Raw genomic sequence first — 70,411 nt, forward strand, 5'->3', positions numbered from 1 at the left:
GTGGGGCACCACAAAAGGGGGAGGAACCAGCTCCGCCTCCTCCAGAGATGCAGGTCACCTACCACAAAGGCTGCGAGGGTGAGGGGTGCTCCTCTGGGAGCACAGCCTCCAACACAGGGTCTCCTTGCTCTGCTGGCCAGGGCGGTCTCCCCCTGCCAGGTGCGGTTGTTCTAAAGTGACCGTCCCAGTGGAGGGCACTCAGCTTGGTGGGTGCTTGCAGAGCAGGCCCTGTGCACATGCACGGAGGAGCACAGGAACCAAGGAGGTGTTTGGAGCCTCTTTGAGTGTTGGAGTTCTGGTGTTCCTCTACTCTCGCACCAGATTCCAGAACATTCCACTGGCAACATGTATGCTGCCCCCAGATGACAAGAACCTTGAAAAACTGGTGGTTTGGCTGGCGTCGGCCAGGCCCGAGTTCCAGGTTTGCCTCTGCGGACAGATTTTTCCAAACTGAGCAGCCTGTGTTGGAGAAAGACCTTTGCGACGATGTCGGAGTGTGTAAACACCGGACTGCTCTCCCACCCCTGGGCTCAGACATGAGGACCCGAGTACCCCTGACACCAAAAAACCATCACTCAACCTCGACTTGCATTTCAGTTTTCATTCACAAAAACGGCCTCTGGCAGTGACTACAGGATGCAGCACACCAATCTTGCAAAATACTCAGAGCTCCTTGAGTCAGAATCGGCTAATACTTAACAAGTCCCTCCCCACGTTGCCAGTGCATGCCGTTTCTAAGGAGGACTTTGCAGACATGTCCCCAGCAAGGGGTCTCTGCCGCCCAGGTTTTTCTCAGGAACAAAGATGAGCTCCCACTGCCCCCCAGACGACCTAGGCCTTCCCCCAGGTCGTATGGCTCGGACTCCACGTGGGTGGCTCCCTCTGGCTAGAGCTGTGTCTCCCAGCCTTCCTCCAGATGGCCCTGCTCAAGGATCTCATATTTCCGTGGGAAATAAAACCTCGACAGGGCTGAGATGAAGAGGAACAGGACTCACAAGGCTGAGCGTGCAAGGGTGGAGGCTAAGAGGGTCCTGACCCTGGCGCCATCCCCACCCGTGTCTTGTCTGCTGCCAGTGACACATCCACCCTCTCGGGTCCCTGGGGGGCACTAAGCTGAGCATGTAGATGTACGCCCCAGAACCCCTGCCCCGAGACATCTGTCTTCTCTCCAGCTGGCCAGTCCTGCTGCTGCGGGGTCAGGCCCCGATTCTGAGTCACTGGGAAAGGATCAGGGGAGAATGCAGTGAAGTCATATGCTGGAGGCTGATCGTCATTGGCAGTGAACACTTAGACCCGAGCCGAGGGCTGACCTTCCCAGGGAAGCCACCCAGCCAGGGCTCAGACTCCAGGACCTCCGTGGACAGAAGAGGAACGGGGCGTGGGTGGGTGCTGGCTGGACACCCTCTCCTCGCTCATGCAGCCTGGCTGTGGGCCAACACCCCATACAGACCAGTGGGATCCTGGGAACCTGGCTGAGCAGGGCTTGGTCAAGGCCACAGAACTTTACTGGTCTGTTGCTTCCAGCCCATTGTTTCAACACCACGTGTGCCAGCAGCTGCCAGCAAGTTTGCATGCACGCAGGGTCTTGCTGCGCCATCTGTGACTTCCTGCTCCAGTCTAGGCGGGGGCAGGGAGGGGCTTGCCAGGACACCCCAGGGGATGCTCAGCGCGGGTGCTGGCTGCATTAGGGTGACCAGTCCTGGAACTGCTAAAATGTTCTGCCTCATTGGGGCATAAATCCTGTCTTCCTAAAGTTCCCACCCTCTGGCTTTGGGGGTTCTGCCCCTACATAGCTGGCTCCTGGTTTTTGTTGATTCCTCACGCTGAGTTGTCCCTGATGGTCTTTCATTGATTCTCCATTGAGAGCCTGTTAGACGTTTCTGGTGCACAGGATTTTTGTTTGTTAGCTGTCCTGAATAAGAAAGCCTAGGACAGGGAGAGCTTGGGTGTCAAAGCAAAGCACAGCCGAGGGCGGGTGGGGCAGAGCTCTCTTCTGTCACCTTGGTCACTCTGCAGATGCCCACGGGCCCCAGCGCTGGCCCAAGGGGAAGGCAGGAGGAGCCTGAAGCTCCATCATGATCTCCTAGGTCAGCGTCAGGGACCCAGGAACTGCCATCCCCTGCTGCCTCCCGGGTGTGTTAACAGGAAGCTGTAAGTGGAGTGGACAGGCAGGACTCACCAGCACTCGTGGAGGGCAGTGCAGATGCCCCAAGCAGCTGCTTCACCTGCTTCCTCCGCGACTTTAGGAATGCCATGCCTCTCTGTGCCCTCCCGTGGCTGTCCCGGCCACGGCATTGCTCAGACCCGCATGCCCCACCCTGACTGGTGAAAGGCTGGCCAACCCAGCGGCAGATCAGTCGCTTTCCAGGCCTTCTTCCCAAGCACGTGGAGCCTTCCTCCCCTTCCGCAGCCAGCCAGTGTGCAGGGCCCTCATGTCGAGCTGGGGTCTGGGCCTTTCTGCTCTCTCTGCTGTCCCAACCTCGACGCTGTAATTCAGTTTCTGCCCGTCACACACAAACTTATTAGATAATTTCATTCCCCCTGCCTGGTTCTGGTCTCTCTGGCAGCAATTGTAATTACAATGATGGCTGTGCTATTAATTATCAGGATTGTGATTTTTTTTCTAAACTTGTGGGTTAATTGGCGATATCCACTTGCTATCTTCCCTCCAGATAATTTGGACTGCAGTAATTAACCTCGTGTCCAGGTTCTCTGACGTTAACCATTTACCTCCGTCTCACCTCCGGATTCACCCACCGGTGTGCCTGAAGCCAGCATCCCCGCCCCGGAGGCAGCCGGAGAGGGGCGTACAGAGAGGCGGGGCAGATGGCACATCTCCCACGTGGGGCACTCCAGCAATCTAGCTCTTGTTAAAGCACTGGCCCTCAGAGTCACAGACAAGTTGTCCAAAGTGCAGGCAGAGCCAGCCGTGTAATGCACAAGAGGGCGGAGGCTGCTAGGGGCCAAACTCGGGCATTCGCTGGGGACAGATGAGCAGTAGTCACTGTTCCCTTAGATGAGTGACAACCCTCAGCGCTGAGGGGGGGCCTGCCGGGGGGGTCCCCACTGCTGCTGCTAGAGGCTTCGAACCCTCTTGATTGAGATCACCCACCCACTGGGAGCACTGCTCTGTGATAAGTGATGAGAACAATCTGGAATCCATCACTGAATGCAGAGCAGAGCCTGTCGGTCACTCTGCAGTGCCTCATCTGAATTACCCTTGCAATTTACTTCTGTGGGACTTGACAGCACCTTGGGGTCATCCGTGAGCCCTGGTTCTAGCTGAGCTGGTGGTGGAAACCCCACTGCTTCCTCTGCACCCTGCGTGGGAACAGAGACAGACAGTTCCATTGGCTAACTGTCTTCTGGGGACCCAAGGGGAGGCCCTTAGGAAAGATCTGTCTCAGAATTCCTTTTTTTTTTTTTTTCAGATTTTGTAAGGGTAACGTGGGACGCACAGCCCCTCGGGGTCTGTGGCAGTGTCTCCCGCCTGCCCCAGCACCAACTGTGCAAACACTCAGCCTAGGACAGAAACATACTCTGTCTACTTTCTCCACGCGAGGAGAAAGAAACCTTTTGGTTTCCAGGGTTTGTCATCCTGTTTGCAGATACACAATTGTGTACTGGATTTCCCAAAGCAACTGGCTTCGTCCAGGTTAGACCAGGGAAAAACAAGCCTGATGTGCACATCAGGCCGAGGAGCGGGGACAACTTGTCTGTGACTCTGAGGGCCAGTGCTTTAACAAGAGCTAGATTGCTGGAGTGCCCCACGTGGGCCCAGCCACTGTGCCTCGCTGCCCCGGCCATGCTCCAGCCCCCTCTGACCCACCGGACAGGTCTCAGTGGTTTGTGAGTGGTGACTCTGCAGGCAATTATGTGTCTGGTCCTTCAACAAATCCATCTTTCTGAAATCGAGTCCGTGTTTGCAGATAACCGAGGGTGAGGAGGTGGGATTTCCCGGTGACTGACAGAAGCCTGGGCCAATGGCATCACACAGATCGCCACCACTGGGAGATTCCCCAGCTGTTTTGCTTCAAGTAACCCAGATCAGGCCAGCGAAGCCAAGGACAGGACACGGGTCTCAGAAAACACTTGGCGAGGTCTTCCAGCTCCAGTGTGGGCTCACAGGAACATAGAGCAAACTTGTTTTTTTGTTTAGTTTTGTTTTTAATGAATTTCCTAAAGAACCTGGGAGAGTAGGTGCCTCCACCTCCGGTCGGTTCTGGCCATTGTACGTGCTCATGTAAGGACAGAGGGGCCCCTCCGTGCACCTGGTGTGGCTTCCTCACCAGTAAGTGCCAGTCAGCAATGCCCAGCTTTCTGTGGAACCGCTCCTCAAACGCTATTTTTCAGAGGCTGGTAGTAAAATACACTTTTTGGCTAAGTGTCAGAGCTCAATTAAAACAGAATATCAAAGGAAAATGTATTATAAGGGGGGAAAAACCCCTATGCATAGATTTTTTTAAAAATTGTACCAGAATAAATTTATCTTTCTGATTTCCATGAACTTGTTAAAAGTTCCTGTCCTACGAGAAAAGATAGTGTGTGGAACCAGACACGCTCATTCAAGTTCACGGATCTGCGGGGTTTGGTGAGAGTTGGAGTCTTGGGTGGCACTGTTTGGGGCCCAAGGACAGCAATCCCTACTGGCTGCCAGCGCCTCCTTGTCCCTGTCAACTCCAGCAGCCCCAGGCATGTAGGAGCTGGAGGGTCAGGCCGGTGCCAGCAGTGGAGAGAAGCTAGGAGAATTGGCTAGGGCGACAATCCCTGTCCAAGGCCGTGACTGCACTGGTTCATATCTACTCAGGATTTTGACAAAGGTGTTTGGGAAAGCCCCGGTTACGGCCTCTGTGCAGGATCTGAGTGCCCAGGAAAGGCGGCCTGGGTTGGTACTGGCCGCCCTTTGTGTCACAGTTACAACGTTACGAATGTAACGGAAGACAACTGGCCGACTCCCCCTCCAGCGGACCATTAGCCTCATTAGGAGCTTGTGTCACCCTCATGACACTCTCAGCTCCAACACTTTAGCTCTGACTTGGGATGAAATGAAAAAACAAATATCCAACCACTACTTTAGACAGACAGTTAAAATTCCTTAAGCAGAAGGTGAAATGGTCCCATTTGAGTCTCTGAAATTCAGTGAGCATGCAGTTGTCCTTCTCAGGGCAGCTGCCTTGAGCTGGCCTGCCTGCCTCTCTTCCTGTGAGTTATGGTGCACCTGCCAACAGGTGCGCGCGCACACACACACTCACACACTCACAATCACCCCTAGCCCAGTGTCCTTCTGCAACATCTTCCCTCTCCAGGTAGACTTTTCCCTTTTGCTTCCAGCATACAATTTTCATTTGGGGCAGTGGCAGGCGCGGTCAGGGGCGAGAGCCAGCGGCATCTTGAGGTAGTTGGAAATGAAGTCCTTGCAACCAAAGCCAGGAGCCAAGAATTCTGTCTGGGTCTCCCACATCCGTGATAGGAGCCCAAGTACTTAGACCATCATTCCTCCCTCCTGGGCTGCATTAGCATGAAGCTGGATTAGAAATAGAGCAGCCAAGACTTGGACTCTGATATGAGATGCCCGGCATCCCGAACAGCAGATTAATCCACAGTGCCACAACACTTATCCCCTACAGCTGACGCCAATTTAGATTTTTCAAGACAGTGAGCTGGAGGGATAAAGATAGGAATGTAAGCCAGGTTCTGCATGTGATAAACCAGTAACACTAACTACCTCTTTGTCCAGGTTAGAACTGGGGGCCACAGTGGGGCCCAGGCTGTCCACCCTGCTGGCATGTCTGCTTGCGCTCTGCCAACTGTGCACTCCATAACGACTGCAGCAGGCTGCGAGCTATCCAGATAAGGGTTTGTGTCACCGCACACTGCCATTGGCACAGACACACTGAAGGCCCCTGGGGTGTCTGGCTCCACGCTCTGCCAGTCAAGAAGAGAGAGTCAAGGCGGGCTGCATGCCCTGGGCATAGAACGTCACCTGTCCCACTTCTGTTTTGACCCAGAGCATCTGACCCAGCTGCCCAGCCTGACTGCTTTCCTGCTGCCATTCAGGGTGCAGGGGAACCTAAGAGATGCCCCAGTGGCTACCCCGTGCCCACCTCCAGATCATGGCACAGCTGAGCATCCTGGGAGTTTCCCGGGGTCACAGGTTACCATGCCCTCCCTTTAGCAGGACAGCGTGAACTGTTGATTGATGACCCTGGCCTGCAAAGTGTTTCTAACCAAAGACAGCCAGTGTCCTGTTTTGTCAGCCCTGCTCAGCTCTAGTGTGGCCACGTGAGACCATGGACAGCAAAGCTATGTACACATTTGTCCCTTTTTTATTTTAAGAAGCCAGCAATGTGGAGATTGTGTTAAATCTTGCCTTCTACCCCTGAATGTTGCAAATTCCATGTTTCTTCTCAGGAAGCTAGCTTTGGCCAAGTACCACTTGTGTGTGATCTTCAGTAGAATTTCACGTAGCAGGACTTGGGGAGGAATTGGGCAGAGAATCGGGGTTCATGTCAGGGCAACACCTGAGGGTTTCTAGGACTGGGGACACTAATGTGGTTTCCTGCTGCTCTGAGCCCTTCCGAAATCAACCGCATGGACTAGAAGTGCGATGTGGCCATTGCTGGCGTCCTTCCGCTATGCCACCTGCTTCGCTGGCATGAGGATCTGCTGTGTGACCCGAATCTGTCTCACAGAGGATCCCATTATTTTTAAAAAACCACCGCCAGTGTGAACGCCATCACAGCACCTGCAGGCAGGTCACCTTGGCGTGCCTTTGTTGGGCCCAAGGCCTGGACTACCTCGTGGGTGCTTTGCTGGCCAATTTGCATTCTGCATGGTTCTATTCATTCATGACAGCCAAGAATCACAGCACCATTTGTGCATTGCAGCTCTGTTATTCAATTTAGTCTTAAAAGCTGTCGGGAAAAATTACAGTAAGAAGGATTTTTGTCTGGGCTCAGAGTGCATAGACAGTCAAACACAAATTAATTTTAGATGACCCTAAATAGAAGCATTACATTCACCAAACAGCTGCCTGTTAAAATTCAGAATGTTCTCATGATTTTCCATGAATTTTATGCACCAGAGTAGGACTTTTACAGCAATTGTGTATTTTTTTAATAGATTTGTTTATTTTTATTTGAAAGGCAGAGTTACAGGGAGAAAAAGGAAAGACAGAAAGGGAGAGATATCTTCCACCTGCTGGTTCATTCCTTAAATGGCTGCAGTGCCTGGAACTGAGTCAGTCCAAAGCCAGGAGCCAGGAGTTTCTTCTGGATCTCCCTCATGGGTGCAGGGGTCCAAGAACCTGAGCCATCCTCTGCTGCTTTCCCAGCCGTAAGCAGGGAGCTGGATTGTAGATGGAGCACCTGGGACAGGAACCAGTGCCCATATGGATGCCAGTGCTACAGTCAAAAGCTTAGCCTACAATGGCATGACACCAGCCCCACAATGGTGTATTTGCCTAAGAACTGGGGAAGGCTAAGGCAATCAGATGGAAATTTCACAACCTTCTGCAGTACAGTTCTGCCGAGCATCCCTCGTATTGTCTTGCCTTACCTTGTTTTATGAATAGCTGCTTACCTCTAAGTCAGACTTAGTCTGTGCATGCAACCACAGACAGGCAAATCTACAAGTGCTGGCAGGTACCTATAAATAACTCTATGTGGGCAGTGCTTCCCAAAGTCTTGAAAACTACTTAAACAAGCTCAAAAATCACAGCAGCCCAGCTAACACAAGATGTTCAAAACCCAGCGGAAAGTTCTCCCTTGTGTTTGCTGGGTTGGGCTGCCAGTGTGTGCTGCTGTGGTCCTGGGTGGCAGACACGGTCCATGTTCCGCTGGATGGGCCTGGCAGCATCAGTGACCTGGGATGCCTGCACACAGTCATGAGCTCAACAAGCAAGTATGCTGTCTCCGTGCTGACAGGGACAGAATGACACCTCCAAACTGCAGCTGACTTACCGAGCGTCCGTGTGTCCTGCCCAGACACTCCCCCACTGTGATGCCCTGCTTAACACCTGATGAGATGACAGAAAGGCACATGACCAGATAACCAGCAGAGAACCTTCCTGTAAACCAGGAGATACTGAAGTGACACACCTCGGCCAGGAACCCCAGGCAGAGAGGCACTATTTTGTGGAACAGGTTGCTTCTGCATGCACAGCTCTCCCCACCAGAGCTCTTTCAGGTGAGGTGGCAAGAATTTGAACCAGGACTTGCAGAACAGCAGATCTGTGTCTTGCAGGATGTTCAGATGAAGATGCATGCGTCTGTGGAAGGACATGCAGCTATACACGCATGTACATTTCCAAAGATTTCACAAACAATGACAATGGGGCCCGGGACAATGACTCGGTGGTTACGTCCTCGCCTAGCACACACCAAGATCCCTTATGGATGCCAGTTCATGTCCCAGCTGCTCCACTTCTATCCAGCTCCCTGCTTGTGACCTGGGAAAGCAGTAGAGGACGGCCCAAAGCCTTGGGACCCTACATCCCCATGGGAGACTCATAAGAAGCTCCTGGCTCCTGACTCCTGGCTTCAGGTCGGCTCAGCTACAGCCCTTGTATCCACTTAGGGCGTGAACCAGCAGACAGAAAATGTTTCTCTCTTCCCTCTTCTCTCTGTAAATTTGTCTTGCAATAAGAATAAATAAATCTTAGGAAGAATGAGAATCATGCTTTTGAGTTTGGGTTCTGTTCCATGCCAGGCTGTCCCTCTGGGTCCCTGGGTGCCATGGTCCCCTGCCCTGCAGCTCTGGGTCCACATTGCTGCATCCTCACCTGCTTATTTAGGCCCATGGCATGGGGTGTGTCTTTTCTGCAGCTAGTGAGCTGGAGCTAGAACATGCACAGCACATGGGAGCATCCCAGGGCACAGTTCCTTGGGGTTCAGACTCCAGCTCAGGGACAGCTGGCCCCCGATAAAGGAAGAGGTGGCAGCTCTGTGCCATCTGCGAGTTTGTGTTACTGTCTGTGGCAATGGGCTGCCTTGTAACCGAGTCATCACTTCCAGTGTAATGTGAATCTTGCCATCAGAGATGGAGAGATGGAATTGTTCAGGCTTTACTCTCAACCCTTCTCCCTCTTTGATTTTCAAAATAATGCAAATTAATTAATGTGCACTTTTCAATGGAAGAAATGATGAAGAACCAGCTGTGGCTGTGAAATTAGAAGTTGCAATGTGGCATGCGGGACTTATTAGTGCTTTTCTTGGCAGGCAGAAGAGACGGAGGTATCTGATAAGAGACGGTGTTCCAAAAGGCGTCAGTTAGCAGTTGGTTTGCCAAATTAACTTTCAAAGGCAGCTGGATCACAAGGTCTGACATTTCTACACACAAATCTTCAATGATTGATGGACTGCCGTAAACCAGCTTTGCTGGGAAAAGATAATCTTTGGCAGTCTGCTTCAAAGGCGACTCCTGGAAAGATGAAAAGATAGCGCTCTTTGCGTTAATTTTGCAGAGCACCGTGCACGTGGAAGACACCCAGCAGTTCTGTGTCGTTGACTGTGAAGAGTCGTTTCTCATATCTGGCAGCTGCACATGGGATGGTTTTGTTTCCAATGTGGATAGGGACTTTGCTGCACAGAGCATCTGTAAAGACCTACAGATGAGCAGAAGTGTGAATTGGCCATTTTACTCACTAATGTCTCATGGCAAGGTAGTGGGCTGAAATGGGGAGAGAGAGGAGCTTTTCTAAAGCAGCAAGATCTAGAAAGATCCCTCTATTTCTTCTGGAATACAGATGGTGTGATTTCACTCCCAGAAACCAGGGGGTGAGACACCTCGGTGAACAGGACAAGGTGGTAGTGGTGGAGATGAACAAGCAGGGCCCGTGGCACACACACGTGTGTGTGTGTGTGTGTGTACGTGTGTGTGTGTGTGTACAGGTTCATGTGTGTGAGTGTGAGATCTGAGTTACCAGGACAAGTACTGTGGTTCCTGTTAAGAAGTTGGGAATCCAGAAATGTTTGTTGCAATGTAGGCAACAACTTCAGCTTTCTGAAGGAACTTGGAGCAGCGAGGGGCGGGTTTGAACTCCATAAAGCTGCTGACAAACAGAATGTAGCTTCATCCGAAAATGACCACTGCTTTGCTCCCCACACAGCTTCCAAGTCTGTCTACTATTGTAACGGGCACCACCCCCAGTCACTCTATAAAGGAAAGGAGACCTTTTCCACAGCCCTGGTCAGGGGCAATGAACGGGCTTGGGTGATGCATCAGATTAGGATGGAGGTGACGGAGGCTCGCAAGGGGCAGGCCCAGCTTGCACTGGGCACTCCTGCACCTGCCAAGCCTTTATTCATGTGGGCGGAACCTCTCTTAGGCCCCACCTCTCAGCACTGTTGGGAGATTCAGTTTCCCACGCAGGAATTTGGGAAACAAAACACAGCACCTGCCTGCACGCGGCCTCAAGTGGGCTCAGGACAACGGGACAGAGGCTCTGGAGGGGGTGGAGCTTGGACAATGAGGGAGGGTGTGGCGGGTCACGGAGAGGGCTCCTTGGATGGACAAGGCAGAGGCCCTGACGTCTGGGGGTGGGTGAAGCTGGCGTGCAGAGCAACCAGTGCCACCTTTGCTCTCTGGCAGGGTGAAGTAGAGAAGTCCACTCTGCCCGTGGAGCTACTATGAGGTTAGAAGCCCTGCTGCTCTCTTTCACACTGCTGCACTTGGCGGGCGCCGGCTTCCCAGAAGACTCTGAGCCAATCAGTATTTCGCATGGCAACTGTGAGTACCCTGCCCCCGCCCCTCCACCCTGTGGACATTCCAGCCTGTATGGGCGTAGCAGAGACGAAACAGAAAAACAGACATTCCTGGTAGTTTGATCCTGGGTCGGTGTAACCCAAGTGGAGATTGCAGGTGCAGAACCCACCATCAGATGCTATTTGGAGGACACAGATGTAGGAATCAGAGAGTCCTCAGTGACCCCAAGCCCCAGTCAGGACCTTGCCATGCTCAGTGCCACAGCCACCTGGTGGGAGAACACTGTCCCCGTTTGGCAATGGCCAGTCTCCCATGACTTCTGATGTACTCAATACCTGAGGGGTTTGCAAGCTAGGAGAAGCGGAGCATGGTGAGACAACTCTAGGGGCCTCAGAGAATTGACCTTCCTTCAGAGTTAGTGGTGTCCTTGCTGCATGTGGAGACAGAGTGAGCTAGAGTTTGCAGGGGACCTGTGTTAGTTCTTTGGCCTTTGTGTTGCCACCGGCGATGACAGAGACCAACGGACTAGGGGTTGGGAGCTTAGGGAGGGAAGTCCTGCTGGTGTGGTGAATGGAACATCCAACTCACCGTACGCCTCTCCCCTGATTACAGTTATCTAAAAGAAAAGGGAGAGAGTGGCTTCCCCCAAACTGTCCAGCACAATGACCCAAAACTCGGACACCAAGGGACCACGTGGGCTCTGTGACATTCCCCCAGGACCCTCAGCAGGTCCCTCAGCTGGACACTGGAGGGCAGGGGGAGGCGAAAACAGAGGCCAAGGGGCGCAGCCCAGACCATCATGGAGCTGAAGCACATGACTCCTGACCCACATTCGTTTTCTGAATGATGACAGATGCCACTGTGGGCGGGGCACGGACACAGCAGGGATTTAAAGCATAGCACCCATGTGTGAGTTCCTGAGTGGCTTCCCAGGCCCCGGTCACAGCCCTCACCCCTCCTGGTGCAACTCTGCTTTCTAAATCCAAGTCCCCTCTGTGTGTCAGAGCATGGCCAGGGCTCCGCAGAGCGTAGGTTAAGGGCAGAGATGCGTTGGCATGTTCTGAAGGTCATAGGTTACTCCACATGGTCCACTCTTAGTCAAAGAGTTGGAGCAAAGGAGAAATTCGCTGCCCTGCAACCCCTACACCGGCTCTCCAAGCCAGGGAACATTCCAGATTGCCTGACTGGCTACACTCAGTTTGACCCTGTCCTGTCAAAGCCCGTGTTTCTATGAGCTGGGCCAATGGCTTCCCTCCGGAGTAAGCTTCCCACAGTTCCTCGAATGCCAGCCAGCCTGGCCCAGCGGCCTTCAATAGCGGATCATTCCCGCAGGATGTCCGTGGAGACGGCGTTTTTCTCCTGGCTCATGGACGCCAACTCTCGCCTCCAGACCTCCTTGCCTTTGTACTGATTGATGGGAAGGCTGCTTTGAAATAGTTTGGTCCCGAGACAAGGTCTTTGGCAGGCTGCCCTCCCCCCCACCCCAAGGCTTAGCACTGGAAAGGAGATGAAAAGAAAGCTGGGCAAGAAAAAGAGCACCTTGGTGCTGGCAAGGCAGGCCCCAGCAAGGGATGCGAGCCAGGAGGCTGTCCAGGCCGCTCAGTAGTGGGCAGTGCACCAGTACCCAATGGCTCGTTGGGAGAACGAGGAGGCGGCCAGGGGCATGTGCAATGTGGCTTTGTGTGGCGGGCCCTGCCCCTGCTTTGTCTGACCAGCTTCTCCTTGCACAGATACAAAACAGTACCCGGTGTTTGTGGGCCACAAGCCAGGACGGAACAGCACACAGAGGCACAGACTGGACATCCAGATGGTCATGGTCTTGAACAGAACCCTCTACATTGCCGCTAGGTAAGCCACGGCCAGGCCCCAGAGGCCCACGTGGGGCCAGCTCCGCTTCCTCTCCCAGACCCTGAGGTCCCCAAACACCTGATCGGAGGTCACTTGTACCTTGTCAAGCCACAGCTTTCAAGATTGTCTCGGTCTGTTTAACTTTGTATGAATTTAGAAAAAAAAAAAATAATGACCACATTTTCAGAGCTTAGAGGCAATAATTCCACTGTTAATTATGAACATACGGGCAAATATTTATTCAGTTACCCAATAGGGTGATTCACTCTTTGACACTCACTTGTTAAATTAAGTTGAACATGAAAACATGAATGACAGACGTATGTAGGTGTGTATATTAAACATAGACTGTTTGAAAGAAGGCCGTGTCACTCCCAACAAAGTCCAATAGGGCAAATCTTTACTTTATATATATATATATATGAATTTTTTTTTAGCTTTGCTTCTAATTCTGACCTTCATTTAGCTGGACTGCAACTTCTTGGTGACCTTGGTGTCCTGTGCCAAACAAGAGGTAACTTTTAGAAAGCCGCCCTTCGTTACACTGCCCCACTTTGCAGCAGAAGCACCACGTTGGGAAGAGTCCAAGTGAGCAGGGTTGGGGACATGTGTGGCGTTCCACTGTGGTCCCTCCTGGGTCTGCACTGACGTGCGTGTCTGGCCATGCCCACAGATAGAGCAGGTGAAACAGAGTACTCGACTGTCTTTAGCGTGGGGGATTTTTCTGCTTGGTTAGGTGGGAGGCCACTGGCTGCTGAAGGAGGCCCCAGAGCTCCCCACACTCAGTCATGGCGAGCCAGGCCAAAACACGCTTTTTCCAAATTTTAGCTTTGTAAATACTTGTACTAGTTGCATGTGCCGACTACTGTGCAAGTTGCAGACAGAGCTGTCAGTTTTACCATTCCAACTCATTCAATCCTAGAAATAACCCTTGGGGAATGAGCTCTTATCACCCCCAGGTATTAGTTGAGGAACCCAAGGGAGGGAGAAGGGGGAGGTGACTGGGCTCAATGGGGCCATACAGCCACTGTCCTGGCACAGTCCCCGAAGGGGGACATCCCAGTGGCCACCTCCTTGGACAGCATTGGCTCCTCTCTCACTAGCCCCTATTGTGGCTGCTGGAGAGCCACTGCAGCCAGGTACTGTGAAGATGGAAATGTGACCAGGAGCCAACTCATGTGGGACCAAGCCGGTGTCATCTTAGCTCCCTACTATCAGGAAATAAAACAAGAAGCAATAGAATGGAATGCATTTCCACAAAAGGCCTAGTTGACCAACTGGTTCTCCATGCGCACCCGACAGCCATCTGTGCTCCCCATTTTTATGCTTCCTTCCTCTCTGCATGTCACATCACCCCACTGCTCTGGGGGATCCTGGCTGCAAGAGACAAGGTTTCTGTGAGCGCCAAGCCATGTCAGCACAGTGCAGTGGAATCCCGGGATCCAATCCTGGTTTTATGTTCTGGGAATTGATTCAGGAAGGGCAGCTGCAGATCCTGAATGGACACTTGGGCCACCGGGGGTGATCCCGAACCTGGTCTGTGGTTCCACAGAAAGTGCTGTCTGTGCTTGCTGGGGCCATGGGAACTCTTAGATGTTGAAAAAGATTGCCACTGCCCCAAAAAGAGATTTCAATTCATACTATTCTGTTTTTAGAATACTTCCTAGTTCTTCCCGGACAATTGATGTCAACAATTGCTAGCCAAGTGCCATGCACAAGCTGGGGGAACTGAGTGAGGCTGGGGGCAGGAATCTCTCAATTCTACTTTATTATTATCCCCTTGGTGAATTCTCTCTCTCTCTCTTTTTTTTAGTAATCTCTCAACCACTCATTAACATACACAAGCCATGCCAAAAAAAGGGGGGTGGGGAGGGATCCAGAGTTTTCTGAGGAGTTGCCAGTGCATGTTAATCAGCTGTTAATTTAGAATTCCTATATTCAGCTCCCACTTCAGTGTTTGAGGCTAGGCTGGCAGGGCCAAGAGTGGCCCAATCTCAGAGTCCCTGGCAATTCCACTGCTATAAAGCTCCTGACCACAGCAGCCTCATAAAGTCACACACATAATAAACCATGCAATCAAAACCACCTTGAAATTAAAGGGCAGCTCTGCCCCAGCACTCTATGGAAGTTTGTAGAAACTTCCCAAGTCAGCATTCCACCCACACAGGCCTCCTCATTCTCCCACTCACCACCCATTCCATGCCTGCGTGTGCACACACACACCCACACACACGTGTGCATTCTCACAGCTCTGGAGGCAGGTGAGGGGTCCGGAGGACAGGGATCCTGCCCTCTCCCCGCATTTTCATGGACAAGAGAAGGAGAGCCTGTTTTTAATCGCTAGGCTTCTCCAGTGGCTCTCCCCAAAAGCAGTAGCAAACAGACTTCCCCCAGGGAATCTGAGAAGACTCAGACGAGGACCTAGCTCAGCGGAGCGAGGGAACAATCCCTTCCTTTCTTCCCTTCTCTTTGCAGCCCTCCTCCAACTTCCCCACTAGCCCCCGTTCCTTTCAAGTCATGAGGGGCCTGGAATGCCTGCATGGGGGCCTGGAGGTCTTGGTTTAAAGCTGTGGATAATTTTCCAGCCCCAGGACTTCCTGAATTTTAGAAAAAGTCAATGTTATTTCAAGGGAAAATGAGCTGTTTTGCTTTGCCTCGCCAGCCGCCACCTCCTCCATCGAGTGCAGTTCTTTTCTTGGCTTGCTTCTGAATTCCAGACAAAAGCGCTCTTGTTCTCGGCTCACACAGAAGGGGAGGTTTAAATATAGCCCCACACCTGAGCTGCTGAGGCCTTCTCTACCCTTGCACGGAGAGCTCGGCAGCCAGTTGCAGAGGACCAAGTTCCCAGAGATGCAGGGAGGCGCGCTGCAGTGGGAGACACCCAGCTCCACTCCAGCACCCCTCAGCCTCTTCTCCGGCCTCGGAATGAATTTTACCTTCATCATCTTCCATGACCTCCGCCCAGTGAGCCACACTGATGTGTCTCCTTAAGACAGTGTCGGGGAGGGAGGCCAGCTTGGGACAGGGTTGGGCATCGGGATGTAGGCTCGAAGATCCCGAAAGGGCGTGTGGACCGCAGGTGTTCATTCCCAGTGCCACCTGCACGTGTCCAGCTGCAGATCGGTGCTGGACGCTAGGTTGATGGTAGGCTGACCGAGCCAGTGCTGTGAGCAGAGGCGGCCCTCGCAGGCTGGGCTCCTCTCCTGTTCTGGTGTGTTGGTGTTGTGGTATTTTTTTCACATGTGGGTATGGGCTTAGTGGCCTTGGGTGACAGAAAAGGGATCTCCCGACTTTGTGTCTGACCCTTTGTTCATTCTCCTTTGTCTGTAGGGACCATATTTATACTGTTGATATAGACACGTCACACACAGAAGAAATTTACTGTAGCAAAGTAAGTCATTAAAAACTGGCTTTTCTTTCTCTGGGGCATGCATTGTGCTGAGGGACGAAGCTGCTGTTTGGAACACCGTATCAAGTACCTCCTCCTCTCCAGGCCTGCCAGTGTGCCCAGGAGGCAGCAGGGCACGGCCCGACTGCTTGGGCCCCTGCCGCCATCGGGGAGACCAGATAGAGCTTGTGGCTCCTGGTTGCAACCTACCTAGGCCAGGCACTTAGGCCACTGTCTCCCCTGCTCCCTGCCCCATTACTTGGCCTTTTAAAAAAAAAGTTTAAAAGTGTCTTTCCAAAATGAAGGCTTTTTAGGATAATCTTAAAGAAGAGAATGAAATTGCTGTTAACCATTTGGAAATAGCAACCCATGTTTTGTGAAATCCTAATTGGAGGGTAGGTTCGGGTTTAGCACGCATTCAGAAATAGCTCTAGATAGAGTTTGGAGGTTTTTGGTCATTTCTAAATTCATCTAATAAGATACTGTCCTGTTCGTCTAGGGAAATATCAGTTTTCATAACTAAAATTTCTGGCCCACAGATATCTCAGTGTTGAAGTTCTCTGTAATATTAAGTTTGATTGGACTGTTGTGGTCTCAGGAATTTCATCATTATCCTTCTGAGATAGAAATCGTAAGCTTGGTTTCCTTGTAACTCCACGTGGTGATATTTCGGTTCATAAAAGCCGTGCCATGGAAGTGGAAGATCGGCCCACGGAGTTTCATGAACAAGTCTAACCTGAATCGGATCTTTGTTCTCCAAAAGTGAATGTGCCCTTTATGTGGGAGAAAATGACTTCCATATTTCAAGGGGAAAGCCCTTCTTAACAAAAATTGATTTATCATCTGAAAGACGAGGGCAGGGACATGTTCAGGATCGGAGTAAGGCTGATCTCGCTAGAGCATCTGGCCGTGTTGTGTGACATGTCCGCGGGGTTCCTGGCCTTTTCCTAGATGTCACAGAGAAGACCTTTCTGCAGTATAGTAACTAGTTGGGGGTTCAGATTTGCAGCAGCGTTTCCATCGCTTATCTGGTGCTGCTCTGGTGAATTCATCATGGAAACGGGTACAGAGAGCTTCCTGATTTACATGTCCAGTCTCCCCCAGGGAACTCTTATTTCTAAATCCAAATTTGCTGACCCCTGAGCTCTAATTGATTTCTTTCTTGATCCCTGCAGAAATTGACATGGAAATCTAGACAGGCTGATGTCGACACGTGCAGAATGAAGGGGAAACATAAGGTTGGCAATCCGCCTTAATTCCTCAGCGGCCGCTTGGGTGCAGGTGCTGGGCGGTGCCTGGGGACTGCAATGGCATCGGATGGTGCCAGTTTTTCTCTCCTGAGCCACCGCTTTTCCCACCAACTTCCTGCCTTGTGCACTGCTCAAAAGCCCCAGGCTTGGGGGTAGTTGGGCAGACACCCCGTCTTCCCAGCACTTGGCTCACTCAGCCAGCTCATAGCCCACATTCACTGGGAATCTGCCAGAAGCTTCTAAAAGGCTGTGCGCACACACTGGGTTTTGTATCTGGGGTCCTATAACAGCTTCACCCAGCAGCCCTAGATGGGAGCCAGTGCCCCCAGCTTGCCTTCTCTTTAGGGTGTCAAGTCGCCCTCTGCTGCACTCCCGACCTTTGCCTCATTCCCCGCCCTGTGTGCCCCAACCCTGGGTCCCCTGTGTTGGACCCTTACTCTGGGCAGACCTCACTTGACACAGGAGGACGGGCTTCACCCTGGCAATGGGCTCTGCACAACAGCTGGGATTATTTTCCAGGACGAGTGTCACAACTTTATCAAAGTCCTGCTGCGGAAGAATGATGACACGCTGTTTGTATGCGGGACAAACGCCTTCAACCCTTCCTGCAGGAACTACAAGGTAGGCGCTGCACTTGGCTGTGGGAGCCCTGCGGCTGGGAGTCCTCCCACTCAGCCCACTCCTCCTCCAGCCTGCTGCCGAGCCCTGGCGCCCTGCTCGCTTCCTGTTTGGTCAGAGCTGATTGACGAGTCTCTGAAGAGCCACCCAGCACAATCCACTTCTCTAAGACCCTACTCTTCATTGTTCCCGGACTGACGGACTGCCCACGTGGGAATGCCATGTGCATTCCCTCACTGCCTCCCCTCCCTGTCTCCACTCTGAACACACACTGCTGTGGCGAGCAAGCCCTATTCTGCACGGTCTCTCTGATGCCTGCCCTTGGAAACCAGAGCCTCCTCTAGGCAGCACTGCATGGGTCTAGGAGATGTAATTGCATGGAACACTTGGCTTTCTTCAATGGGGTCTCACCTATGTTGACCTCGATGCAAGAGAAAGAAAAAAAAAGCTCTCAGGGAATTAGCCGGCCCAGTTGGTCCCGCTGCAGTCAGCAGAGATGTGGCAAGAAGGCAGGGGCCCCACAGTGCAGGAGCCAGGGCTGGCAGTGACCCTGGCCCCTCACCTGCGAGCAGCACTCTGGGCCCTTACCCCCTGACCAGTCTCTACCTTAGGAAACTCGGACTGAGTGTCCACAGTGGCCAGACACACAAGGGCCCTCTCCCTTGGGAAGCCAGGAGTTGCATGGCTGCTACAGCAGAAGCGTGATGAGACATGAGGCTGGCCTGGAGCAGGGGGATGCTCCTCAAGGGGGTGGGTGACCCCCACACGTACACACATGCCTACCTGCTGTCCTTGTCCCCTGAAGACAAGGGTCTCCTGTCAGATGCTTAATCTTTATGGACAAAACAGAGAAGGCTTATCATAAACCAAAGACCAGCTTTTTCCACCAACCCAGGGTCTGTGTGTTTATAATAGAGGCTGGCCAGTCAGTACCTTACATCATTCCTCCACTCTGTGTCCTGTCACCCTGGGGCCCTACTGAGGACTGAGCAGGGTGAGGGCTTCTCACGCTGCAGACACTCACTCTGGGACGCTGCTATGTGCCACTATGCTACAGAGGCAATGCCACCACCACTCCTGGTGACTGTCATTTCTGCCAAGAAAGTGGGGCCCAGACCCCTCAGAAGACACACATGGAGTGTGACTCACACTCAGCTCCTGTCCCCATGCTGTGTACCCGATGATGACCCTGTCCATTACTCAGAGAAGTGGCTGGGATGCAGCGTAACATATGGCTTTGCCAATGATGCAGGACTTAAGATACCTGGGTACAGCAGGGTGGTGGCCTCTCCCTCTCTCTTTTTCTAGTATGTTTTATCAACAGACCAGGGCCAAGGCTCACAGCTTAAACCATCCTCGTTCACTAAAAAAGCCCAATGCACCCATCAGGTAGGAGGCAGAAGTAGAACGGTAACCAACTGTCCATCTCTGCCTCTGCACCCTGCCTTGCCTTATACTGTTTTCATAGTAGGATGCATGCATGAGAAAGACTATAAACCCACATGTGACTGGGGGATAATTCAGGCAACTTCCAGTTGTGTGATGCCCACACCCTAGATGAGCTTGGTTCAAGACCCACTGCTCCACTTTCCATCTAACTTCCCTAATGTACTGCACAAGCAGTGCCGGATGGCCCGAGTGCTTAGGGCGCTGCCACCACAGGGGAGACTTGTTCTAGACCATTCTGCCAGAGTCAACTGTGGTGGAGATGAGCCATGCAGGTGACCACATTTCAGGCTGTCCTGCTGGAGAACTTTGGTCTGGGACCTTGACTTTGAGAGTCAGTTTCCTCCCTGAAAGCCAGTACACTCTGGCCGTGTCAAGGGTGGCAGCTTCTCTCAGTGTGGGTCAACAAGTCCTCTTATCTCACGCAGATGGATACCTTGGAACCATTCGGGGATGAATTTAGTGGGATGGCCCGGTGTCCATACGATGCGAAGCATGCCAACGTTGCCCTGTTCGCAGGTAACTGCCCGATGTCTCCTCACTGTGCGCATGTGTGTTCAGCCTGTGGCCTGTGGTGTGCTGTGCAGGAGTCACAGAGACACCACGGTGTTTGATTCTGTGGGGGAGGTGGTGGTTAGGATCACCGGCACCGTGGGAAATGGGGCTGCACATGGTGTTTGTTGTGCTTGTCACCGCAGTCCTGGCTGTTGGGTATCTTCAGCTTTAGATGGCAAAAACCACAAAGTAGGGTGTCAGCGAGACACGATTCATCTTGTAATCCCATGTCAAGTGGTCGGAATATGGGCTGATGATCTCCCCCGTGGCCCTGGCCTGCGCCCCGTCCCTGAGCAGGAGAGCAGGCTGTGGACATCTTCACGCCCCTCTCTCCCCACCCTGATCACCCTCTCTCTCCTCTAAGATGGGAAACTGTACTCGGCCACTGTGACGGACTTCCTTGCCATCGACGCAGTCATCTACCGGAGCCTGGGAGACAGCCCCACCCTGCGGACCGTCAAACATGATTCCAAATGGCTAAAAGGTGAATGGGGGTGGAGGGGTGCATCCTTGGGGGGCGCACTGCGGCTTGGTTATAGTGATGGCGCCCATAGACAGGTGACAGGTGCACCTTTGGCCTCGACTAGTCAGGGTGCCTCCCTCCCACCCCATGACCTCACAGTGTGAGCCCAGAGTCCCACATGGGAGGACAGGAGGAAAGGACAAGAGGTACAGGTGGCAGGGCTAAGAAAAAGCCACCAAGCCCATGTGAGCCAGGGTGTATCTTTGCTGTTTTGGGCAGTGCGTGGTGGCAAGTGCAAATGAGGGGTCATGGAAAAGTCTTGGTGGTCCATGGCACTACAGGTTGCTGGCCTGCACCCTACAGTCTCCACCACTAGTGTGCAAAGCCTGTGTAAGGTGGAACACCGCTGTGGCCTATAACTGGTGGGAATCCCTTGAGTACCATGTGGCAGTGTCGCTCACACACTCACACTGAGTGCCCCTCCGCTGTTCGCCCACAGAGCCCTACTTTGTGCAAGCGGTGGACCACGGCGACTACATCTACTTCTTCTTCAGGGAGATGGCCGTGGAGTACAACACCATGGGCAAGGTGAGGACACTGCTGGACGCCTGTGTGTGTGGTGTCGTCCTCAACGATCGTGCGTGAGTGCCACAGCCCGCTGGGGAGGTGTGGTTTGAAGCGGGTACAGCAACAGCCAGCCAAAGCAAGTCCTCCGCCGTGCTCGGAGGGACCCTGCCTGCTTCCTTCGAACAGTCTGAAGCCATGGGCAGCCTCTCGCAGCTCTCTGCCGAAAGCCGAGCAGGCAGCGTCCTGGCTACCTTCTTACCAAGCTGCAAGCTGCAGAGTTGGATTCTCCTGTTTTGTCTTCTTGTTATCACTGAGCTGCATTGTGGGGAGTAGTTATCAAGACTCTATAAGCAAACCTTGCCTCGGTCTTGGTCTTTATTGCAAAACAATCGAGTCCAGTTCAAGGCTTTTGTTTTGTTATTCTTAGCAGAATGTAGGTCAAGGTCACTACACGGGCAGACACAGATGAAATGGCAGATTGGCCCACACAGACAGCAACACCCACTCAGCTGGGACGAGGCAGGGCCCAAAGTGAGATGTGCAGCCTACATGTGCTGGCTGTGAACACCTGCTGAGCAGGATGTGCAGCCAGAGGTCCAGTGGTGCGAGTTCACCCCCGAGGGTAACTTATCACCCCACGCAGGACGCTCCGGCTGAGCACCCCGCTGCTTTGCTGTTCCTGGGGAGCAATAGGTGACGAGGTCAGGCTCACGCCCCGTGCTTGCCTCTGCAGGTGGTGTTCCCCAGAGTGGCACAGGTGTGCAAGAACGACATGGGCGGCTCGCAGCGGGTGCTGGAGAAGCAGTGGACCTCCTTCCTCAAGGCCCGCCTCAACTGCTCCGTGCCCGGCGACTCACACTTCTACTTCAACATCCTGCAGGCCGTCACCGACGTGATCCGCATCCACGGCCGTGACGTTGTCCTGGCAACCTTCTCCACGCCTTACAACAGGTGACTCTGCCCCACCCAAGGGGCCTACCTCGGCCGTGATTCCTGCTTCCTTTCCCCAGGGGGTGCCCTTGTCATCCTCGGCATTCACAACTGACACAGTTCCACTCACCACTGACCAGCGTGACTCATAAACCCTGTATGATCAGGGTTTCAGGGGGCATGATAGCTAATATGTACATGCCCAGCACAGCAACTCTCTGCCAAACTCAGATTACCTTTTTCAAGCTTAAACATACAAACACACACACACACTGGAAATCTAAGGAAGTCCTACATGGTGGAATCTGGGATTTTGATAAACCTAACACGTCTCTCCACTAAGGGACTCTGGTAGTTTCTGAGTCTCTTTCAGTATGGTTGGCCGTGGCACAGCTGGCAGCCGCTACACCATGGTCCCTGTGGGGACCCTCCTGGCCTGGCTCTGCCCCCTCCCATGCTCCAGCTGTCCGCCAGGCCTAGTGGTCTGACTGTTCATGCCTGCCCGAGCCCAGCCATCCCGTGGGACCTGGTGCCACCTCTATCTGTTGTAGGCACACTTGCAGGACTGCGAGCTGGCTGAGGGCTTTTGGGTGTAGGGAGCATGTCCTGCGTTAGGTAGGAGGCTCTACAAACACAGTGTTGAACAGAACAGGAGGAAGGAAGGAAAGGGGGATGAAGAGAGGGTTTCACAAGCGGCTGTGACCTGGAGACAGGTGTGAAACCTTAGGGGACCTTCCGTTACTACAGGCGGTCCAAGATACTGCAAGCAGTGTCCATCCTCTGTTTCCTGGTGTATAAGGTAAAAAGGTGAACCTGCTGCTTTTGGCAATGGGAAGTCGGGGCATTTGCCCTGGCATTTAAGGGGCCATCGCCCCTTACCAGAGTGGCCTGGCCCCTATGCGGGCTCTGCCTCCATCTCCAGCACTCCTGTCTCCCACATAACTGACCCACACTGAGCTCCCATCTCCCGTGTGCCCCGCCCCCAGCCAGGGCGGCCAGCTGGGGAGTGACCCAGCAGGTAAAAGATTCTCGCTCTCTCTCACAAACACACATACACACTCTGTCTTCCTCTCTCTGTCCCTCTCTGTCTTGGCCTTTCAAATGCTTAAGAAATTATTACACAAAATTATTTTTAATTAAGTAATGCTGATGTTATGAAATTCCAAAACGGGCAAGGATCACGCCCTTAGTCATACACGGTTTGGTAAACAAACACACATACATGTTGCATACCTATGAAGTCCAGGTTGCCACCTTGCTTGAGATAAGCTCTCCTATTCTCTTCCCATTTCCTGCTTTATCAGTAAGACTTAAACGATCACGTTATGAAATTAAAGACGGTGTGGAATGCTGCCAATAATTTGTGAGCAGATTTCCATATTGGCACAGTATTTTCTAGCGTAAGCCTGGTAATCCCACCTGCCCCGGATGCTGTGCCCTCGGTCCTGGAGGCCCCTGCCCCATCACAGCCCCTGCCTGAAAGCCAGCTGGGGCCTGCAGTTTATCTGAGCAGCACCCAGGAGTCACCCCATCAAAAGCAGAGTGCGAGTGTACACAGTGTTCCTGGACAAGCAACGCGTGCCTTCCCACTGCTAATGAGAAACACAGCTGAGCTTTCCCGGAGTGCCAGGCAGGGATCCTGGGTGCCGGGATCACTGCAGAGAGCTGGTATTTTAGAAATTACACTGCTGAATCTCAAGCAAATACTCAACAGAAGAAATGGCAGGGCAATGATGGGAGCACAGTGTGTGGAACTGCATCCTACATACACACACACACTTTCTCATGTGCTGAGCTGGACTTGCGGTGGCATCTATGGATGGCAGGGCACCGTATTGGGCATGTTCCCTTACACAGGTCTTCATCTCTAAGAACATGGGTAAATGTGCCACCCGCAGCCCCGTCGCACTTCCTCCCTGAACTGACGCAAGTTACAAGGCAGAGGTACCATGGGCAGTCTCCCTCAGCAAGCAGGCCACAGCTCATTCTGCAGGGCCATGGTGCCCGTTCAGTTTGTGGAAACACTATTTATATACTAGGGCTCATCATGCTAGGGTAATGTGTGCAGAGCCGTGTTTGGTAACACCATGTGTGGCATTCCACGTTGGGGCATGCCCAACTCTTTGATGGGTGCCTACAGAGCCACGTTCAGTAACACTGCATGTGTCACTGTGTTACAGTATCCCCGGCTCTGCTGTCTGTGCCTACGACATGGTGGACATCGCCAATGTTTTCACTGGACGATTCAAGGAGCAGAAGTCCCCCGACTCCACCTGGACGCCAGTTCCCGATGAGCGAGTTCCCAAGCCCAGGTACCCGCACGTGCTTGTTGGGCTGCTGCAAGCTTCTAGACAGGGTGCTGCCCACTCCTGTGGCCCTGGCGGTCCCCAACCTCCACAAGGCTTCCAGACACAAACACCAGCATGATTGAACGGCACAGCGCAGGCAGCACAGGCAGCACAGCACTTGCCTCCATCCTGCTAGCTATAAACCAAGTAGCCTTCAGAACCCTCTGATCCTCCACTCTTGTAGGCTTTTGCTTAAAAGCATCTGGGGCCACAGAGATCAAGGATCAGCCTGTCCCCAGGTTGCTTTTTGAAACACCCATGGCCCGAAGGCCTCCTAGAGCTCTGCTGGCCCTGTACACTGGCCGGCAGGCTCCACATACCACAACCCATCTGTTGTTCTCTCTGCTGGGAGCAGGACTTCCCTCAGCCCCATGCCTGTTCTCTGTAGCTGTCCCACACATCACACCTCCAGGTTATATGCCAGCACACATGTGCACCGCCACTCTTCTGCAAGGTAGCCCAACACTTGAACGTTTGGTCTCCCTCACCCGCAGTCCCCTACACGAACACATGCCGCAATCCTTCCATCAGCTGGATCAGATCACAAGACGTGCCCTTCCTTCTTGAGGGGCACGCTCCCATGGCCCTCCACCTGCAGCACCTGAGCTACCTGTGACCAGCCACCACCCATGCCCTTACCTAGGTATATCCTGGACGTTTCCCAGGCCTGGCTACTTAGGGCCAGCTCTGTCTCCCCTCTGGACACGTTGGCCTTACCTGCTGTCCTGTGATGTCTCTCGACTCCCAAGGCCAAAGCATTTCACCATCACTGGTTCCAGGAAAGCAGGTTCAGGGTACCTGGCCTCCCAGACCTGCCACAATCAAGCAGAAATAAACATGTGATTAACATGCAAACTTCCTGCCAACCCCATCCAGCCCTACTCGTTGGGTTTGTCTGTGCCTCTGGGAGGAGGCCAGGCTGCCCCCGGCAGAAGGAAGTGGCCACAGGGACCTCCCAGTGTTGTCTTGGGTGGCACACACATGGCCCAGCCTCTCCTTGCCATCACGACAGCCGGGCACTGGAGTCACTGGCCACAGGATGGGCAATCTGCCCGCTCCGTGCCATGCCCTGCCCACTTTTGTTTCAGGCCTGGCTGCTGTGCAGGCTCATCCTCCCTAGAGAAATACAGCACGTCCAGCGAGTTCCCGGATGACACCTTGAACTTCATCAAGACACACCCACTCATGGATGAAGCGGTGCCCTCCATCATCAACCGGCCGTGGTTCCTGAGGACGATGGTCAGGTGTGTGTCAGGCGAGCAGGGCCTTCCTGGGCCTCTGGGGGACTCACGCCTTGGGTGCCACAAGAAGCCTGTGGGCCGAACCACCAGAGCCTCGTGGCCACAGTGCTGGTGAGAGGAGTTCCAGTGTGGTAAAGATAGTTGCACCTGGCCAGCAGAGGGGCAGTACTTCCGTCCCTCTGGCACGTTAGCTCAGCCTGTGCAAGGGAAAGGCAGTGAGGGAGACAAGGGACCCGTGTTGGCTGAGACAGGATTGCAAAATTCACCACAGGCTGCCCGGCCCTGTGGTGCGTGGACACTGTGCGTGGCATGGGCAGGCCAGTGCTGAGGGGCCTCCTGTATCCTTCCATCAGCCCCTGTCTTGAGAAGCGGTGGCCAGTGGAGGAGGGTCGGCTGATTAGAGAATGCAAGGCCTTGCATTTCTTCGAAGACTTCCTTTTTTAAGATTTACTTTTATTAGAAAAGCAGATTTACAGAGCGGAGAATTAGAAACTCCCTCCATGTGTCCCACGTGGGTGCCAGGTCCCGAGGACTCAGGCCTTGCCCCTCTGCTGCTTTCCCAGGCCACAAGCAGGGAGCTGGACATGAAATGGAGAAGCCAGGATAAGAAATGGCTCCCACATGGGTTGCCAGCTCTTGCAGGTGGAGGATTAGCCAGTGCGGCACGGTGCCAGCCCCCAGAGCTTATTCCTGAATTGCTGAGAGGCTTCTAGTCTCCCCCCTCCGGACCAGGCACAGTGCTGATGTACTCAATCACCATTTTTCTGCCGTGACTTTTCCCCAAGAGATATTCAAGTGCTCTGCAGGCTCCCTCCGCCTCCCTGATGGGACGCACAGGGTGTGACCCACAGGGCGGCCCGTGTGCTCAGCACAGACATCAGTGAGTGAGCTGAGAGAAGCCCACGGGGCCGGCTCCACCTCGGAGTTTTCAGCCTCACCACAGGTCCTCCACTCCTGCTCCCCACTGTCCTTCCCGCCCTGGAAACTGTGATCCAATTGGTAGGATGAAGCCCTGGTCCAGGGCCGGGGGCTGCTGCCTTGCTTACTGATGGGCAGGAGGCATTAGCTGGGCCCTGCTTGCACGTGGGACAACTGCTGACCAATTTCAGATGATTTTAGGTATCTATTTATTCTGGAGAGTGGCCTGTACACGCTGACCTCTGCTCCCCTCTGGAGCTGCCACTTGTGCACCCTGTAAGGAAGTTAGGACCCCAGCAATGTGTACACACTAGGGAGCTGCATGTGCGCTCCTTGGGGGCTGGCTAGCTGGCTGTCATGCTGTTGGACACGGTGCCAGGTGGGGCACTGTAATGACATCACCAGAATCCTGTCGCTGCAGATACCGCCTGACAAAAATCGCCGTGGACACCGCAGCGGGGCCCTACCAGAACCACACTGTGGTGTTCCTGGGGTCGGAGAAGGGGATCATCTTGAAGTTCTTGGCCAGGCTGGGCAGCAATGGCTTCCTCAATGACAGCGTCTTCCTGGAGGAGATGAGTGTCTACAATTCTGAGAAGTGAGTGCCAGGCCGCCTCCTTTTGGCTCACGACTTGTCGCGCTGCTGGGGAGCCTTCCCTGCAAAGCATGGCAGACCGCTTCTGTGCATTTTTAGGTCACGTTTTGTGCTGTTTGTAAAGGCTGTTTTTTTTTTTTAATTTTAGATTTGTTTATTTGAAATAGTTAGAGAGATGCTCTATCTATTGGCTAACTCTCTGGGTGGCAGCAGTGGGCGGGCCAAGGCCAGGAACACAGAGCTTCTTCCAGGCCAACCACATGGGTGCAGGGGCCCTAGGACTTGGGCCATGAACTCCTGCTGCTTTCCCAGGCCATTAGCAGGGACCTGCCTCAGAAATGGAGCAGCCGCATGGGATGCTGACCTTGCAGGTGGCAGTTTAACCCACCACACCCACTATACCCTCGTAAAAGCCTTTAAACACACAGCAGGCGCTGCCTACTCCTTGCCAGCAGCTGTGTGTGTTCCTGTACACACGCACATACGTGGGTGCTCTCATGTCATAGGGGACTCCCTTGTGGGCTTGGACATGAGGGTGTGGGTGGGGCAGAGTCCAGGGGGGCTGACTACGGAGGGCCGGTTCACGGTGGGCCTGCCTCGCACCCAGGTGCAGCTACGATGGTGTGGAGGACCGGCGGATCATGGGCATGCAGCTGGACCGCGCGAGCAGCTCTCTGTATGTGGCGTTCTCCACCTGCGTGGTCAAGGTCCCCCTGGGCCGATGCGAACGGCATGGCAAGTGCAAGAAGTAGGTGCTGTAACCCTGCAGGGCGGGAGGCCGGGAACGTCCACGGTGGCTACCGAGCATGGTGAAGGATCTCATGGCCCCTGTTCCCACAGAACGTGCATCGCCTCTAGAGACCCCTACTGTGGGTGGGTGAAGGAAGGCAACTCCTGTGCCCATCTGTCACCCAGCAGCAGGTAAGGAGCACGTGCGGGCAGGGGACAGTGGCCACTGCAGGCACTACATGACACACACACACAGGCTCCTCCTCACAGCATGGGCAAGGCAACCCCAGCTCTGCGCACGGCAGACTTTCCGTCAGTGTATCAGCCTTGGGCTGGCTCAGGCACAGAGAAAGGGGGCTGGGTGGGCTTCAAAGCATTTCTTGGAGGAGAGGAGCAGAAGCAGCCTGCCTTCCACTCCTTGTATAAGAACCACCACGGGAAGGAGCAGCCAGGTGCCAATTTGGGGCCAATTTGGGGCCAATTTGGCTTCACACAAGTCAGTCATGCAAGGTGTGCCCGCTTTGCAGCAGCGGGTCAGAGCACGGGCAACGAGCTCAGGCAGTGAACACCAAAATCACACCACTGGGTGTGGATGTGACTTTGAGCCACGCCTGGGGGAACTTTCACTCAAGGCATCGCCAGCAGACTTTGGTGAAGCAGCTGCAGAAAGAAATGCCCATCATCACAGCAACAGATGCCAAATCCCCCAAAGACAGCTCCCCTGTTCGAAAGCTCAGCACCAGTGTCATTAGCACGTTTGTGCTACGGCACTGCACCTGTGTCCAGGAGGCAGGCCTGGGCAGGTGGGCCCGCAGACACAGCCAGCGCATGGGAGAACTAGAGGAGGAGTATCCCTGGGCGGTGATAGCAAAACACTGTCCCTAGGGCCTGTCGCCTCACAAGCCCACATGTCCAGTGGCCATCCTGTCGCCTCACAAGCCCACATGTCCAGTGGCCATCCTGTCGCCTCACAAGCCCACATGTCCAGTGGCCATCCTGTCGCCTCACAAGCCCACATGTCCAGTGGCCATCTGTCTCCAAGAACTTCTGCATGTACACCAGGCTCAGCTAAGCAAGGAAATCCATAAAGTTCAGGAGTGAAAGAAATCAAAAGGAGACTGGACTCAGGCTTTTGTGTAGACACCATGCCAGTGTCTATAGCATCCTTGGTGTCACAGGCTGTGTGTAGCCACAGGTGACCCTGAAACTCCTGGGCGAACTGCTTAGGTATCCTTGAAGGAGCACCTCAGACTCAGCCACAGTTCCACACTGCTACCTATTTCTCCTTGGCACCTGCCACCCAACGTATCAAGTTGTATGACTGCAGTCACACTGGAGCCTCACGTGACCACATGTCTCTCCCCACCCTCTTCAAAGGTTGGCATTCGAGCAGGACATAGAGCGTGGCAACACGGACGGCCTGGGAGACTGTCACAGTAAGGGCACTTTATTCATTTCCTTCTTATTTTTCCAATTCAACTTTGTCTTGGGGTTGAGATGTTTTTGTCAAGTGTCCCTCAAACATAATCCTACATGTGGGACCGAGAGCAGCTGATGCTTTAATGTGCATTCAGAATCGAAATCATCAACTAAGAGCAAAGCCAGCAGAGTGCGCACATGTGTGTGTCTGTGAAAGAGCCAGTGCTGTGAGACAGAGCAAGCCAGGGCCGTGTGTGTGTGTGTGTGTGTGTGTGTGTGTGTGTGTGTGTGTGTGAGTGATAGAGAGAGAGGGGCGAGCCGGTCCTCCAAGTGCTGGCACTGCCAGCTGGCTCCCAGCTCGCTGTGGAGAGCTGTGGAGATTAGCTCTAGAGAATATTAATTAGAGCAAACAGTAAGTGCCGTCAGCATTTCCATTACCAAAATGACAGTTTTGTTGTGTTTTAAGATGTTCTATTACACCGTAATTTTCAGCCAAATAATAAAGAGATTGATTACTGCACTCTAGCTTTTTTAATTCAATGAGATGGTTATATTCTTCTTGAACTTATCAACAAGCAGGGGTAATTATGTGTTTAATTAGATTTATGTGTGTTATCATTTGGGCTAGAAAGAAATCTCAGAACTATTACGCTGGCACTAAATGATTCAAGGTAGCCTTTCCATAGGACTCTCAGAGTTCATCTGAAGGGTTACCACATGGCAACACTTTGTTAGAGTGTGATATTAAAGATCATAGTCCAAGATTGGCCCACTTGTCCTGTGTCCTCACACACATCCATACTCCCTTGAAAAACGTTTTAGTTGTGCTAATTTGAAGGAAATGCCACACTCTGTCTAGGTAAGTGTGGCCTGTGGTTCTAAATGTCACACACACACACTGAATGTTAATCCTGCTTCAGAATGGGACCACCCTAATGCAAAGCCTGGATGTGGACTTGGCCTTGGTGATGATCACATAGACAAGCAACAATGGCTGCCAGCAGAGTCACCTTCCAATGCTTGCCCATGTGCAGCTTTTGCTTGCAAATGTATTTTGGAAAAAAAGAGAGGCATTTTCATTATGTCTTTGCATACAATATACATGAGCACAGGAGACAGCGTCGGCATAGAAGATGGGATATATGTGCACTCGTCTTATTTGTGAAAGAGAAAAGAGGTCTCGTCCATGGCCTGGATCATCTTGATGCCTTTGAAATAGGTTTCAGGGTGTGTGTGTGTGTGTGTGTGCATGCACGTGTGTGTGTGCATGTGTGTGTGTGTGCGTGTGTGTGTTCATGGTTGCCTAGTCAGCTGGCTTTGCAGAACTGTCTTCACTGAATGTTTCTGAGCGGGGGAAGGGGTGTTGGTAAGAAAACCACAGACAGAAACTTGGGTGGACTCAGGAGACACGTAAGGTCTCCACTACCACAGCGAGCACCTATGGCACATCTGGCCTAGGGGACACCCTCAGCGGGCCCCAGGCCTGCCTGGGCTTTTTCTAGCAGATCCCCAACTTTGAACCCCATTCCTGCTAAGGCCCTACCAGAGATGGCTCAGGTCAGAGTGGGCTGTATGCTATTTAATTTCTAAAGTAAAATCCTGTTGAGTTCAGAGCACTATGACCTCCCCATGTGGTTTTGAGGACAGAGGAAGAGAGAAGTAAACAAAAGTGCTTTGCCCACTGTCCCATCCACCCTACCCTGGCTGCATTCCCCAGAATCACGTGTTACCCCCGTCTCTGCTGCCTGTCTGTCCCTTGCCAGTGAATTGGAGTCCACTCACGAAGTGGAAGAGCGGGGCAGTGTGAAGTAAGCCTGGGCTGGCCGTGCTCTCTGAGGATGTGAGTGGCATCCATGTGGGGGCGTGTGCTCAGACACCTCTCCCCTTCTGTCTTTCAGATTCCTTCGTGGCTCTGAACGGTAAGGACGATGTTGCTCTCGCAATGTTCCTTCGGGGACAGCCTGTTTCACTAACCCTCTTAGAGGATTTGCAGATCGTAAATTTCTCTCCATTAATTTGTGATCCTCATTGGTTTTTTCTTATAGACATGTCAACTCCTCTACCAGATCATGATATGTCTTACAACACAGTGTATGGTCAGTTTACTGGTTTTGATTTTTAACTACTCAAGTCACTCACGCTGTGATAGTGTAGACCTCGCATTACTAAACTTCCCAGAAAAGGTTCATGGTCTCATGAGGGCCCCAATTCACTAACATCCTCTGTCGAGTGTACAGTGGTTATAGCTGACACGGGAAACTGAGCCTGGATTCTGAACTCACATAACATGAAACTGCCAGCCACAGGAGAAATTGAAGAAAGAACACGATGGGGTCTTGAGAGAGAAGATGTGGGCACACCTGGTTGCCAGCACCTTGCCCTCCACGGGGAGGAGGCGAGTTCTTACGAGGCAGATCTTGCCAGTTTTGTCTGAATGGGGTCCCTGAAATTTAGGCAAAGTGTAGGAATCCGCAGCCAAGTTCTCGGGGGTTTCTTCAGGACAGACATGGGAATGAGTTGATGTGCAACAGCATCAACCTCCATCGTTGTGAGTTTGAAACACACAGGCGCTGTGCTGGAGCAGCCCCCTCCAGGCCGACAGCAGAACCTTCTAACCTTCACAGAGCCACAGCACAGTGCAGCCAGTCCCGTGACGTTTCTCCACGTCCCCCTCCAACTCCGTGCCCAAGTACTGACCCACGCAGACCTTGCATGTTTTCTTAAATGCCACATGGAGCACAGCTGTCCAATGGCAAAGCCCAGCTTCAGGATGATTACAAAGGCAAGCTTTGGCAGGTGCAAAAGACTGCAGTCTATGCATATTTTTTCAAAATACGCATTTCCATGAACTTTTTGAAGACCCCTCTCATATAACCAAATACAGGAGAGGGTAAAATAAAAGAAAGAAAGGAAAATTTTCTCTTTCGCACACTCAGGAGCCGAGGAGATCCTTCTAAAGGATTCCGAATGTGTTCAAGAAATACCTCCACGCAAAAGCGCAGTCCCTGCATGAATTAGCATAAATGAAACTAAAACCTCTTTGAAAGTCTTAATGACCTCTGTTGCGGAGCTGGCCGGTGAGGGAGGCAGACCAGGGCTTTCTCTCCTCTGCACCTGTCGGGCAGGGGAGCTTGCAGGGCTGTGCCCGTCAGCACCGCTCTGCAGTGGTCTGAGCCAGAATGCTCAACAGCAGGGCCAGAGAAGGGACTGCTGAAGCGGCAGGTGCGCGGCCCGCCCTTGGGCTGGTGAAGGCACGCTGCACCTGCTCTTTCTCGTATCACACTTTGCCATCCTCTCCCGTCGTTGCATCGTCTTTATCAGACTAAGAGGTCCAGGTGTTGAGTCTCTGAGCCGGCAGCTCCCCAGGCGGCCAGGCCGTTTCTCTAACAGACAGAGTAATTAAACCACGGGCTGCGTTTTATGAACCGAGCTGGCTCTCCGAGCTGTGGGTCTCTCCTAGTTCCTTTACAGAAGGAAACGTGCTTATTAATTCTCCCAAGGTAATACTCTCAAGGTCAGTGCCCATTTGTCCTCAGCTCTCAGTCAGTGGTTTCTTTGAGGAAACTAAAAAAAAAGGCTTGAAGATTTTCTTTCTAGTGATTGATCCTGTCCATTTCAGACCAAATCTGTTCAATATTGAGTGGCTAAATGATTAATTAACCATCAAAATGAAGGCTGGCCCAGACACTACTTAGAAGACTGCAGGAGATTCGCCCTCCCTCCCACACACAAACCTACTGTGAGAGTCACTTATTTCTGAGTTAACAGACTGAGAAGCAAACCTTTCATTCAGCAAAGCCTCACTGAGACTGACCACCATGGCAGGAAGTGGAGTGGGCACCAGCTGTGTGAGAACAGGTGCAAGACCAGGAGGCTGGTTTGAAAGCGTGAACACAGACAAGGCAGGCAATCCCTAACTCCAGGGCACCAAGACTGCGCATGTCCTTCGCGCTGGCCAAGGGCAGACCCACCAGGCGACCCACTCAGGAATGGAGTGTGAAGCCTTGCTGCCTGGCAAGGGCTGTGTGCACCACCCATCACATCCACCAGAGCCTGTTGAGTGAATTGGGCCCCCGTGAGTCCGCTGGCTTCCTCTGGAGTACTGACTTAGTGTCTGTGTGTTTGTCTAATTGGCCATAGTCATTGTTAACAGGTTAGAGTAGTTTGATGGGTCTCTAACCTCTAGAATCACAGTAGCTTGTAGATGTAGAGAAACAGTGTGATGGACTGAAGTTAGCATTTTAAATCTATTTACATGACAAGATTATTACAGCATACGTTCCATAGGTCAGAATGTAGGTTCCAAATCTACTGCCATTCAGTACCACATTCATGAACCTCTAAAATCAGACTGAAACAGAATGATGGTCTCCTTGCAACATTTTTTTTTTTGGAGGGCGTCATCATGGAGGACCAGCGCCCCAAGGTGCTTTGCATAGATCTCTGAAGTGGAGACCCAGGTGCGGCTTGCTCTCAGGAGCTCACCGTTGGCAACGTGCTCTGTCCTCAAGCACAGATTTAAAAGATTATGAACCTTACACAGCACCAACAGTTTTTCCCCTTTGAATAAATCAGATGCATGGTTTCTCTAGATTTACAGCTAACGGGCGGGGCTGTGGTGGGGGTGACTAACACTGCAGTGACCAGGGGAGCGGCTGAGACTCACATTTGTGTCAGACATTTTCCAACCTAACGACCATCTGGCCCACATTCCTCTCCATTACCAATGAGTTCTCCATGCGTTCCCAGCATATGGGCCAGGAAATCCTTCTGTAGAGAAGTGTGTCCCCAGGCATGCATTTCCCCTGGATGACCGTAGTAAGCCGCCACGTTCTCCCTAAACCGTCCTTACGGCCATAAAATCAACCCCTGGAAGACAGGGAAATGCCAAGTGCTCCAAATGCTTATCAATTTAGGTCAAAGAGCTTCCTGGCATTTGGAAGGAAAGGCATCTGAGGCCCCCCCCTGCTCTGCCCTTTCTCCTTTCCTTCCAACTCGCGCACAGCTTTCTCTTCATTTGCTTCATGCTGGAGGCAGAAATCCCTCTTAGGCCGGCCATGTATTTTTATTCAGAGAGTCTTGAATTTCAAAGTGGGAAACATGGGTTAAATGTCAACCCTCAACGTAGGCAGAAAGGAAGCGGAGGAAGTGCTGCGTTTCCGTGACTCGGCTGGCTTTCCTGCCGGCTCACCGCTTCACGGGATCTGAACCCAGCCGTCCCTGGACGTGCTCTCGGCCTGTCTGTGGTCACGGAATGGCAAGCAGTCTCTTTCCAACCAAGTGCATGGTAGATGCCGTGGCCTGTGAGCTCCACGCGGAAGCCACCTCTCGAGTGGTCCCCGAGCTCTGCGCTGGCGCTAAGAATGCCAGCTCCACAGAACATCACTGTGGCCCAGGTGAACTGCCTGGCTGCTCTTCTCTGCAAAATCTTCAAAAGATAAAAAAGCAATGTCTTGGTTTTCGGGTTTTGTTTGCTTTTGTTTTTGCACATGCTATCTGTAATTGGTGATATTGAAGCCTCCTGGGAATCCAATTCTACGAATTGTTTAACACGTTCACGGGTCCCCATCCCATCTCAGTGGCCAGCATTCCATGTATCACAGCTGTAGTGACCACAACATGTGGTCGGAGCCTCCGTTCTCCCTGCCAAGGGCACGAGGGTAAGGCTTACGCACGCTCATGCCCTGGTGTCTTTGCAAAAATTACCCAAGAGGTTGCCCTAGGTAAAATGGCCACTAAGCCAAATCTCACCTGAAGTAGCAGGGGGGTCACATTTTATTTCTCCCAGAACAGGTGGCAGGACTTCTTTCAGTCATCGTAACAGCACCTGCTCCATCAGGGAGAGCTGACCAGTGTGTTCACAGGAAAGGTCCACAGTTCCTGCAGGGGCTCCTGGCCTAGACTTTGTCTCATCTCAAAGCTCCATCTTCTTGTCAGTTAGAGAGGCCTCAAGAACAACCTGGCATGAATAGGACCCGGAGGGACGGGTCACTGTCCCTTCTGGATACGTGGTGCCCCACTCACACCAGCCCCTAAGTCTGGCGGTGTGCAGGACCCGTTTGAGCCACACCCGTGTGGCCGCAGAGCAGAGGGGACAAAGAGGGAACTAAAAGCTTGGTATCTGTGAGGATACAGCCCCTAACTGTGTTTGTGCTGGGACAGGGCGCTCCGGCTCCGCCTTGCCCAGCAGCACCACGGCGGACGCGGCGGCTCGAGGGGGCCATGAGTCCCGGGCAGGGCTGCCCGACTGGACAGAGCTGCTCCACCCACCTGGCAGCACAGACCCTTTGGGGCCAATGTCTTCCCATAACCACCAAGACAAGAAGGGTAAGGCCTTGGAATCCCTCTTCCTCTGCGGGGAGAGGGAGGGGAAAGCGGGGAGGACAATGTGACTGCTTCCAGCCCAAGCCCGGCCCCCTTAGCGCTGCACTGGCACCCAAACTGCACAAAACAGGCTGCACCCCCAGCCTCTGGGAGGCACCATACAGAACAAAGCATGCCTGCAGAGCTACCCACCCGAGAGGCGTGGTCACACAGCTGCTCCACCCAGTGGGAGGTGGCCTCCCGGAGTCCCACCCACTCCTCTGGCCACCTCTGTGACTTTGGTCCCTTCTTTGCCTCCCACAGCCTGGCTTGCAAGTAAATCAAGTGGGAGCCAAAGCTGCCAGTTGGGGAAGCAGGGAAGTGAGAGGGCACGGGACAGTTTTTCCTGGCAGGGAGTAGCTCTCCCTTGCATGGTCCTGAATCTGAATGGCATGGCATCCTCCGGCCTACAGTAACTGCCCCGAGAGGACCGCGGCTGAAACAAAACTATGCTATTTCATCGAGCGGAGTTGCTATGCATCTGAGACGGACAGGAAGCCGCGCTTGGTGAAAGGGGCTCCACTGTGAACTGTCCTGAATTCTCCTCTGCTTTCTTTGCTGTCCCACCGACAGGAAACGTCATCTCTTGGCCTGGCCGCTTGCTGCTTCTGGTAACACACCCTACTTTAGCTGCAGCTGCCACCCAAAGAGGCCTTCCTTGTCTGAAAAACAGCCTTGTAACTCAGGCTGAAAAGCCCAGTTATGTTGCTGTGCTGTTTTGCCCCATTCAGGATTGTTCACTCCTATATGTTCTCAAGAGTTCACCCAAGCAGGAGCTCAAGTTTGGAGACTGGAAGGTAGTGAGAGGAGCAGCCCCAGCCCCACCCCCACCCCAGCTCCCTCCGTGCTTCCTGTGGCCACATTCCCAGCCACACTCCTCCAGAATGTTTTAGGGATAGACTTGCGTTTTTCTTCCCTTTTTTGCTTCGTGACTCCTGAGGCTGCTGAACATTCAGCTGGCTGCCCCTGTTGCCAGGCCCGAGCTGGCTACATCTTACCCCGACCAGCTCTTAAGCTTGTGTAGACATTCGTCTATACCCTGCTGCTCCAAATCGGGGTTCGCTTCTGGGATTAAGCCGCATTCCAGAGGGGCCACGATTCCCCAGAAAGCGCCAGGTGGAGCAGCGGCCCCAGCAGCTGCTGTATTTGTTCTGTGTGGCTCCAGCCCTAGGCTGTGACGCTCTGGACAGGTTTCCCAAAAGGAGGACAAAGCTACTCGCAGCATGCTTCCAGTTCAGGGGCAAACCCCAGCCTTGGCAGAGGCCGTTAGCCATGGCAACCCAGCCTCTCTCACGGGGTGGCCTGACGCACCCCCAACTGCCAGCTCCTGTGGGAGAATGGAGCTTCCTCAAGAGTCCAATTAGCACAGTGACAGCTGGCCTCAGAGTCTGGTGCTGACCGGCCCTGGGCCTCAGGGGGCCTTCCGCGGGCTGGAAGCAGGTACATGTCGTCAGACAATGGTGGCAGAGGTGACCGCACGAGTGTCCGACATGACCGCTGTCCCTGTGCCCCCAGCTCCTTGCCCTGCCCTGTCGAGGTATGCACTGTTGGCCCCAGGATGGCGACACCTTGACAGGGCAACGCCAACGAGTGGCTGTGACGAAAACCTTTGTATGACGATAGAGCTTACCCATGACTTTTATGATTTTGATTTCCATCTGCTCGAATGTGTTTTTTGTTTTCATGATTTGTTTTTCCGCCACGCGTCTGTTCTGTCTGGCCCTGCACTGTGTACTGTCCCTGGGTGATGGCGTCCCTCCCCCAGAACAGCCCCATCCCTTCCTGACTCATGACGTTGTCGTCGTCCTCCCACTCCAGCCCCGGCTCCAGCCAATCCCTGACTCCTTGGCTTCCCGCGCCCGACCCCAGTGCCGTGATGATGTCACGTCCACCTACGCGGCATCTCCGGGATGCAAGGGTTTCCTGGGGACCCCCGAGGGCCAGTGACAGCGCCCTTGTCACTTGGGACTGTGACATTCGTGTGCTCCAGCTAAATATACTCTGGAACGGCGGGCGAGCGAGCGAGCAGCTTGTCGAGGCCATGGCGAATGCCCGGCCAGCCTCCCGGCTCTCCGCAGAGGCCCGCCTTCGCAGAGTATGTTTGCTCGCCACCTCCTGTCTGTCCCTGGCTGTGTCTGTGGTCTTCACTCAAGCCTGTGCGTCCCTGCCATCTTGTCACCGCACCATTCCTCACCTGGCAGCCCCTATCCCTTCTGCTACCATTGCTCTCGGCCTCCCCCTGGGCAATGGCAGCCCTGTGCCCTCGCCCCCGCAGGATGTTCCAAGGCCCTTTCCTTCCGCACTGGGCAGGTGCTGAGGTGTGAGGTCAGCATGTGCTCCCACAAAGCCCCCGGATACACACATCCAGGGAGACAAGCACCTGCCTGGGCCTGCCTCTCGGCACCCTGGTGGCTTCGCATCTAAAACTGCCAGCACACCAGCCCCACGCACCTCAGTCAGAACACAGGAAGCCGGGGTGCTCCCCCGAGTCCTTAGATGCCTGCGGCCGCCACCACCCAATCAACCCAACCTTTCTTCACCCAGCTGAACTGCAACCCCGATTTCCTTATCCTGGGTTCTACCACACTCAAAACTAGCTAGGATGCTCACATCCTCTTGAGGCGGTAGTGGGGGGTCACAAAGGGGGCTCTTGGTCATACATAAATGAGGAAGAAAAGCCAGTCTGGGTTTACACACACACACACACACACACAACCTTCACTCAACCACTTGGGTCTCCAGTCTCACTAAATGCAACCACATTCTGAAACCTAGTGTCCACGAAGATTGGGGCAAGCCAGGGCCTTGGCCAGGGACAGCACCCTGCCTCAGACTGCACAGTGTTCTTGCAAGCTGTCAGAAGCATGGGCGGAGCAGGCCATAGAGGGCACGGGCCTCCCGCCACCTTAGCAAGGAGAGAACAGCAGGGTGCTTTTCTACTCTGGGGAATCTTGAGGAAGATGTTCTCGCACTGTTCCATTTAGTCCGGAAGACCTACTCTTTATGGACACAGAGATGGCATTGTCATCAGAGATGAGATTTAGACTGAAATGCACAGCGTATGCGGCATATCAGAAACCATGTGCCAGCTCCCTGTGTTGGCAGAGTGTGACGCTGGCAGTTGTATTGCAGTAGGGTTCACAAGGCCTGTCAAGGATGAGGAGTGTTTTATCACAGTCTCGCATGGAGCGGAATGAGTCAGACTACCTGCAATCCTCCCGATAGCCAGTTCTTTATTCCTTAAGCGCCATGTAGCCTGAGACAGTCCTTGCTCCAGTGAGGGCAAGCAGCACCTGCCCTGGAGTGACTACTGGGCCCAGGAGGCCTGGAGTGGGGGGCAGCTCTCATTTCTCTCTGGATTTTCCTGAGCACATTGAGGTACCACGTCACCCACTGCTCCCTAAACTCGCTGCTGTTCCTTTGTGACGAAAGGAGACTGGGCTTTAACCTTGTAGCTGGAACCAACACCACCTTTTGGTTCTGGCCACTTTTACTTTTGTGTCTACCTTTTGCCTATGAAAAGCAATCCTGTTTTCCACTTGTGTTAAGGATCTGAAGTTCCCACTAGCAACATATTCTAACAGTGATGTGGTTAAAATACCGAGTGCATAGCAATTAGGGATGTGAAATACGCAGCGTGAGCATGCTGAGAAAATACCTTGGAACACGGTAAGTGGGACTCTTCCAAAGTGATGGACTCACAGTGTGGCAGACTGGACAGCTTGGGTCCGGAGCCATCAGGAGAGCTCAGGGTACTGAGCTCTGCCAGGAACGCTGCTCTGCCCAGCTCTTGTCCTCCCAACCACGGATCCAAGCAGACACAGCCCCAAGCGTTGCCACTGTGCAACCTGCCGCCTCCAGTTGTGTGTCCTGCTGCTGAACCTTGTGATTGAGGGTGGGAAGCAGGACTGTAAAGCTAAATGGACTTGGACTAGAAAATCAGCCACGTTAGGCATGGGAACGTTGGGCAAGGTTGTTCCTGCACCAATAGTGAGTCCCTGAGCAGTGGGCTGCCCCCTCCCCCACAAACTGTGCCAGCCACGCCTGGCTTTCCCCGAATCCATGGGACTGATGTGTTGCTGAGTGTGTGCCTAGCCTGGCCCTCCCTGCACCTCGGCCTCTTCCCGGCCTGCCTGCCAGAGCCCCCAGAGCCAGCCAGCCCGCCTTTAGCAGCAGTCCCCTGGCAGGTGCGCCCAGCCAAAAAGGATGCCCGGCCTGACCTGGGTACCAGTGCCCTCCAGTCTCACACATTGTATTCTGATGAGAAAGGTAGTTTGTCAGCTCCTATCCAGTCACATGTAAGCGATGTTGCATACAAGAATTGATTATTCCTGAGGAGGAAAAGTAAGCCTCCACTCTTGTCCCGACTCTCAAACTCTTGGGAATTTCCTCCAGTGTATCTTCTGCCACTTCTGTGTGTGGGAATGTTTTCTGGGGCATCAAAAGCAAGGTGCCTCCCGGCTTTGTGGTGCAGCTTGCTGCCAGAGACACACATGGTGCCTGTCCAGGACGTCACACCTAGCCAGATGTGGAGCCGCAGGGACGTGAACACGTGCCAGGGAAATGCTGTACCACCACTGTGGTCTTTGTGAATCAGGTAGAGCTAGGCACATCAGGCCGGGGAAAGACAACAGATGGCCAGGCTGAAGGCAGCAGGGAAGCAGCGAGTGGAAGCCGGCTCCCTGTCCTTCCCTGCCATTCCTGCCTGAAGGCAGCACTCCATCATCTGTCAGGGGCCGGAAGAGGGAGGGCCGTTTGGTGCAGGATTTGGAGGTGGAATTTTTGCAAGAATACTCACATACCCAGGCATGTGCCCTCCACAGTAGGAGGGCCTGGGGCTGTTGAGCCAGGGGAGAGCCAGGCATAGCCTGGGATAAGCAGCCCTGATGCAGGTCAGGAAAGTGACTCCTACTGTTGCAAACCCTCTGAGTTTCAGTTCATTTGCTTCTGTTCCTGGGGGTCAGAGGACAGGTATGCTCCAGTTAATAAGAATCTCTCTCACTCTTTCTTTCTCTCTCGCTGTCTCTCTTTCCCTCTCTCCCTCTGTCCTCTCTTTAATCTATTTGAAAAGCAGACAGATGGGAGGGACCAAGGTAGAACTTCCATCTCCTGGTCCTCAAAGGGCCACAGTGGCTGGGCTTGGCCAGGCCAACTGTTGTCCCACATGGGTGGCAGAGACCCGAGTCTTTGGACCATTCCCAGAGCCTTTTCCCGGACACATTAGCAGGGAGCAGGATGGAAAACAGAGTAGTTGAAATTGGACCAGTGCTGTGATACAAGATGTCAGCCTTGTAAGCTTCAACTTAACCTACTGCGCCATGATGCCAACCCTCTCTCCGTATTTTTTTTTTTGCATATGGCTATATCTGCCCCATAACGGTTTGCTATTATTATTATTATTATTATCTCTGTTAGATTATTTTAACCCCAAACTTTGAGGATGGGTGTGACGTGTATTTAGGGTTCTTTGAAAACGCCGTAGGGTGGTAGGGAAGGGCTGCTAAGGATGTCGCAGGCTGAATGGTAACTAAACACGGGAAGGAAACTGAATTGTAAATATCGCCCAGAACCTACTTTTCCCTGGGATGTGATTGTTTGCCTGAGGTTCAGATTTAGCCTGGAGTCTCTGTGTGTTGTAGCCGCCTGCAATTCCTATTGAAAACATTGCTGAATGCTCCCTGCCTGAACGCTTAGCATCCCTTTAACTCACGGAAGTTGAGTGACCCGTGTCAGAGGAGCCTCAGCAAACATGTGTTCCGTGAAGAATACCCTCACTGCCACATTTTCGTTTCCAAGAGCAGCCACTGAAAGTCATCTCTGCTTCTGGGATGTGATAAAATAGTATCACCCAAAGATTATCACCCAAAGAAGAATTCCAAATGCCATTTTTTTTAGCTAGCAAGGTTTGGGAAGCAAACTGCTCTGAAAATAAGAGCAGGGTAAAAATGGTGAGTTCTTCTTAATTTTATGTCATCTCAAATTTTTCTCAGCTGTTATGCTAACTATCTGTACTCTCCCCCTCGCCAGCTCTAAAGCTTTCCCAATTCAGTGGTGTGGCTTTGGGAGGGAAAATCTAGATTTAGAAAGTAAGAGAGGAAAATATCCAGATCTTCCAAAAGTTCGTGGAAAGGTGAATTATGAAAATGCTATGCACTCAGCTTGCGTTTTAAGCCCATGGTCAGCTGAAGGCCCCTTGTGTGGCTGCGGGGACCGAGAAGGCTGAGGGCTCCCCCACGCCTTGGGTGCTTTCCTTCAAGGGCAGCATGCCAAGACGTCAGAGACGGGCCAGGCCAAGCCCTGGGTGCAGGCAGGGAGCAGATGCAGCGAAGGCCTTGCAGGGCCACAAGGGAGATCTGGCTTCCAGGGCAGGCGGAGGAGGAAAACTGTGCCCAGTGGGAAAAGCTGCATACAGTACATGGCACTGTGCAAGGAGAAGGCAGAATGGAGACGGAAGCGGTGGCTTGGAGCCTCAGCTGCCGGCAGCGGGGAGGGGTGGGGCGTGTGGGAGGGAGGGGCCCAACACATGCAGAAATTGATGGCTGACAGATACAAGTTATGCTAGGATAATCGTGGCAGCCAGTCTAGGAAGTGGACTTCTGTACTATGAGTCTAAAACGTGTGAATTCCTGCGCCATTGACATTTTGCTGGTTGGTGGCTTCTAGCTACGCCCTGGATAAAGTCCCCGACAAGCTGGCTCCATCCGTGGGCTTGTCTGTCATCTGTGACATGTGACAGCCAGCAGCAGGGACACAAGCCAGAGTGGCCCCATTGGTTTTTATTTTCACTGTGGGACTCCTGGGATTTCCTTGTTAGCTGGCAAAGAAGGAATTTATCTGTAGTCTCTGACTTTTCTTGGGAAGGTCGGGGGATGTGGGGACTGGGAGCTGTTAGGGCCACGGGCCAGGGTACCCTGTGGGAGGCTCTCGCAGTAGTGCCGGCATCGACGCAGACTGTCTAATTCACTTTGCGCCCTCTGGCTGAGTTTATCGAAGGTCTTGATGAGATTATTGTGTGAGGGGCAGGCGGGAGAGTTAAACGCCGGCTGCGTGGAGAGCTAGCTGCTGGGTCTCCGGTGGTACCTGAGCTTTCTTTCCTCTTAATGTGCATTGGCTCAAAAGCTGAAGGACTTTAATTGTGATCATGGAGACTTAAAGTTTTGCTTATACCTTAGGCTATTAGAAAAAAAAAAATCAATTCACCTGCTAGAGTGGTCCTGGGCTTCACTGCTAGCTCCCACCTCATCACCAGTGACGTGACACTTGACCTCCTGTCCTTTGCATCCTCTCCTGCTTTTTGTGCACACACACAGAGTGACAGAGTTCTCTGACAACTTAATGAGACGCCCAAGGGCTACAGGGACTGGGTTGGGCCTGATCTGATTAATGGAGCATCTGGAATAGTTTAAAATTTGCTCTTTAATTGGCTCAACTGCAGTGTGTTTGTCTAGATCCTGTCGGATCCTAACAATAAAATGGGGAAGAGCCCATTTATGCTTTTGGCTCATGTGCAAACAAATGGAAAACAACATTAGCTTTGCCTCGGAACTTTTTTTCCCCCCGATAGCCTAGTTTCATGATGATTTTTAAAGGCTCAGTCAGGGCTCTGCACACCCCACTGCTCCCCAGACAAACCAGTCTACAGAGGGCAGTCGTGGCAAGCGGCATCTCTGATCTTAATGTCACACAAGGGGACAACAGCCTCACGTCCCGTAGGGCTGGCCTGGATGTGTGACATACACCACCGCCCTCATGAGAAACGGGGACAGACAGGCTACTTCTAGAGATGTGGGCCTTGCAAAACACAAACACATGGGCACAGGGTCTGGGCCTCACGGAGCCCATTTGAAAGTCAAGAGGCGTGAGATCAGGGCAGTGTGCCCAGATGTGCCAGGAGATGGGATCTTGCTTGATGCAGAGCATCAATGCCAGGCAGCCTGAAGCTTTATCATCCTTAATGAATATTCCTGGTGCTTTTGTAACGCCACAGCCTGAGAACTCTGTAGTCTTCAACGAGGAGATTTTCCTCCAATTATTCAAGTTTACACTTTCCTATCATGTCTCTGCAGTCAGAAGCAGGCACTGTGAACGGTGGAGGCACAGTGCAAGATAGTGCAGTCAGCCGCTGGCGATGGCAGATTAGGAAACAGGGCAGAAAACTGCATTATACCTAGCCTTTGGACATAGGAGAGCTGGCCCTTTGCAGTCCTCCAGCCCCTTGTGACTCATAGATAACAGATCAGGTTGGATACGAATGTCTGGCATTTGTTAAGGGAATAAGCAGATCCTGAGTGCCGACGGGTCCAGCACACACAGAGATGTAATGTGACTCTGAACGTCCACACAGGCGTGTGGATCCACAGGCAGGTCTGCTCAGCTGGTCGGGAGCCCCCAGCGCCCCAGGGTGCACCATCGTGCTGGGCCCTTTTCTTGGTTTGCAGGAGGCCAGGACCGCCTGACCTACAAGGAGATTTACGCATGCCCTGCCCCTTCTCCCTCCAGTGTATGAGGGTCTGATTTTGAGGAGGGGCAGGCCTTTTGAAGAGGCAGCGGACTGTAGTGACGGCCTTCCTGCATATTCAGCTCCTCTGGCCAGGGGGACCGGTCACCACGGGGCCGACGCATTGTAAGTGCATCTCTGTGGCTCGCTCCGACATGACCTGATGCCCACAGTGACAGTGGCGGGGTAACATCAAACATCCCCGTCAGGGTCTGTGTGCTGGGGCAAACACAGCGACCACAAGCACTTATCTGGCAGTTCTGGCACTCACCAGGTGGGTGATTGAGGATAGGGACAGTCACGGGTGTTCGTCACATGTGGGTCTAGTATCAGGGGAATGGTGACTTGCCAGAGGATGACGGCTACAGGAAGGACACTGAGCTGGAGGTCCCCTGGAGGCGCGTGTATGCACCTGCCCTTTCACATGCTGAATCCATCCATGCACTGCCTTGGGATCTCCAAGGTTAGACTCCCACCCTTCGAAGCAGTGCTGTGGGCACTTCAGCGAGTGTAGGTGTGTCCCGACTCCTCAGGGACAAGAGGTCTGGGTGAGCCCCGTGGATGTGTTTCCAGCAAGGTCCCCGAAATGCTGGATACACTCTGAGCTGCTGGGGAGCTATCTCAGGTTAGCCCCCGACCAGAGGGCTGCTGACTCCCTGAACTGTCACTCTCCAAGTCTGGGTCAACATGACCGAACCCTACCAAAGGGTGGATCCAGCTCTTCATTCTTGGACCGCTGCAGGGCAGACAACTTGCCAGAATTATTACATTGTATTACAGAATTGGCCATCACAGGGGTCTTACACAATGCCGACACCTTTACACTGGTTCATTTGAACCAGCTTACTCCTCCCCCACAGCCCTTGTCTTGGAGCTGCCCCACCAGGCCTTGGAGAATTTGCTTTCCGACCTTGGCATTTAGGAACCAATCCTTAACCAGTAATCAACGCAGCCGTCTGTAACCCAGAGCCCAGGAGCTGCACGGCATGTCAGGTTAAGCCGTCCTTATGTTGGCTTTGGTTTTGGTTTTTAGAGAGAACCTACTCCCAGTAATTCAAAGCCAGGGTCCCCCCACATCCCCATTTCACAGGGAGCACCCCTGCCATTTGCCAGCCCTGGTGGCTGGGAGCCAGTGAGGAAGAGGATGGGCCAGGTAGTTGGAGAGGGAAAAGCTTTGTCTGCTTTCAGAAACCACTGAGTTGCTGGACTTCCCATCTTAGAAAACCTCAAAAGGCAGGAAAACAAACTTTGCAAATCCATCTAAAGCTTGGCCAATCTGAAATAACCCTTACCTTTACAAGGACGCTACTAGCCCAGAACCACGGGCTAGCATTCCGGCGCATGGCTTATGGCTCCCTTGGCTCCCTTTTTTACAATGTATTTTTTCTAGAGGTGGTGGTGGAGAGAACTAATCCATCATTGCCCAAATGTCTACAACAGCAAGTTCTGGTCCCGGCTGAGCCTGGCAGCTGGAAACTCCCTCCATGTCTCCCACGGGGGTGACAGGAGCCCAAGCACCTGAGCTGCCTACCAGCTGCCTTCTCCCAGGGTGCACATGAGCAAGACTCGGACCCAGGCACCCCATTGTGGGGTGTGGGTGTCTTAACTGCTGTGTCAAATGGCCAACCCCAAGGCATGACCCTCGAGCTAGACACCACAGCAGACTAGGGGTGGAGCACTCCTCTTGGTGATGATTGGCTTACATGGCAGGGACAGAGGAACCATGTCCTATTGGCCCTTGCTCATGGTGGCAGCAGTTCCCAAAGTGGCAGAATGTGAAGTGGGCTCATGAGCAGTCAACCTTAGGAACGTGGTTTCAACACGGGCGTTCAGAATAGCTCTGGCCCCGGGAGTTGGCACTGCCTGGCCAAGAAGCCGCCCCTGCATTGACGCGGTTAGCAGTTAACTTCACACATCTCAAGGACCACGGCTCCTCCCTGCACCGCATTCTCAGCCTGCCAGGAAATTATTATTTTTTTAATGAAAGGGAAAGGAAAGTTTAAGTTATAAGCCCCGAGCCGACTTCCGTGGCTGCTGGTTTTCCAGTGTGTTCCTAGGCCATCTGGTTCATATTAAGCAGTAAGACAAGAAGGCGGCAGCTTCCTGCCCGGGCAACCACAGCAAGCTCCCGTTTCGCTTTCCGTGTGGTCATCTCCATTGGCTGGGGGTGTGGCTTTGCGGGCAAATTGTCTCCAGTTAAGGTTCTACCCCCTTCTTTTCTGCTCTTCTTAACAGGGACCGCAGGGCAGCCCCGTGTGGTTTGAGCCGCACTGCCAGGCTCACGATGAATTCATTCACTCGTGCTGCCTTGCAGAACCTGGCATTTTGCTGCCGTCAGATTTCCAGGCTAGAAAAAATGGGCTTGTTAGATACCATTCACCCAAGTTGTTAGGAGGGTTTCAAGAAAATTACAGGCTTGTCTTACTATAAAGCAGAATGCAGAGTCTATTTTTAGGGGCCCCTCCTTCTGGGGCTTTTCTTGGTGCTGTGCCATCTCTCCAAGCTCTCAGACCCAGCGCAGACCCCATCCGGCTCGGCAATGGAGGGAAGGCCCGCCCTCCTACAGCTTTGCATGTTCCGCCGAGGGACACAGAGGGGCTTTGTGTCTGCGTGGTCGCTGGGGCCGCTCTGTCCAGATTCCCGTTAACCACTTCGCTCTGGAGACAGACACATCTATCATACCGCAGAGTCCAGAACATGCAGCCATTGAGCAGGTGTGAGAAGGGAAAGAACACAGCTAGGCCCACTTCCAGCTGCCCTTGGCCTGAGCAGTTAGCCAGGCCGGACAGGTAGGCCCACTTCCAGCTGCCCTTGGCCTGAGCAGGTAGCCAGGCAAAAGGCAGGTGCCGGAAGCGGTTGATGTCATGCCTTCTTGTTTTGCTTCACATTTTAAAAATATTTGTTGGAAAGAGCAATAGAGATCAAGGAGAGAAACAGCTTCCATCTCCTGGTTTACCCCCCAAATGGCTGCAAGAGCAGGAGCTGGGCCAGACCAGAAGCCAGGAGCCAGGTCACATGAGTGAGGAGACCAAGGGCTTGGGGCATCTTGTGCGCTTTCCCAGGCACCTGAGCAGGGAGCTGGATCAGAGGCAGAGCTGCAGGGCATTGAACCAGCACTCTAACAGAGATGCCAGGAGCACACAGGCGTCTTAAACTGCTGCGACACAGTGCTGACCCCCTGCTTTTGTTTGTATTTTAGGGAAACGGGTGGGGGGTGTCAGCATTGTGGTATGGCAGGTAAAGCTGACGTATTCAGTGCCAGTATCCCATACGGGTTCCATATGGAGACCAGCTGACCGCTCTACTTCCAATTCAACTTCCTGATAATGTACTTGGGAAAGCAGTAAGAGATGGTCCAACTCCCCATTTGGGGAATGAGCCAAAAGATGGAACATCTGCCTTTTCCTCTTTGTAACTGTGCCTTTCAAATAAAATACATTTATTAAAAAAAATTTAAAGCAGGCAAAAATGCCCCCCCAGCTTCCTGTGCTAGGTGCAGAGAAAGGTATTTTTGAAGCCTGAGAGTTTGAATTTTGCAAACAGTGACATTTAACACAGATAGACCAGTTGTGCTTTTCACGCAGCGATGCCGGCTTCTGGAAGTTGGGTGGTATAGAGCTGAGCAAGCTACAGGGCCACCTTCCCCAGCAGCCTCGTGGCAGACAGAGTGACTGGGAGCATTCCTTGTACCGCAGACCAGTCTCCCCAGGACCTTTCCAAGGCCTCGTCCATAGGCACATCGTTCTCGTGTGCTTCCAAGTCACAGTGTGTGCGCCCACCTGTTGCCAGCCGAGCACCCGTGTGCCTGGCGGCTCAGCGTGCCTCTTCCTCCGACTGCAGTCCAGGTCAGCATCAAGCGTGCAGCAGCTGTGGTCAGGCATTGGAATCAGCACAGACACAGTCCCCACAGAAGACAGGCTCTGCTGGGGCTCTCGGCAGGCTGTAGTCTATGGTCACGGTCCCTTCCCTGCTTTGGCCTCCAAGAGCCCTGTCCTGGTCTCTGCTCGGCCTCCCGCAGGCTCTGATAACTCCACGTCAGGCAGGACTTCGGGGGACCTGCATTCTGCAATAGCCAGGTGGAAAGAGTGGCTGCTTGGCACTGCAGGGCCAATAACCCAAAAGTCAGTTCCAGGCCTATTTGCAGCTGGTGACAGCTAGTAGGGGCTGGTAGAGGAGAGTGGGACAATGAAAACTCACTTCTTCCTGCAGTGGGGGGCTCTCTGGAGCTTGGCGTCTGCCCCCCACAGAATCTTGCACTTGCCCAGGCTTGCAGGGGACATGCTTCATTCATTGGAGGCGATTCCTTTGCACTGGATCCATACGTTGTAACAACCAATCTATTCATCCTCATTGATGCTTCTGGAATGATCCAAGAACCAACATGGTTTCATTTTTCTTTACTTTTGTCTTGTAAAAAAAACCAACAGGTCTTATTTTGAACAAATATTGAGCACCTCTGTAGATTTTCTTGGATTTGCCTGATGGGAGAAAGAATTCATCTTTGCATCTTCAAAGCAGGGACCCAGTCACTCTGAGACGCACCAGGCTGAGATTCCACTGACCAGGCTCCCCGCCTTCCCACATCCTGAACACCACTGCTGAACTTGACAGCTATTTGCTGAGTTACCTAACAGCCCCAGGTTCCACAGGGGTTCCCCACAATCCAGCATGGCACCCATCCTCACAGAACCCGTCCCAGGGGACATCTCCGACAGGACCTGGCTCTTGCTCAGCGTCCTCCACTGCCATTGTGCCCACTGCTTCTGCATCTTGCAGCCCTAGGCAGCTGGGCTGCACCAGCACCGCCTTCTTGACCCCAGGCAGATAGCACAGGGCTTGGTGCCCAGCAGGGAGCAGCGCCTGTGGTGCCCTGGCTGGTCGCCAACCTACACTTATGCTTTGAGGCTTCCTTTGCCTTTTAGGCTTACCCGGCACACAGCAGCACCAGAGTCAGCTGGATTCCCCTCCACATGCAGGAAGGCCTTAAGGTGGCATGCCTGAACCACGTTACAGGTGCAAAGCCCAAGGTGCAGAGAGCAGCCTGGACAAGCAGGGGGCAGCAGCCTATGCCCCAGGCCATCACCGGTTCCAGCACCCAGTGCAGTGGGTCATTGCCGGCCTGCTGTAAGCAGAAGCTTGTCCTTTGTGGGGCATCCCTGAAGGGCACTTTTGTAGTCTGCGCTTTGGCCTCTCGGTCTGCTCTGATGGGGAGTCTGAATCTCCACCCAAGGAAAGGCCCTCGCCTGCAGATCTAGGGAGGTGATGAGGGACGTGCCCAAAGCCCTGGTGACATCGCCAAGGCACTTCTCCCCTGCCATAGTAACTGCTGGGCACCCGAACACATGTGTCTTCCACCGCAACAGGGTTCCATGCCATGTGTTTAGTGGGTTCTGAGCAGGCCAAGGAACAAAGGCAAGACACCAAGGCAGGGGACAGTGGGAGCACGTTTACGTTCTGCAGTTTCCCAGCGGCACACATGGGCCTGACTCTCCATGTTCCACTCCCAGGGATTGGGGCAAGTTGAACTGTACAAGGCCAGCATCAACGTGGATGGTGTCCACCTGCTTGTGCGTGGGGGGGGGGAGGGCGGTACACAGCACCCACCCTCAAAGGGATTGCCAAAGCCATGGAGCTCACAGACGTACACGTCTAGGGCCAGGTCATTAGCACGGCGCCCAGCAGATCCCCATACACAATCAAAGTGTAAGCAAATCCCATGACTGCTTTCATGTAACAAGGATGTGCAAACTTGAGGGAAATTTCTCCACCAACACATGGCCTCTGGAACACCACTAGCCTCCCACCCCAGGATGGGGGCACCCCGGGCATACAGGCACTGTGCGGGCACCACATGGTCTCTTTCTTTCCCTAAGCACGCTGTCCATTCCCCCGTGGAGACATGAGGCTGTTGGTGTGTTCACCTGGGGTTCCCTGCGGTGTTGGGGGGGGGTGGACGGTGGAGCTGTGTAAAGTCGGCATGAACATCCGTGAACCTGAGCTGTTTTCTTCAGCAGGAAATTTCACTCTTTCGCGTCATTGCTTGACAAGCAAGTGTTTTTCTCCTAAACAGCAGCCCTTGTGCTCAAGGAAGTGATCAGAAAAGACTCCCCATACACACACACACCTGCAAGTGCTTGTAATCTGGCCGAGAGAGAGAGAGATGCTTTTAAGGCGAGGGAGCCCAGTTCTAAGAGGGGAGGAGTGAGAAGAGATTGCAGTAATATAAAGCTGCCTGACTGGACAGGGAGGGCGAGAAGCTTCGCAGGCCAGCGGCCCCACTCCCCAGTCAGAACTGCGCATCCACATAGATGGCCCCTTGCTAACCTGCTGCGCTGTGCCTTGCAGGAGTGATTCGAGAGAGTTACCTCAAAGGCCACGACCAGCTGGTTCCCGTGACCCTTCTGGCCATCGCTGTCATCTTGGCGTTCGTCATGGGGGCCGTGTTCTCGGGCATCGTCGTCTACTGCGTGTGCGACCACCGGCGCAAGGATGCGGGCTCGGCGCAGCGCAAGGACAAGGAGCTCCCACACTCCCGCCGGGGCTCCATGAGCAGCGTCACCAAGCTCAGCGGCCTCTTCGGGGACTCGCAGGCCAAAGACCCGAAGCCCGAGGCCATCCTCACGCCGCTCATGCACAATGGCAAGCTGGCCACGCCCGGGGGCACAGCCAAAGTGCTCATCAAGGCTGACCAGCACCACCTGGACCTCACGGCCTTGCCCACACCGGAGTCCACGCCCACGCTGCAGCAGAAGCGGAAGCCCAGCCGGGGCAGCCGGGAGTGGGAACGGAGCCAGAACCTCATCAATGCCTGCACCAAGGACATGGCGCCCCTGGGCTCGCCCGTGATCCCCACGGACCTGCCGCTGCGGGCCTCACCCAGCCACATCCCCAGCGTGGTGGTCCTGCCCATCACCTCGCAGCAGGGCTACCAGCACGAGTACGTGGAGCAGCCCAAGCTGAGCGAGGTGGCCCAGATGGCGCTGGAGGAGCAGGGCGCCACGCTCGAGTACAAGACCATCAAGGAGCATTTGAGCTGCAAGAGCCCCAGCCACGCGGTCAGCCTGGTGGAGCACCTGGACGGCCTGCCCCCTAAAGTCCCGCAGCGCGAGGCGTCGCTGGGGCCGCAGAACGGCCTGAGCAAGCGGCTGGAGATGCACCCCTCCTCCTCCTACGGCCTGGACTATAAGAGGAGCTACCCCACGAACTCGCTCACCCGCAGCCACCAGGTCGCTGCCCTGAAAAGGAACAATACCAACTCCTCCAACTCCTCCCACCTCTCCCGCAACCCCAGCTTCGGCCGGGGGGACAACCCACCGCCCGCCCCGCAGAGGGTGGACTCCATCCAGGCCCAGCCCGGGACCGTGGCCAGGCAACCGAGCCTCAGCGGCTACAGCTCCCTGAGCAGGCCGGGGCTGAAGCGCACGCCCTCGCTGAAGCCCGACGTGCCGCCCAAGCCCTCCCTGGCCCCCCTCAGCGCGCCCATGAAGCCGGGGGACACGTGTACATAATCCCAAGGGGGAGGGGTCCGCAATCCAAGCAGCAGGCAGCAGCAAGGCTGCCCTGGGGCTCCGGCAGAGCTGAGGCCGCTGGGTGCCCCTGTCCCCAACTGCCCGGGGGACGCAGGTTCTCAGAACACGGGGCCGTGTGGTTTGGTGAAAGTTTGCCACAGCAGGACTCGCCTGTACCCTCTTCCTCCTCCACGCTCTACAGCAGGTGGGATCCAGGAAGGGTTGCTGTTGTCACCACAAACATGAGCCAAAAGCACATCCCCACCCATGCACACGTGCCAGGTGAACAGTAACTGCAGATTCCTGTCATAACTGCACTGCAAAAACATTTTTTTTTTTTAGATCATGAAAATCGAAAAAAGACAAAAAAAAATCCCTCCAGGACTCCATGATAATCCTAACTGACTTAGCGGCAGGAGCCGACTGCGTGCAGATACTGTGAAATGCCTGCAGTGTCCAGTGTTCCACCGCCGGTCCCAGCAGACAAGTGCCATGCTGGGCAGCGGTGTCCTCTGCTCCTCTCTCTAATGAAATAACGTGACCGTTAACGCAAGTAACTATTTATTGTTCACCCTTTTTGTTGTTGCTTAAGGAAAGGACTCGTCCACATATCATCCTATGAACAGCTCTTCTGAAGCGCAGTGAAAGTTAAACTATTTAACGTGAAATCCATTAACTGGAATAATTGAGTTTCTTTATTTTTACAATAAATTCACTGAGTGAATACGTTCGAGCTGGCATTCCTAGCTTTGTGTATGGGCTGCGTGGTCTGTAGCTACAGGGAGACCAGGGCGTGGCTATTTCCCTCTCCCGCTTAATTTGCTGCTTGGGTCTCTGGCTTCTAACATACAAAAAAAGAAAAATAGTTGGCAAATGTTTCCAGGTCCTGACTTTGTAAGCAAGCAAGAGTGAAACTGTTGGTGTGTCCACGGTGCCCACCACGGCCAGTCTGGCTTTACCAGGGGTCCCCCTGTCTGGAGGGGCACCAGCTTGTGATGTACCTCCATTTCACTTTGCAGGTGAAACAGCCAACAATTCACCAACAATGTATGCATGCACCCGTGTGCTGGCGGCAGCCTTGCGGAAGCAAGCGGCTTGCTGGCATGGGCTTGGTACAAAGTGCCATCTGTGAGTAACTTGCTTCCCATGTGACAAGTTGTGCTCTGCTCCCCGGTCTGTTCTCCTTATGACCAACGTACCCTACTTTGGACATGAATGCCCCCAGTTATTTAGCTCTTCCTCTAACCCCTCCAGGCCCCATAAGATGGGAGCCAAGCAGACAGAAGGAAACCACAGGCGTAATGATGGTGCTGGCACAGCATGCCCGGTGGCACCATGCCCTCTGATTCCCACAGCCCTCCCTTGGGCCAACTTGCCCACTGGGACTTGTGGCTGACAGCTCCCCATCTCTGTATATCCTCAGATGATTTCGACACAGCCATGTTCTACTATGCCCCAGGCTGGAGGCCACTCCCAGTGTCCTTGGGCAGGCACCCAGCAGCATCTCCAAGCTGTGTGTGGCACACACACAAGCCATGCACGCAGAGAAGCCATGTGGGAACAGCCACAGGCGGGCTGGTCCCTGTTGGGGTTTGATGGCAGCCCAAGAGACAGGCAAGCCATCTCAGATTCGGCAAAAACAGGGACTGGGGCAAGGCAAGTGGGGGGGGGGGGTGTTCCTTGTCCTCTTGTTATTGTTTGTCGAGGGGTGCGAGTGTGTGTGTTCCCACCTGGCACTGGCTGGCGCACACCGAGCAACGGGCTCCAGCTGCAGGCGCCCAGCACTGCTGCTGCTCCTGTGGTTAGCATGTGTGTGCTGGTCTGCTTGTCTCTTTCATTTCCATTTTTGTCATCTGGGTTTAGTTTGGTCTTTTTCCAGAAACAGCCTTTGAAAGGACTGAGCAACCAGGACAGTCTGGGGTTGCTAAGGGAAGAAGTGGTAAAAGAAGTCGCGTCAAGCCCACCACCAAGTCCCCTGTGAGTCAGCGGCTTCTTGGGGCCCCCTTGCTTGCTGCTGTGTCCTCGTGGAATCCCCAGAAGCCGAAGCCTTGCTAGGCAGATAGCCAGGGAGGCAGCTGACGGGTGCAGCCCCTGCTGCCTGCGCTCCCTGACGCCCAACTGCCCAGAGCAGTGACCGTGCACGCCCAGCCCCAGGGTGCTGCCCATCTAGAGCCTTTGCCGTGTTCAGGAGTCCCCACTCTCGAGAACTGCAGCCATGGTGTACACCCCACAATGCCCACCCCAAGTGTACCTTCACTCCCCACCCTGGCTGGACACCGCCAGTCGCCACCACCAACTCAGACTTGACATGGACTGTCCCAGTCTCGCGATGTGTCCCTCCCACCTGCACACCCACCGACACCTGACCCACCGCTTCATGTACATTATAAGAAAGTTGGGGAGGGGAGAGAGCGAGGACTCTTCGTTACTTAAAACCAGAGTGTTCTATATCCCCTTTGTGACCGAATGCTTTTATTTCTGAATTTCTCTGTGCAGTGGGCTCCTCCCCAGCTTCCTTGGGGTTTGAGTCCAGACAATTAAATAACTGTGCTGTTCAGGTACATGCATCTGCAACACCCACACCCAGCCTGGAGCAGGAGTTTAGCAAAAGCCACTGGGAATTCCAAAGCGGAGCACGGCTCGACTGCCCCCCCCCACACACATTCCGTGTTTTCCGTTTATGGGCTGACTGAGCATCAAGCACGTGGTGGGCTTGGTGGGTTAAGAGATCAGAGCTGGCTTGGAGCTCACTGGGCCGCTCACATAGCTGCTGCACAGCCGTGACTTCAGGCTGTCGCGCATATGGACAAGACAGGGTAGAGGGAGCAGATGCCCCCGGCCACCCAGAGGACACAGCAGAGGAGCATCGCAAAGTGCCCGTAGCAGGCTGCCATGCTGGGATCTGCTTAAAGCCGTGGCTTCAATGAGTCAACCTTTTTGAACCATTCTTTTTTCCCTGTGTGATGTCACAGGTTAATACAAGCACGGGAAGCTGCTGGCCAAGGCCTTGGTGTACATACTCCATGTTCTTTGAGTTGCACCTGCTGTGTGGACACACAGCCAGTTAGAAGGTGCTTCCTGGCTCTAGGCTAACCAAGAATGGTCTGGCCACACAAGGACCACCAGAGGCCAGGTCGCAAGGCAGTGGCTGAGCTGCGGCTGAGTGTGCTGTGGGACATTGAGAGCTCCGGCTGAGTTGCAAGCAAGCCTGGCAGGCTGTGGCTGCAAGAGGGGTTGCCTCCTAATTGTTCAATTTTCTCCAGGGTGGGCAATGGAGGCCCCCTGGCAGGTCCCTCTTGCCGGGGCACTCAACTGCTTCTGTTCCCGTGGGATTCTGGACTTTATATGGAAGGGGAGGTAGTGGCTTTGCCCTTGCTCCCTTCAAAGACCCAGACCCCATCCACCAAAGCAGCGATGGCTCACAGGGAAGCTGTCCACAGACCTCCCCTTTGCCAGCAACTAAAGCCAGGCCAAGGCCAAGCAGGGACTCTGATCCAGTACAAGCTGGCGCTGGCATGGGAGTCTCTGGATTGGCGTAGAGATGACCAAGGCTGCGTGGGGGAACGGGGTGTTAGCGGGAGCCCCAGGGAGGCATCTGTCGGCTGGAGTTTCCTGATCTTGTTGCTTGGCCTTGTCATTTGGAGAAGCCACACAGGACATCCCAGAGCCACCTGCCAGGTGTCATTCTGCTGCAGGGAACTCCTGTCTACTGTCTCAGGACTCAGCAGTGACGTCGCTGGCCTGGGCAGGGTCACAGAATGTATCGATCAGGGACAGCAGACAGGCGGGGATCTTGAGTGCAGCCATTAGCCATTAGAGGATCATGTGTCTTTGCCTCGAGAGGGGGAGGCAGGGGTTGTGATGTCACGGGGGGCTAGGGCTGAGCAGATGTGCATGAACCGTGGCTGGGCATGTGCAGCTGTCCCTCCAGTGCATGGAAATCCAAGCCAGTGGAGAGAGGCAGCCACACACGGCCTCACACGTGTACACCACAGACAGCACCCCAGGGAGATCAGGCCTGGGAGAGGACTCCCACCCCTTGCCCAGGGACACACATGCTGCCCTGAAGCTCCTTCTGGTCCACAGCGAACTGTAGTCAACTCATTTGAGAAGTGGGAACTGTGATGTCGGCAGGCAACGGGCCACAGGTCCCTAGCAGCCATCACCCCTGTGACTTGCTCGCTCTCCCTAACCTTCCTCCCAGGCTCGGTCACACTGTGCTAACACTGGCCAGGGCTACAGTGAGGCCCCGCAGAAGGGGACAAGCAGGTGACCGTGACACCAGGAGCGTTGCTCGTGAGTGGTTTCCACCAGCCATAACAGAATCACATGAACAAAGGGACTGGGGTGGGGTTGGAGTCCCAGGACTTCCCCAGGTTGGGAAAAGACGATAAGCTTTCTTCTGGGAGCCAGCCACAGCCAGGCCACGCCATTACTAGCACACGGATCACGGGGTGGGAAGAGTGGGAGTAGACCCCGGCCAGCTGTGGGGATGGATGTTATTTGGCGTGTGTAATCCTCTGTCACCACAAAAGTTTGGGTTTCATGGAGAAGGTAGTTAGCGTGCATGGCATCGGAGTGGAGAGTGGACCAGTCCCATGCAGAGGGGGCAGAGCTAACGACCAGGTTCTGTGTTTGTGGCATCTTCCCTTGGCATCCTCAGCTTGATGCTCACAGCAGCTCCACCTGCATCATTGTCCTTGTGCAGAACGCAGGATCTGTGGATGAGCAGGTCAGCATCAGCCTGCTGTCATGGTGTCACCGTCACCCCTTGGCAGTGCTAGGGTGGCACTGGAGCGGAAGGGCGACAGGAGCATGCCCCAGAGGACACAGTTAGGACAAGGTCCCCAGATAAAGCCCCCTTGAGCATTCTCTCCAGCGCCCCCTCCTTCTCTGGCATCCTGGCTCTATGGTGAAATCAGGAAGAGCTCCTGTGGTGGGGCTGGAGAGAAGTGCGGAGGATAGCAGGAAGGGCGTGTGTGCAGCAGCCACCACTGTCTTGTTCTGCCCGCCCCAGTGCCACCCTGCACTGGGGGCATCCGAGGAACTTTACAGCCGACTGACTGCCACGGCCAATGGACGTGGTGGAGCCTGGCAAACCTGCCAGTGCGGAATAGAGGCAGAGGGGCTCTTCCTCCTCCTCCACGTGCTGGCCCGTGGTTCCTGCCACCACCCCACACATATGCTCCCTGAATGCCCATGTCTTCCCCACAGGGGTCACCGCACCTCTCCCCAAAACCATGACTTCAGGTCAGGTTTCCCCGATCTGCCCAAGGGATTCTCTGTCGCCTCTGAGATGCCAGGGGCCTGTGCAGGCCATTGAGGGGCTTGCTGGCCAGCACGGCGGTGGCAGTGGTGTGGACACACTCCACCAAAGCAGCTGGGGATAGGAGCAGGCCCACAGCTCCCCCGTGGCCTTGCAGCACTAAGCACCCAGGTGCTCACAGAGGGAGGCTGTATGCACGGTGACCCCCAAATAATCCTGATCTCATGGCTCAGAGTGGAGGTGCCTTGGGGACAGCCACCACCAACACTGCAGTGATTTGAGCTGGCTTCCAGGCAGCATGTCCTATTGTGGGTCTGTGGGCCTGGTTCCGAGGGGACGAAGCTGACCTGGCCACTCGGGGCAGTGAGCCCAACCTTCAGCATGGCACTGTCTACACCGACATGACAGCCTGGCCAGGAATGTGCAGGCATCAGCCCTGGGTGCTCTCCTCCCAGGGGTGCCCATCCGAGGTTCCAGCCCTTCCAGCCATCACATTAAGTGACATGAATCCTCATCCCACTGCCCACAAAATGTCTCCCTGTCCCCTAATCTCCTATCGGTCAGCAAACACCCGGGCAGACCTGCTTACATAGAAGCCCTGTATGGTCTGGTGGAGAATTCTAGTCTTTTCCACTGCGGGGGTGGGGGGTAGGGACATCATTCATGTCCCCTTTGCCTATTCCCAGATGTGTGGGGCCTGGGGAGATGTGGCCACGCCCTCCCTGCTCACCATGTCCCCTGCCACCTGGGGCTCTTCCAGCCGCTTGGCCACATCTGGCACCTCTGGGCAGGACTTCTGGGTCTCGGGAGGGCATCAGACTGCATAGCAGGAAGCACAACGGGAACCCCACCCACTGTCTTGTCCCACACGTGACACAAGGAGGCTGCCAGCCTCAGTGGGGCTATCTGCTGTTGTGACTTGCTGCTTTATGTCTGACTTATTTACTTCCTTGTTTGCTGCAGAAAGGCAGAGGGTGAGGGAAAGATGCCCCTCTGGCTGCTTCATGCCCCCATGCCCACATTAGTCCCTTGGGGCGGGTCAAAGGCGGGATCCAGGAATGCCACTGGGGCCTCTCACAGGGGAGGAAGTTGCCCAAGTCCTGAGCCACCACCTGCTGCCTCCCAGGGGGGCCATTTACAGGAAGCCACCTCCCAAGTGGTGAAGTGGCGATGGCACATGACCCCAGGCACTATGGGATGCGAGCGCTTTCAGCTGCACCTTCCCCAGCTGTGCCTGCAGCTGATCCAGCCACAGCCATGTCCCCAAGCGCCTCTGTGGCAACTACCCTGTCTGGACCCACACTTTCCAATCTCAGTCACAGTTCTCCAGATGGGGAGTGCAGCACCCTCCATCCTGGGCTGTCCCCATGTTCTGTCCTCAGAGTTGGTGCCATTCCTTCCTTGGAGAAAACCACTGTGGGTCCACTCGGAAGCATTCCGTCAAATACGATGGGCATCACTGCACGTCTAGGAGTGCCGGGAGAGCCAGTGCAACACCTATCTTTAAAGATGAAGAAGTCGCGACATGAGAGTGGTTCACCACACTCAGAGCCAACAGGGAGGAGCCCTGGTTCGTCATTCACCATACAAGACCATCCTCTGTTAGCCTCTGAGACAAGTAACCCAGAACACGAGCTTGGAAACAGACAGCAATCCAAGTGGGCATTTGGCCCAGTAAGCTGCCCGTGTCGATACCCACATGTATGTCAGAATTCCTGATCAGAGTCCCAGTCAGGCTACTCCACTTGCCATATGGCTTCCTGCAAAGCAGTGTCTCAAGTCCTTGACACTCAGGAAGGTGACACAGACCCAATATTAGGCTGCTTGTCCTTGGTCTAATCCCGCCCTGGCTGTTAGAAGTATTCGGACAGTGAAGCAGAGGCTGGAATATCGTATATAACCAAATACATACATACATATAAACAACTTGGTCTCACTCTTGTCTGATGGCCCAGAAGCACAAGGCTCTGCAGGCTTAATGTGTGGATGTGGCTTCCATCTCCAGACTCTAGAAGATTCTACACACTCTTCTAATTGTGCTGTGTCTCAGTGAATAGGAGGGGCGGATAGGCAGGGGTGCAACGGGCCCAGTTGCTTTTACTGGCTAATTCCGGTGGAAAGCTGGAAGGAACACTTCAGCTCACATCCCACAGGGAGGAGTGGAAGCCCAGAGCCACACCAAGCAACTGGGGAGGCAGGGAGACACAGACCTCAGGCCCCATGCTCAGCTAAAACTCAGCACAGTGTATAGGGCTTGAGGCTATGAAACTTCTAGAAGAAAATAGAAGGGGAAAATTCCTTGGTATTGACCTTAATAGTAATTTTATATAGGAAGGACACTAGAACAGGGCGCCAAAGCAAAACTAAGGAAGTGGAGCTGCAGCCACCAAAAAAAAAAAAAAAAAAAAAACTTTCATATAGCAAAGCAAGCAACGAATAGAACAAAAAGTCAGCTGTGGAATGGGAGAACATAGTTCATGTATCAGATTAGCATCCAAAATTCATAAGGAGCTTACAAAACTCAAGAGCAAAATAAAATTCCAAAATCCTGTTGAAAAGTAGATAAAAGGCTCAAATTTCTCCAAAGACACGAAAATGACAAACAGGGTAGGAAAGGGTGCTACATTGCTAATCACGAGCGCGATTCAAGTCGGAGTCACTGAGCAGCCGCCCCACGTCTGCCTGGGCGGCAGAGGAGCTGGAGAGGGGCTGCACGCTGCTGGCATGGTGTGCGGCCCACAGTCCCTAGCGTCAGCAGCATGGAGGTTCCTAAACGCTGATGGCAGACCCACCACCCCAGCAGCAACCCCGCTCCAAAGACCTCGCTGAGCCCATCCCAGGACTCCCTCCTCGCCCCGAATCCCAATCTGAGCACTGTGTGAGGCCCTGTCCTTAATCCATTCCCATGGACTCTGGGGGACTCCCCAATCATTCCCCAAACCACAACAGGGCACACACCCCCAAGGAAACGTACTGTGCCCCATGTTCATCACGGCACCATTTACAACATCCCAACCTAGAACAAGCCAAGTGTCCATCCATGGGTGAATACACAGAGAAATCATGGGACACGTGCCCGGTGGAACATTATTCAACCACAAAAATAACAAAATCCCATTATGGGAGGGAATCACTTAGCCTGGAGGACACTGTGCCAAGTCAGACACGGAAAGACGAGTAACAGTGACCTCCTGACACACAGAATGAGGCAGATAGGGAACACACACAGAGACTGGATTGGTGGCAGCCAGGGGCTAGGATGGGAGAACGGAGATGCTGGGGGAGGCTCTAAGAGGAGCACTTCCTGGGGACTTAGCTGCGACAGGAAGGGACACACACGCTGGCTTGCCCACGGTGATTGCAGATGCACCACAGCAGCCTGCGAAAGCCACACACAATCCGGCCGCCAGCCACAGATGCGCTCAGTACTGCCGCTGCCACCTGCGCCAGTGCTCTGCCCTCTGCCTGGGCACATTGCTGCCTGGCACAGCCACCACACCTTGCAAGGCTTTGCTTCCAGGTTAAACCTGGAGTGTGTCAAGGGCCGGAATCGTACCTTCCACCTCTCTGTAATCCCATGGCCCTCCCTGAGCCTGGCGGTCGTAGGTACATGAAACACCTGCTAGGTGGCGCTGTCATCATCGGGTGCCACGTGGGTGTCCCCACACACCACAAAAACCTGACCAGTGCTCCACACCCAGCAGGGCCAGGCGCCAAGCCAGGTTTCCGGGGCCGCACACCACTCTGTCCTCAGGAGAACTGTGGTGGGTAGGTCCCTCCATCGTGTGCATTTGACGGTGCAGATGGAAAACGCCTGGTAACGCCTGCCCCAGGGTGGGGGTCACCCCACAGACAGTGTTTTCCAACTCTGGCTCATCAGTTGGGGTGGGAGATAGGCATGTTTGTCAGAAGCAGGCGACACCCAGCCCTGCGGGGACCTCAGTGGGTCACTGCACTGGGGACAGGAGTTACACAGGAGCTGCTACACCTATGTTTGAGCCCCAAGGAAAAGCTGCAGGTACCTATGACGCTTGGCAGGGCCCCAGGCCAGTACACAGGCGCTACTGCAGTGCTGTGCACAAGGCAAGCCAGCCAGGCCAAGGTTGGGTATACCCATCACAGGTGACGAGGAGGGCAGGCCCACCTGGGGTGGCCCTGGGAACGCCAGGCCCAACAGCTGTGGAGAGCAAGTGTGTGTGATCCCCAGCACCCCAGCATGGGGGGTGGGAAGGAGGGAGGAAGGGAGAGAGCCCAGGAGACGGGGAGGGGGTGGGCAGGGAGGGGGAGCAGGCGGCTGCTTGTGGCTTCATCCATGCTCCACTGTGTAAATGCTGATAAGAATCTCCTAAAAGTACTTCAAGAGATTTTGTTAACACAATTTGGCTGTCTTGAGGGGAAAAGACTCCTGATTTGGAGGGAGAAAAAGACAACAAGATTTGATTTCACAGCCGCTCTGGCAATAACGGCGTCATCTTATCCGTTTGTAGCAAACACAATCTACATCGTTCAGGCCGGGGTAAAGGTGCCACCACTGGGGCCACCGCTGCAGATTAAGCTCTTCTTTAATGCTCTTCAAGTCGCCTGTGAAGCAACTTTGACGAGATATGACGGTTCAAACAATTTTGCAAGGAGCAGAAGACAAAGAATACATTTTTACACGGAATCAGTTTCCTAGGAAACACTGAAAAATGTAATCCGATATCTCTTCGAGGAAGTTCAAGGACGAGGGCTCCTCTTGGCTTATTTAATTTTTTCAAGTGGTGTAAACGCTGGCCTCTTCCCCTCCCTGCGGTGGGGATGGCCCAGCATGTCCCAAGGCCAAGGCCGATGGTCCTCCGGTGCATCCAGCACATACTCCACACGAAGGACAAGCAGGAGAGCCCGAGTGAGCCCCCTACGCTCTCTGTCGCAAGACCTTGAAAAGCTGGAATCCGGACTGCTCGCTGTGCTGCGTGAGACTCTCCCACGTCCCAGCTCAAGAAGCCAGAAGCACAGGGGCCTGCCACTCCTCAGGCCGCACATTTCCAGGCCTTCAGATGCAGTGCATTTTGGCCTCCTTTGCACGCTGGTTCTCCCGTACACATGGGCTGACATAGCAGCACCCAAATTAGCAGCTGATGGAATCCCAGTTAATATGCGGGGACATGGCGGGGCAGGGGCTGGGGCTCCCTGGGCAGGTGACAAGGGACAAGGCAGTGGGGTACCTGCAGGCCACTAGTGCACGGTTACCCATACTGACGCCTGGGTCACCCCGATGGCTTTCCTTCTCTGCCTGTATCCAGAGGAAATGCAAACAAGAGGGACGAAAGAACATCTGGCTGTGTGGGCAGGAGTTAAAACTTGCTTTCAAAATAAGAAAGGCAGCACAGTTCCAAGTTCCATTTATTCAGAAAGCCAGAATGCAAAGCAGTGTGTTGGAGGGGAGATGCCTGGGACCTGTTGGGGGGGAATGGATGAGGCTTTGGGGCTCTTTGGGAACTCCTAGCCTGGCAAGGACCTCAGCCCAGGGTCAGAGGGCAGTGCTGGGTCTGGGCTCAGTCCCACCTTCACAACCAGGCTTTTTCCCAGCCCTTGACCTGGGGAGCTGAACACAGGACCCTGGTTTGCCAGTGGGGCCTCCAGGGAGCAGGAAGGGGTGTCTGGGTGCTCACCAGCCAGTGAGTGACACCTCTGCACCAGGGATACTGTGTGCAGGCACCCAGGGAGCAAGGGAAGCAGCCTGCGACCCCATCCCCAGGCCAGACAGGAGTAATGAAAGCCGAGCTAGCGAAAGCAGAGTGGGGTGCAGTGTGTCTTCACTGGAGAGACCCAGCAGCCCCCACCACCAGGACATTCTCACGCAGGTTGAATTGGACTGAAATAAACACACTTGAGCTCATGGAGGACAATTGGGACACACGAAGTAGCCCTCCTCTGGCCCGGGAGCCACAGGCATGGGAACGCCTGGGTGCTGTTCCAGGCGGCCTCTTGCCTATGACTTCGATGGGACTGCATGACATCTGTCTTTAACCGACAGATGAGCAGGTGACTCTTGCAGGCTGGTCCACGCCCTCTAAGGGTCTGGAGGAGCAGTGTAAGCTCAAGCTTGGGGCACCCAGGATATGCCCTAAAGGCCCTGGCCCAGGGCTCACAGCTGCCAGTTGCCACTACCACATTCACAGGATGGCACTAGAGGGAAAAGCCAGATGGGCACAAATGCAGGCCCAGAACAGGTGCAGTTGTGGGTGACTGCCACCTCCTAGGTGGCATAATGATTGGCGGTGGCGGTTTGGAGCTAGGCCTGCTACACTGGGTGCAGCTGGGGGGGGGGGGGTTCAAGCTCACATAACCAGAGATTAGATGTGTGTGGCATGACCAGACATGGTGGGTGAAGCAGGACTTGCTGGGATTATCCAGGGACATCTCTGCATGCCCTGTGCACGGTGTTATGGGCTTTGAGGGGCTCTGCACACCAGAACTGGAAAGTCAGGGAGCAGGGTCTCCTCTGAGCATCCTGGAGCCCCTGGTTGGCCCAGTGTTTGCTGACACACAGCACCTGTGCAGCTGGAGCGGCCCAGAGTCACTCTGATAGTCTGTACCCCAGTGGACATGGTCCAGCCTCTGCATTCAGCCCCGAGCCCCAGGCAGACCCAGGAACTACCAGCCTCCGTAAGCCTCGCTCTGGTCTCCCCATGTGCAAAGCAGAGAAGAGTTAAGACAATTCCAGGGGCCACCAGGACATGCCCATTTCCCTCAATATGCCTGCCAACAGCCAGAAGCAGATTCTTGGCGTCTGCATCAGGCTCCCGGGCTGCTCCAGGAAGGGTGATGCCCCACAGGATGTCCCCAACACAGCGCTGAGCTGGAGCACCTTTGAGGAGCTTCTGAGAGGAGGTGGTCTGTGGGTCATGTTTTAAAGACCAAGTAGTCCTTGATCTGGGCAGGAGGACTGCCAGCTGGGCTGGGGTGGTGCTCAGAAACTACACAGAAGACAGAGCTCCATGGGGGAGGGGAGACAGGAGACGGCTCCTGGAAGTGCGGTCAGCAGCCAGGGTCTCCACGCGTTCAGCACGACATGATATACAAGGTGGCAGCCCACCATGCCTTTACATACACACAGCGCCTCCATGCACCCAAGCACCCCGTGGCACCTGCACCTAGCTAGGCTTTGCCAGGCTCGGGGGCGATGGGGTTGCTTGCTGTTTCAGCGCCCATGTTCCTGAACATTGGCAAAGTTAAGGCCTTTTTTCCTTTTTTCCTTTTTCCAGGAAAACAAGAGCAGAAGACTGTCCCTCTGCCTTCTGCTCCCTCACTTTGCTTGCATGTCTGCACCAAGCAAGGCTTCAATCATCTCTTCTGTGCACACACAAGTTGCTCCAATGCCTCAAGTAAGGCAAGGCCTTCCCCGACCCTGCAACACAGGGGCTGCGATGCTGAGTGCAGCCAGCACAACTCGGCTGCAACTCTGATGCCCTTAGTGCCAGGGATGGCTGTGCGAGAGATCTGGCAGCTGGGGTGACCCCATGGCCTCTGTGTCCCGGAGGGCATGGCAGGTGCAAGTGCTGTTGCCAGCTCATGCCTGCTGCTGCTGCTTGCAGGAAGAGCAGCATCTGCACTGCGTATCCTTGGTCCTAGCAAACCTTGCCTTGCAGCCTCTGTGAGCTCTGAGCCTCCCCCACAGCACAGGGACACAAGTGGAGAAGACAGCTAAGGTTGATGTGTCCTCCCAGGGTCCAGTGTGCCTTGCCCACCTTGGCTCCACCTGCTTTCCTGGCTGGCTGCCAGCCAGGCTGACCTGCACCAGCTCAGGGCTGGGCTTGCAGAAGGCGAGTGGCCCAACACAGACACCACCCTGGGGTGTGAGTCTGAGTTATCCCACGCAGTGGCAGGTGCAGCAGCCTGGCAGCTCCTGGCCCACACTCCTCTCTCACTTATCACTCATACCCCCACTTCTTCCTCGAGGACAAGACACAGCCTCCAAGGCAAACACAGCCATGAGAGCATTCTGTAAGCTGTAAGACTCATGCTGGAGGGTAAGAGCCCAGAGGGGGAAGAAGTAGAGGGACAGAAGCCCATGGAAGGATCCTATCAGAAGGTACTAGCTTAGCTCCCTTCCACAGGAGGGAGAAAACAAAGTGGAAAGTCAGTAAAATGGCATACAGTTTTCCTTAGCTGGCACCAGAAGCAGGATAGTCAGAGGCTTATCACAACCTCTGGCCCTGGGGCTAGCAGGGAGCCAAGCAAGGAGAGAATGGGTGGGAGGTCTCCCTCACCAATCTGGGCCCTGCATGGATGTGTGCCCATGGAGCAGGTGCTGGTGTCCTGGGATCCCTGGGAAGAAAGCCCTGCACACCTGTGCCTGAACTCATCAGCGGGGCAGGGTATGGTCCAGCGCTTAAGCTTTTTTCTCATGAGGAAGCCTGTACTGCACAGCAGGTGCCGGACTCAGTCACCAGCACTGGCTCCCGTGCCAACTTCCTGCAAACATGGACTCTGGAAGACAGTAGGTGATAAGTAACTGGGTCCTTGCCACTCATGGGGGGAGGCCTGGATTTGTTTCCCAGCATCTCACTTTGGCATTTTGGGGAGCCAGCAGATGGGAGGGGTGTGTGTGTGTGTGCGCGTGCGTGTGTGTGTGCGTGTGTGGGTGTGTCTTTGCCTCTCAAATACAGACACTATATATTTACTAGACACAGGTGCCGAGGGCTTACAAATGAAACAGATACCAGTGTCTTCCTCCAAGGAACCTGCATTCGAGGGGAGGAGGCAGACAGGAGGTCAGTTGAAGTACGGCCATAGGGCACAGCAGAGCAGAGGGAAGAGAGCCAGGAAGGGTCAGGTGGGCACTGCTGGCTGACACACACCCCCAACTCTACAAAGCAAGCACATAATGGGGTGTTCCATTCAGGGTTGTAGAGCCAAGTGCATGTGCTGGCATGGGAGGTCGGCCCATCAGCTCAGCATCACCTGTCCCATAAGGCTGCAGAATCAGAGAGGCAGACTCACGCCAGGCTCTGTGCACCTGCTTCAGAGTCGCCAATGCACACCCAAAGGCCCATGGAGAGGCAAGGACTGGTCACCGAGGCCTCGCCTGGGGCTGTCCAGTGCCGAAATGAGGGCACCTTGTCCTGCCCAGCCGGCCTCCCCATCCAAGGGCAGCTGGCTCAGCTGTGTGACTCCCACACAGCCAACAAGGGCAGGCAAGTCAGCAGCAGGGGGTTGCTTCCGAGAATAAAAACCCAGCATTCTGGGAGGAGAGAGAAGAAAGGTACACTCGTGAGTCATCTAAAAATACCTGGCCGTGAAGGACACAAGGGCTTGAGAACACAGCAGCCTGCTCCTGGGAGTGCTGGTGACAATCGCGGGTCCCAATGGAATGGGAAGTCCAGGGACACAGGGTGATGGAGGACAGCACTGCAGGCAGGCAGAGCCCCGTGGGACGAGAAGTGCCTGTTTGGAATTGGGGTGGGAGGCTAGGGAGGCAGCCATACCTCTGTCCTTAGCGGTGCCAGCGGGGAAGCCTAGAGCCAGCTGCCCTTCTCCTGGACTCCAGGCCCTGGGGTGTGCAGATCCCGCACATTCGCCATGGCCTTCATCCATTCCACAGGACTGAGTGATGCAGTGACGTCACACAGTGGCCTTCCTAGGAGCCAGGCCAGATCCATCTTCCCTCTGCTACTTTCTGAAAACCACTCTGTCCGATCTGCTGGGGCTGCTGCAACCTCCCTGCAGGCATCCCTGCACTTGCGGGCTTGCAATCCCACAGCCTTTCCAGGAGGACAGCATTCAGAGCAAAGCAGCAACAGAGGACGGCCTGTATTCCAATAGCCACTTCTGGCGCATCCCAGGATCCTCTGCAGCTCTGTCAGCAGGTGCACAGAGGCACCCTGAGGACGGAGGCTGCTGCATGGCTACCGGCCACTGTGCGGTCAAGGCAATGCCCCATTCTCCCACACCCTCCTCACTGGTGCCACAGAACAAGACCCCAAGCACTGCAGACAGCCGCCTGGAGGACCAGCAAGCACAGACCGAATGGAGGCATGGGTCACCGATGGCCGGAAGTGAGCACTAACATGGCTGGTGCTTGCCACCAGCCTTGTACAGATTTTCCATGGAGCAGGTGCTCCAAGCCTGCGGAACCCGGGTCTGTCAGCAGATGTAACCACAGAGGGGACAGGGACGGAACCAGGAGGAGCAGAGCTGGCATTCTCTGGATAACACTGGCCACAGATGCTGCCTTCCACTTCAGACAGAGAACCAGCCCCTAGTCTGAGAGGCCTTCCTTTCTGACCCCTCTGCCACCCACCTAACAGGGCCCAGGGCGGCAGAGGGGGAACCTACAGCCCCTGGCTCCGTGGGCTTTGTGCAGCAGCCCAGAGGGAAGCCAAGCACCCGGTCACGTGACCAGGAAACAGGTGCTTCCTCTTGGGAACAGCCACCGCCTCGTTGTCCTGAGCAGAGCCTGCTCTGAACGCAGCAGGCCACTTTCCTCAGAGCCAAGATGGCACAGGAAGGCAGAGGGGCAGGAAGCAAGGGCGTGCCCGGCCAGCCCTGGGCCTAGCCCTGCGCTAGGTTGGGGGTGGAGGAAAAAGCCTTCGAGGGTCCTATGGACAGCAGGCAGAATTCCCTCCCTGCTGTGCCTCTGGGCTTGGGAGAGAACAGCTCTCCCTTCCCAGCTCCCCGCACCTCACTCTGGCCGTGCCGAGGCCAAGAGCGCTCTCACACTCCCTTCACCCTGAGCTGGAGGGTGCTGCCTACTGCCTCCATCTACCCCTCTTCTCCCCAAACTGGCTCTGGGCTCTGCTTCTCTGGCCTCTTATTCCATCCCCACACCCTGCAGGGAGCCATGAGTGGAGTGTCCCCAGTGGTCCAAGTGCTGTCCCCACCCCAGACCCCTGCTGGGCTCTGTCCCGTGTGTGGCGGGGGTCCCTCTGCTTTCTCCATCAGTGTTGGCCCAGCCCAGCCCCAATAACCCAAGAACAAATGGCCTCATCCCGCAGGATTCCTTTCCATTTGAAGTGAGTATCCTTGCTTCTTCTGTGAGCAATAGTTCAGCCCGCTCTCAGGGAAGCCAGACAGTGGTGTGATGCTCTTAAAGGAAACCTGGCCATTTACTAATAGTCGCACTCTGATGCCCAAACACAGAGGGAGGAGCAATTTCAGCACATGGCATCGCTAATTGCAGAGCCAAGCCAAAGACCAAAGTTCTAGACCTTTCCATGCACCTGCCATACCGCTGCCTCCCTATTAGTCAATTTACACAACACTTGTTCTGGAGGAGAAAGCTCTTAGGCGGCCATCAGCAAGCTGCTGCTCCAGCATGACCACATTCACACAGGGGCACAGCCATGAGCCTTCCTTCTCCCCTTGCACTTGCAGCCCCGCTGGACTGTGGCATGCACTGCAGGCTGGGTCCATGACGCCGCTACGTATGGTTGGTCTGCCCCATGGAGTGGAGCTGGGAGATGTGTTCTTACAGTAAAAAAGGGGGGCCGTGCAAGAGTACAAGTTGCACTGCAAACACGCACCAAAGCTCCACTTGCATCACATCTGCTTAGACTCCAAAGCCAAAAAAGATGCATGGCCAGCTCCCGAACAAAGCCAGCCCTTCTCAGGGGAGCCGAAGGTTGCTCTCAGAAGGAACTTAAGATTCCCCAGCAAATGCTGCAAAGAGGGCAGGGGTGAAACGGAAGTATGAAGAACTTGCCACCCACTGCAACAAGGAAGGAAGGGCGGCAGACACGCTGTTGGGAGGTTCCTGTTCTGTGCCTGGTGCTCAGCTGTGTATTGCAGGCCTGACATCATGCTCACTGTCCCGCTGGAACCCTCCGGCACACATTCCCGACTGTGAGAGTTGGTGTTGGGATGCACCGCTGAGTCTGTGCCTGGGACCTGCAGCCCGAAGGGGCTGTCTCACTCTGTCAGTGCCGGTGGATGCAGAGCCAGCTAACAGTGCCGACTGTTACAGCTGCAGATGCACATGTCCTGAGCCTGGGACCCCAGGCTTGAAGGGACAGATGGGATCCTGGGCCCAAGCCCTCCCTGGCTGGCTGTGGATTTGGTGCTTGCTGATTCCCTGGGCTCTGCTGGGCACTTCAACTCCTTGGATTGCCAGCGTTCTGCTGTCCAGGACTAGGTGGGAACAGGGCATCCAGGGGCTGCAGCGTGGCTGAATCACAACTTCCAGGAAAGTCATTGGTGGACCCAGCAGGTGTCCATGGCTGCTGCAGCCACTGCACCACCTGCAGTGGCAGCTCCCTGGACACCACACGGCAGTTCTAGAGCCCAGAACATGCCCCCCCACATTCTGTGGGGCCCTCACAGCCTCTCCTGGACTGAGGGCTTCCTGATAACACAGGCAGCCAGATGTGGTGCCAGGGGGCTGGCATGCCAGGTCTCCCAGAGCCTCAAGCTCTTACTTCGTGTCTTTCTGGAAGCTCTGCCCTGGACCCCAGCTGCTCTCCCTGGGAGAAGCGCAAGTGGACCCAGGTGAGCAAGCCTCCCCCACCTCCAGGCGTCAAACCGGCTCGGCTTAGCAGGAATGGCCTTCATGGCCTTCGCCCAGAGCACTTCCCAGGCTGCAAATCCAGGAGGCCCAGCACAGGGCATTGGCGGTTTCTGGACATTGTTTGGGAGCTAGCTGTGGTGTAGTCACTCACGTTCCCCACCCCACCCCTGCCGACCAGGAGCACCAGGGCCCTCGCCTCTCTTGTGGCAGTGCCAGAGACATAGGGCACAGACCGCAAAAGCTCTTGTTGAGCCAGAGCCCGGTGAGCCCCGGGCTGAGCTGCCCCAAGGGGCACAGGCTGCAGCTGGCTCGCTCGCAGGTGACAGCATGCTGCAAAGGCAGAGGCCGGGACAGCTGGTGTATGGCCAGGTCGGGATGCTGGAAAGTTCCTGCACTTTCTCAGATCTCAGGCCTAGGGAAGCCTGTCTGAGGCCCTTCCTCCCGCAGACGCAGGATGCCCACTGATTTCTCTCTGAGGTTCAGCAGGAAGCAAGTGTCAGAGTCCCCCACAAACTGAGTTATTTTGTTTTCTCTGTCGGGAAATTCTAAACCAAGTCTGTCCAGCTTCCTCGCTTCTTCAGGTGATGGTGATAGGTGCATGAAGGGATCAGGATGGCAAGTCTGAGGGGGGAACAACATAGGGAGCTTGGCCCAAGAGGAGTGAGGGGAAGAGGCCTCCTCAGGAATGGGCTGGGAGCAGGACAGGGGATGGTGCAAGCAAAGCCACCTGGAACCGTGTGTGCCAGGACCTATGTGGGCATAGCACATCTGGCGAGGGCATCGTCAAAAGTCGCAGTGGCTGCAAGGAGCTGCTGTTTTGTTCTCTTACAACAACAAGAACAAAAAAATGCCTTCCCATCTAATATTTATTTTGCATTTGGAGTACCACTCTGATAGCCCCAGTCCCAAAGTGGCAGTGAAAATCTACAATTACTTGGCATACCAAGGTGTAAGCTTACACCACCAAACCAAGCACCATGCCTGGTACTCGTCTTCCAGGTGTTCCCCTGACCCTGTTCCATGAAAAGCTGGACCCGAACTTGGGGGGGGCTCTTGACCTTTGATCTTCTTGCTCAGCCAAATCTGCCACAGAGCTGAGGGGAGGTGGGCTGGAGCAGAAGCAACCTCTAAACCAGAGACAGGCAGGGAAGCTGGGACAGCAGCAGACCCCTCGAGACCCGGGGAGAAAGTGGGTCCTGAACACAGCATCTGAGCCCCACCAGAAGCCAGGCCAGTCCAGGCTGGGCCACCACCCTGCAGCCCTGGCAAAC

At 54.3% G+C, this 70,411-nt stretch overlaps 1 protein-coding gene across 3 annotated transcripts; it reads left to right on the forward strand.

The window, feature by feature from the left end:
* Positions 1-10,628: 10,628 nt before the first annotated feature.
* On the forward strand, positions 10,629-51,387 carry SEMA6A (semaphorin 6A). 3 transcript variants are annotated; one of them, XM_040996866.1, is made up of 19 exons: positions 10,629-10,728; positions 12,435-12,552; positions 15,883-15,943; positions 17,116-17,178; positions 17,710-17,811; positions 19,683-19,773; positions 20,174-20,293; positions 20,772-20,860; positions 21,573-21,790; positions 23,950-24,081; positions 25,206-25,361; positions 26,698-26,874; positions 27,479-27,619; positions 27,712-27,792; positions 28,978-29,036; positions 30,918-30,938; positions 31,065-31,115; positions 35,182-35,346; positions 50,225-51,387. In XM_040996866.1, the coding sequence occupies exons 1-19, from the start codon at positions 10,629-10,631 to the stop codon at positions 51,385-51,387; spliced, it is 3,108 nt and encodes a 1,035-aa protein (XP_040852800.1). The 3 variants fall into 3 exon arrangements, with proteins under 3 accessions (XP_040852800.1, XP_040852873.1, XP_040852950.1); XM_040996939.1 differs by lacking the exon at positions 31,065-31,115; XM_040997016.1 differs by lacking the exons at positions 31,065-31,115; positions 35,182-35,346.
* The last annotated feature ends 19,024 nt before the right edge of the window (positions 51,388-70,411 follow it).

The sequence above is a fragment of the Ochotona curzoniae genome, unplaced genomic scaffold (genome assembly GCF_017591425.1).
Source record: "Ochotona curzoniae isolate NIBS_2020 unplaced genomic scaffold, NIBS_Ocur_1.0 contig_1, whole genome shotgun sequence".
Classification (NCBI taxonomy): Eukaryota; Metazoa; Chordata; class Mammalia; order Lagomorpha; family Ochotonidae; genus Ochotona; species Ochotona curzoniae.

Excerpts from the sequence above, each read along its gene's own strand:
- SEMA6A (XM_040996866.1), top strand. The coding sequence starts at position 10,629 with ATGAGGTTAGAAGCCCTGCTGCTCTCTTTCACACTGCTGCACTTGGCG. Across the intron at positions 17,812-19,682 it reads CTTCCTGCAGGAACTACAAG|ATGGATACCTTGGAACCATT; the intron begins GTAGGCGCTGCA and ends TATCTCACGCAG. Across the intron at positions 21,791-23,949 it reads TTCTCCACGCCTTACAACAG|TATCCCCGGCTCTGCTGTCT; the intron begins GTGACTCTGCCC and ends ACTGTGTTACAG.